Raw genomic sequence first — 70,635 nt, 5'->3', positions numbered from 1 at the left:
CATATATTACTGAACTTCTCCTTCCGGCCACAAAAGGACTCACCAGAACTCACTCGAGAGACGCTTTCTTCCGCAAATCTCATAGGAAGGGATTGCGCTTTTCCGCGGTGACCGAGAGGCAGCTTTCTTCAACGCTTTTCCGCTTTCTTAACTCGCGCTTTTCGAAAACGAAACCTTGTGTGGAATCCAGACGCTCAATAAAACACGTTTTCGGGATACTTTGCGCGCTGCCCAGCCATGTCCGTTGTAAGGAAATCGTCTTCGGAATAATGCTGCCGGCGATGTCTGCCGGCACCGTGATAGAACGCGAAAAAAGGTCTGGCAGTTTTATTGCTTGGAGGGAGGGAAAACTGGGGAGGTCAACTTAGGAGGATACTTTTTTTTTTTTACGCTCCTTGTTACTGGCTTTGCGCTTTAAATCCGAGACAAACGCATTTGCCTGGCTGCAGCTCGCAGATAGCCGCATGAAAAAAACCATTCAAAGCAAAAACCTCGAGAACATATCCTCGGACATCGTTTTCTTTTCTTTTCGTTTTTAACATATCAACAACCGTGAGTGTGCAGGAAATAAGAGCGCCGGATATAGATAGATTTTTTTTTTCAGAGTATTCGGATCTACCGTAAGAATAGGTATACGTCTCCCAGAGGAATTTTGGCAATACTCCGCCTGTGCGTGATGGACGCATATTTCTATAAGGACTTTTCGAGATTACTGTCGTCAAGCCATGGATGTTCACCTGACCTTTGCGCACCTGTATTAGTTGAGAAATGGCGAAAACATCGGGAAAGAAATGTACTTTTTTTCTTGTTTCTTACAACCGGATGTAGCGCCTTGGGTAGCTTCGCAGACGTGTGATGCATCTTAGGAGCACACGTGTGCTTGTCACTTTAGATATTGGAAAGACAAATTACCCGAGGCAGGATATGGGAAACTAGAAGCACACGACGTCTGTCCTGTTTCCATGCGCAGTACTACGAACACGCTTCACCGTCCAATCTGTCTACGCTGCGCCTTTCGTCTTTTTAGATCTCGAAGGAATAGGACGAGACGAGCGAATGGCACTCTCCGGCCTGTTACGTCTCGCCTTCGACGCGCGGTATAGCCGGCGCGGATGCAACGGACGCCGCGGCTTCGTTCATCGCGGCCGCAACGCCTCCCGCCAAGCGCGTCCAGGCAGGTTTCAGTGCCACGTGTCGTCGTGCGTGCGTGTGTGTGTGTGTGCATGTTTTGCCCACGCTTGTCAAAGCGCGGCAGCCGGGGAGAGGAGCTCCCCACTGGGAGGCGAGGAGGTCTGACCGGCGCCGGCCTGGCGGACGCGCCCATCACGTCTGGACATGTTGAAGCGACGCCGTATCGGGCGCCTCTTCCCAAGCCGTTCCCTCTTGCCCTCGACTCCGAGGGTATAAAAAAAAGACAGCTGCGCCGAACACGAGAGAGACTTCGATTCCTTCCTCCGAGTAACGTGGTCGCCCTGACCGGCTGCTCTTTTGAGATGCCAGAATAAACAAGTTGTTCTGTTGCCAGTCGAGTCATCCTTTGCCGGGACCTTCGGATGTTTCCAGCTTTGCCCCAGGCCGCCAGGCCAACGCTACCCTTGGGGCTTGCAACCCAAATGCAACAACTGGTTGCCAGCGGTGAGATCCCGACAACGGAGGCCAGCAGCGAAGATATGCGGTCAACTGTATGCTGAGCAGCACAACGACCATCCGGGAGCAGTGCAACGAGCCCTGTGTGATGACTGGTTGCCTGCAGCGGAACGACTGCGCTGAATTCTTGGCTGCGAGGTTTGGTGAGTGCGGGACTTTCTTCTTCTGAGTTTTGCCAGGCTTTTGTTAGTGTCAGAAACAGAGCTGGTAATTGTGTTGTCGTTGCTGCCGGGTTAGTTTGCGGCAAGACAATAGTAGGCAGTAGAGAAAGCAGCATTCGGAGCAGCCATGGATTTGAAGTCGTTGCGCAAACCGAAATTGCTGGAGCTTGCAAGAGAGTTGGGTCTGGATGTCTCAGACAAACTCAGAAAACCAGAACTGCTAAGAGCTATTCTTGAGTTGGAGGCTGAGGATGACGAGCTGTCGGAATGCCTTGAGACCATTGAGGAGAGGGAGCAAAAAGAGAAAAACGAGCGCGAACGTAAAGAACAAAAAGAGAAAGAGGAGCGCGAACGTAAAGAGCAAAAAGATAAAGAGAAAGAAGAGCGCGACCGTCAACACGCTTTGGAAATGAAGCGTCTCGAGGTAGAGATGGAACGCGCTCGTAATGGAAGTCAGGCACACGGTGCAGGAGAACGGGTATCGTTCAAAATGACTGACCTGATGCGGCCGTTTAAGCTTGGAGAGGACATTGGTTTGTTCCTGGTTAACTTTGAGCGAACGTGCGAGAAGCAGGGGTTCTCTCGGGAAACGTGGCCACAGCGCTTGCTCACTTTGTTACCCGGCGAGGCGGCCGACGTAGTCGCTCGCTTGAAGAGAGAGGAGGCAGAGGATTTCGACCAAGTGAAATCGAGTCTGCTAAAAAAGTACAGGCTGTCAGCGGAGGCGTTCCGTCGGAAGTTTCGGGAAAATGAAAAAGGCAGAAATGAGTCATATACAGAGTTTGCCTACAGGCTTATGTCAAACATGCAGGAGTGGCTCAAAGAAGAGAAAGCGTTTGGTGACCACGAGAAAATTCTGCAGTGTTTCGGGCTGGAACAGTTTTATAGTCGGTTACCTGAGAACGTGCGGTACTGGGTCTTGGATAGGCCAGACGTTAGTACAGTGGCTAAAGCCGCCGAGCTAGCCGAGGAGTTTGTGACGCGTCGGGCTCGCGGAGCTAAGGACGGTCAAAAGGGTGAATTTGGCTCCAAGTCTGAGAGGCCGAAGTTCACACCCATGAGAGCAAGGGGGGACACGCGTAGTGCGGATGCGAGTGAAAGCAGTCCGACCGAACGTAAGGAGACGGCGGCAGCCGAAGCCGAACGCAGAAAGCGGTTCGAGGCGAGGCAAGCGCGCGTGTGTTATACGTGCCAGAAGCCGGGTCACTTTTCGGCGCAGTGTCCAGAAACAAAAAGAGAAGTCGTGTGTTTGTCATTATGTAGCACTGACGAGAACATGAAGCTTCTCGAGCCTTACATGCGAGACTTCCTCGTGAACGGGAAAGAGTACCGAGTGCTTCGTGATTCCGCAGCTACAATGGATGTAGTTCACCCCTCTTACGTAGAACCCGATATGTTCACGGGCGAGTGCGCATGGATCAAGCAAGCCGTGGAAGCTCATAGCGTGTGTCTGCCCGTAGCAAAAGTGCTCATTGAAGGACCTTTCGGAGCAATTGAGACGGAGGCAGCAGTGTCATCTATGCTGCCCCCCCAGTACCCGTACCTATTTTCGAACCGGTCCGATCACCTCCTGCGCGAGAAGGGTCTTTTGTTTGGTGAGGCTAGCGTTCAGGCCTTAACCAGATCGAGATTTCGGGAGCTCGCTGCAAAGGCGGTAGTTGCGGGGCCGACGTTGTCGAACAATGAGAAAGGGTCGGAGGCGCAGCAAGCTGATACTCAGAGCACGTCCGAACTGAATAAAATTGAGCCTGTAGCGCTGAAGGCACCAGGTACTGGAGAGGAAACGCCCGACACGGGAAAGTTAGAAGAGCTATCTGCAGATTTGCTCATCGCGCCTACGTCCGATGGACTTAATAGGTTGCTAAAAGTCAGCCGGTCGGCTTTGATAGCCGAGCAAAAAAAGGATGGCAGCCTAGAAAACATGCGCTGCAATGTCAAGGAAGGTATCGCCAAGAAAAATGTTCGTTTTGTGGAAAGAGGTGGGGTCTTGTACCGGAAGTATCTAGACCGCAGGGGAGTCGAGTTCGATCAGCTGATCGTGCCTCAGTGCTACCGTCAGGATCTGTTGCGCTTGTCGCATGGCGGTTCGTGGTCCGGACACCTAGGAGTTAAGAAGACTAAGGACCGTCTCTTGCAAGAGTACTATTGGCCAGGGTGTTTTCGTGACGTAGAACACTTTGTGAGGACATGTGACACCTGTCAGCGGGTTGGCAAACCAGGGGACAAATCGAGGGCGCCGTTGAAGTTGGTACCCATCATTACGGAGCCTTTTAGACGGCTCGTTATTGATACAGTGGGACCTCTGCCGGTAACAGCCACGGGGTACAGACACATTTTGACTGTGATCTGCCCAGCGACAAAGTTCCCTGAAGCAGTGCCTCTTAAAGAACTCAGCTCAGTTGAGATAGTCAATGCACTACTGTCCATATTTGCGCGAGTTGGTTTTCCTGCGGAAATCCAGTCAGATCAGGGCACAGTGTTTACCAGCGCTTTGACGACAGCCTTTCTCGAAAGGTGTGGGGTAAAGCTGTTACACAGCTCAGTGTACCACCCACAGTCGAATTCCGTTGAGAAGCTCCACTCCGTCATGAAGCGCGTGTTGAGAGCATTGTGTTTTGAGCAACAAAGTGATTGGGAGCTGTGTCTGCCTGGGGTGATGTTTGCATTAAGGACCGCGCCGCATGCGGCTACGGGGTTTTCGCCAGCTGAGCTGGTGTACGGTCGCTCGCTGCGGTCTCCGCTTCGCATGCTTCGAGACTCGTGGGAAGGCAGGGGCGACGACCCAGTCGTGGTCGAGTACGTGCTTAGTCTCCTCGAACGCTTAAGAAGGGCACAGGAGTTGTCAGGTGAAGCAATGGCAAAGGCCCAGCAGAGGGCCAAGGTTTATTATGATCGGACAGCCAGGGCCCGTCGTTTTGAGGTGGGCGATGAGGTGATGATATTGCGCACATCGCTAAAAAACAAACTCGACGTGCAGTGGGAGGGCCCAGCACGGATTGTTCAACAACTGTCGGATGTTAACTACGTGGTGAGTCTGCCAGGAAAGCGGAAAGCACAGCAAGTTTACCACTGTAATCTCCTCAAACCCTATAGACAACGGGAAGCAGTGGTGTGTATGATGGTAAACGTTCCCGAAGAGCTTCCGGTCGAGCTTCCGGGACTAGGCTCAGTGACGAACAGGGAAGACACTGATCAGGTCATTAGTGACTTAATCATTAAAGCACCGCTGTCAGCTGAGCAGAGAACCGAACTACACCAACTCTTACAAGAGTTTCAAGGTCAGTTCTCTGAGAGGCCTGGTAGGACTTCTGTCCTTACGCATGATATAGAACTTACCTCCCCAGAGCCAGTACGATCCAAGGCGTACCGGGTGTCACCCCGCCAGCGCGATATTATGGAGGCTGAGGTAAAGAAAATGCTACAGCTCGGTGTTATTGAGGCGGGTGAGAGTGATTATACCTCCCCTTTGATTTTAGTTGAGGTACCGGGCAAGGAACCTCGTCCTTGCGTCGACTACCGCAGGCTTAATTCTATCACTAAGGATCAAATTTATCCGATCCCTAACATCGAGGAGCGCCTTGAGAAAGTTAGTAGCGCTCAGTTTATTTCCACCCTAGATCTTGTCAGGGGTTATTGGCAGGTTCCACTTACAGAGGAGGCTAGTAGGTATGCGGCGTTCATTTCACCAATGGGAACATTCCGTCCTAAAGTTTTGAGTTTTGGTTTGAAGAACGCGCCATACTGCTTTTCAAGCCTCATGGACAAAGTGTTGCGGGGACAGGAAGAATTTGCTTTACCGTATTTAGACGACGTAGCGATATTCTCCGCATCCTGGTCTGAGCATATGGCACACTTGCGGGCAGTGCTAACCCGCCTGCGCGAAGCGGGCTTGACAGTCAAGGCTCCCAAGTGCCAATTAGCACAGGCCGAGGTTGTCTACCTCGGTCACGTGATTGGACAGGGTCGTCGCCGCCCCTCTGAAATAAAGGTGGCCGCTGTGCGAGACTTCCCGCAACCGCGCACGAAGACCGATATTCGGTCGTTCTTGGGTGTCGCCGGCTACTATCAGAGGTACATCCCCAGGTACTCCGATATCGCGGCTCCCCTGACGGATGCTCTAAGAAAAACAGAGCCCCAAACAGTCGTCTGGAGCGAGACAAAGGAGAGAGCTTTTAGCGCCCTAAAGAGCGTCCTAACAAGCCAGCCTGTGCTACGATCGCCAGACTATACCAAAGGGTTCGTTGTTCAGTGCGATGCTAGTGAGCGAGGCATGGGCGTTGTACTGTGCCAAAGGGACAATGGAGAAGTGGAACACCCCGTCCTGTATGCTAGTCGTAAGCTGACCTGTCGTGAGCAGGCGTACAGCGCCACCGAGAAAGAGTGTGCGTGTCTCGTGTGGGCCGTTCAGAAATTGTCATGCTACCTAGCCGGCTCGAGGTTTATCATTGAGACGGATCACTGCCCTCTCCAATGGCTGCAGACCATATCTCCCAAAAATGGCCGCCTCCTGCGCTGGAGCCTCGCTTTGCAACAATATTCCTTTGAGGTGCGTTACAAAAAGGGGAGTCTCAACGGTAACGCCGATGGCTTAAGTCGAAGCCCCTAACGTAGGAATCCGCCTCAAAGTTGTTGGTTACTGATGTTTTCTTCCTGAGGCAGGATTTTTAACATATTGCTTTTGTTTAGTGTTTCAAAGTGATTATGTGCTTTCTAGTGCAATTTTCCAATTTGTGGACGCGTTCTGAGTGCTGCTTGACTACTGTAAGGAACTAGGCAGTAGTATAAAAGGGGAAAGAGCCTGGCAGAGCTTAGTGAGGGTTGTCTCGTGCTTGCTGACTGAGCGGTTGCGTTTCGGCGTAGTTCTAACGCTTGCTGGGAACGAGCACAAAAATGGCAACTCTCCCGAAGTGACTTTGCAGTGTCCTATGTGATCCTGAACCCGAGAACGAGGCCTTCTCTGTGCGCTGCGCTCAAGCAACGTCGAGGGACGATCGGTTTCGATTACGAGCATCATCGAGCGACATCCCTCTGGACAGCGGATGCAGTCCCCTGACCATCGGGATCTCCTTCTCCCGGCGGGGCGGTCTGTTACGTCTCGCCTTCGACGCGCGGTATAGCCGGCGCGGATGCAACGGACGCCGCGGCTTCGTTCATCGCGGCCGCAACGCCTCCCGCCAAGCGCGTCCAGGCAGGTTTCAGTGCCACGTGTCGTCGTGCGTGCGTGTGTGTGTGTGTGCATGTTTTGCCCACGCTTGTCAAAGCGCGGCAGCCGGGGAGAGGAGCTCCCCACTGGGAGGCGAGGAGGTCTGACCGGCGCCGGCCTGGCGGACGCGCCCATCACGTCTGGACATGTTGAAGCGACGCCGTATCGGGCGCCTCTTCCCAAGCCGTTCCCTCTTGCCCTCGACTCCGAGGGTATAAAAAAAAGACAGCTGCGCCGAACACGAGAGAGACTTCGATTCCTTCCTCCGAGTAACGTGGTCGCCCTGACCGGCTGCTCTTTTGAGATGCCAGAATAAACAAGTTGTTCTGTTGCCAGTCGAGTCATCCTTTGCCGGGACCTTCGGATGTTTCCAGCTTTGCCCCAGGCCGCCAGGCCAACGCTACCCTTGGGGCTTGCAACCCTTTTGCAACAGGCCAGGGCGGGCGTCGACTACCAAACTCTTTATTAAGCCAAGAGAGCACATACTTGTAAGCAAAACCCCATGCGCAAAATAATGCATACCGTTCTACAATGTAGGCTAGGGGAAAGTGCATGCTGTGAAATGTAGTTCGCTGCAATTTTCCTTCCCTGCGTCTACGCTTCCATCTTCGCCGCTTCATGGAGCTGTCGTGAGCACTAATCGATTTCCAGCGATTAGCTAGAATTACCAGAGAGACGCCTACTGCTGCTTCCCCGATATGTGCGAACGTTAATGCATTCGACGGAGACAGACCTGACCACCCAAATGGGCAGCATCCCCTAAAAAGGTACAGTCCTTGTCAAAAATGTACAGCCCAAGGGGCTTGCTTCCAAGCCGTGTAGCGGGGATCTTTAGCCCATTTGACAGTCTTAGGCTTGGGATGGTTGCGGACTTGGGTTTCTACCGCCTTCGTGAGATCAGGGTCCGTGAATACGCGAGAGGAGCCGCGCTGCAGGACTCAGAACCAGACTTCTTGGACTGTATACTTTTGATAAAGACTGTACGCATCCAAATGATACGCTTTGTCTCATGGGCGCAAGGAGGTGCCCTCTGGCCAGTTTCAGTATCAGGTGTTGTGTGGAACATAAATTAATACGACTTAGAATGTTGTCCGAGATGCAGCTCGGAATTTCCACCCGCGTCGAGTGATATAAGGGGCACTTACCCCATTTATTGTGACGTCAGCAAACCCAGTGGTCGTTCACAGGAGCAACCAGTGCTTGCCAGGCGGCGCCGACGTCATCAGTATTGTGGAAGACCAGGTTGACCGGTCGACCGTGACGTCGTGGCGCACTTCAGGATTGGCCTCTACCGAGACCGAAACTGCCGGTACAAAATCGCTTGTATTTAATTACTAACACTGCGTATTGGCGTTTTGAGCTCATATTCATAATTACTAGGCTCGTACGTCTCTTTCAAGTAAAGAAAGGCGAATACCTAAAGACTTTGTGTCTGTACCCCTTAACTATCCACCAACTATGCTTAGCTACGCAGCTTTTTTGGCGATTTTCACTAAATTGACGCCACGCTTAGGCGGCGAGGCGAACTACATTCTTAAGAAGGACCGGCGCGTGCTCACATCTGGATGCTCCCTCTGACATTCGACGCACGACACTAATATCGAAAAACGTCGCTCCTATTGGCCGCCGTTAATGAGAAACATACCATTCCGCCCTCTTCTCTGCGATCAAGGACAAGACCCGGATGAAATCGGCCACATGTTGTCGGAAGGCTGCAGTTCAATCCTTCGGAGGCTTCCCACACTTGGCCGAGTCATCGATTGGTGAGCTTTCCACGGTCGCACAATTGCACTGGCAGTCGATTGAGAGCCCAAGTGATTACCCGACACCGCGTTGCTAGAATTCCGGATGTTTTTCCGCCTGGCAAAAGTATTCAGGCGCATCCGCTCAAGCTACGGGCATTCGTCTCGCAAATAGCCGGCGGCAACTCCGCCGTTGCTCTAATGTCCCCTGGGTCCCCCTCAAGCTGAACCTCAGAATCGGGGCAGCGCTGGCAGTTCAAACTTTAAGGAAGGTCAGCGCTGGCATATCCAGTAGCCTGTGGTAGGTCTTATCGTGAATCGAAAGGAAAAAAAATGTGGTAGGGGTCTAACGTAGTTAAACCAAGTACACGTGCGAAAGCATGGGACACTTAAGCTCCGCCTTAAAACTTCAGTGGGTTAATGCCCATATATGCAGGATTGGCCATTCTCTACTTAACATTCATAGATGGCGGCGAGTGCTCGAACCACTACCAACGCAGTTAAGCGATGCGCCACTGCACTGTCAGGAGACTGTTTGTATCACAAGCACAGGTGGGGCTTGTGAGACCTGCAGGTTGCTCAATTCCCGAACAACCTCTCTCGTCCAAATATCAATTTAACTGCCACCTGCTACGGCGGTCAGTGTGCTCACAATCCGGTGGGCAGGTTGTGATGACATCACAAGGGCAGACGCACAAGGCAAGACAAGATTCTTTCTCGGGGTTGGTACGTCTGGAATAGTGCTTTCGCGCCAAAAGCGTACATGCATGTGTTATACATAGAAAACAAGGGCGTGTCCCACTCACGGTCGTATAGGTTACGAGGAAAGGCGCAGTAGCTGTTGCACTTCCATGAACGGTAGGACTGCGCGAATCAGACGGGACAGGAACGGAAGCGACGCCACACTTACAGTTGTTTACTCACGAGTGTGAGCACACGCTGTATAAGCGCGGGACTGCCTTTGTCGTTCGCACAGGTGCTGATAGCACACAGTGATGGTATTTTTCTTTTCTTGGGTAAACGAAAACACAGAAAAACAAAATCGCATCATTGCGGGAGGCCAGATTAAACAAGCGGGAAATCATACAGCACGTCGCTATAGGAGTTTCATGCCAAATAAAATAATGAGAAAAAAAACAATAGAATTTATCAACACAATTAAAGGCGAGGGGGAAAATATAACGCGTATAAAATAGAACGCAGATGTTGCGTTAGTCAGACTGGCAGACGTTTCAATGAACGGCTACGTGAACATAATCTGGTAGTAAAGAGCAGCTCCGGAGGTTTGGTTTAAAGGGTTTAACGTTTCAAAGCGACTCAGGCTATGAGGGACGCCGTAGTGGGAAGCTCCAGATAATATTGCAACCTGGGGATCTTTAACGTGCACTGACATCGCAAAGCACACGGGTGCCTTTTGCGTTTCGCCTTGATCGAAACGCGGCCGCCGCGGCCCGGTTCGAACCCGACTGCTCCAGCTCATCAGCCGAGCACCAAAAACGCTAATCAACCACAACGGATAAGAAACAAAGTGCCCAACCGCAGAAAGGAAGGAAAGAAGCCCCGTGCAATACCGGCTTCCTTCGTTATTTACAAAGATCGAGTACATTTCATCTGCGCCCATCGCAAGCCGCAAGTTGGCAGCAAGCAGAATTGACATCTGAGCTAGGGCCGCTGCCTTAATGTGCGCTTGCAAGAGCATTTTTTGTCATTGAATAAGTCGCCTTCATCTAATCTCGCTAAGCACTGTTCGAAATGCAGCGGCTGTAAGCCTTTGCTTGATTAAACCAAAATCTTGTTTCGACACCCTTATCAGCTAACCAGAGAGGTTTCAGAAGCCTATCACATCCGTAAGAATCAGCACACGTGTGTTGCCGACCCTATGCTGGTTTTGCATGAAAGAGAGTTTTCTTATCTCGACGCACCTGCATGAGCAATTTTCCTGTTACGCCTGCGCGATGGCTTTTGTTTCGTTTGTGATTGTTCTTCCTTTTGTGTGTTTCTCTAATAAACGCCCAGTTGCGAGTAAGCGCTTGTGTTTGTTTGGTGTCCCTTGTCTGTTGTCCTAAGTGCGCTTTATATAATTTTTGAAAAAGTTGGCAGCAACATGAATCGCCGGCTGGCGGCCTTGCATCCGTGGCATATCCAACTGTCGATGCAGTGTTCGCCTACGCTACTCGGCCTGCAACGAAATGGGCCCTCTCTCGACGCTTCGTGGCCCGTAGACGCCGGCCGCAGAGTAAACACTTGGACCAGGCCGCCTCCCGTCTCTGCTGCAGTGTTTACAGCGCAGGGCTCCCCGAATCGCCACTGAGCACGGAAGAGCGAGCAGCCTCTGGGCAAGCAGGGTCTTCTGCGGCAGTGCACGTGGTGTGATCCGCTCTGCACCAGGCCACCGCGATGCTTTGAGATATGACAGCCGGCTCGTAAGTTCAGCGACCTCCCTGACCCTCCTTGAAGGTTTCAACATTCTAGCATCAGGCGTCGGTTTCTTTAAAAGCGGACTCCGGTGGGGATTTCTCTCCTGTCAAGGATACCGCAAGTACGCCGAAGGGAAACATGGTTGATTACATCAAGTCGGATGCAACCGCGGTAGCGGAAAGCAGGGTACAATAGGAAACTTCAACGCGTTTATGCAACTACACTGTCAGCTTTCTATTGATTACAAAGATATAAAGCTCGGCGCACTTCTAAAATAGTTTTACCAGGCAGGCACGGTGTACCTTACTTTAAGTACACGTTGTAGCTTGCGAGCACTTACTTGTGTAGTTAGAATCAACAGGAATAACCAAAAGGCTTGAAATCAAATTATGGACGCTGCAGACAGCTCTAATAAATTATTTTTCCAAGTAATGATTCATTTTCTGGCTCTTTTGTACGTCAGTAAAAGACGCTATTATCGCCGAGGAAGTTGTGTTTAAAAATCTTCCCGCCACTCGATTCTATCCCGTGACGTCCTCACCGAAGAGGAAGGCCCTTTCGAAGCATGGAGGAAGCAAAGCTTAGGAGAGTCGGTCGCAGTCCAAGCTGCATGCCAGAAATTGTCCCGGAACTCGTGTGTTTCCGCGAAGAATACTGGGAGTGTTTGGCCGATGGCGCAGACAATAGCAACGTTGGGCGCAACGGCGTCGTCTGTTTCACTGTCTCTTGCGCATGCGCAAGCGCGCTGAGACGGCGGCCAACTAGCCAAAGGGCGCCCTGACATCCGGCTCCAATAAATGTGGCATAAAGGTCTTTCCGAGCCTATTTCCTTCCTCCATAGTTCCGAAGTGTATTGGCCTCTGGGATGCGCATTCAAGAATCGCTGTCGACGTTCGCAGCTCACTTCCGATATAGGCTGTTGATGGGGCTCCGTGCATTTCGTTTGTTTTCTTCTCTCTTTGCTGGCTAATAAAACCTTTGTTTGCAGTGAGACTGGCCTCTTTGGGATTTGAACATGGCGTCCTATGGACACAGGCCAACTTCAGTTCGCCCTCAGCGTTAAGAGTCAGAAAGAGAGCAGCGCTCAGTAATCAGAGCAAATTGTGCGTTAATGATATCTTAGCGGAAATAAATCGGAGGAAGTGGACTTGGTGGAACATGCAATGCGCAGTAGTGATAGCGTGTTATCTAAGATGAAAAGTTAGCGCAGGCTAAAAACGTTCACGGGGGAGACACGCGAGACAACGCTCTAAATTGTTGCCCAAAAGAATGAGGCTCCAGCTAGCCCAGCAATATATTTTCTTTGAGTACTCACAACGTCTCTTGTAATAGCAGAGTGGATTCCAAGGTTGCAGAAAAATATCTCGGTACAGCAGGGGTTGGGTGGGCAGATGAGGTTTTTATGTTATAGCGTGGCCGTGGTTGGCGATGAGTAGGACCGATTGGAAATCGGCGGTAGATGCATTTGTCCTGAAGTATACACAATCAGGGTCGGTGATGATGAGGACCTTAGTTTGAGATATCGGCATTAGAACAAAATAGGAATGAAAAGGGTCTTAATGAAGCACCAACTCCTTGGTACAAAGGCAAGACAACTCTGACGTGAATAAGCAGAGCTTCCTGGCATGTCCGGATAAACCCTGGCGGTGGAACGATCCAGCTCACCGACAGCATAGAGCGGCTTCGAGCTGGACTTTGAAACAGAATCTTATTGAGTGCGCTGTGAATGTATGAGCAGGGGGCCCAGCCCTCCCGGCATTATTTCTCTCAAATACAGGTCAATGCTTTAAGCATCACGTTCTCTTGAGCTGCCTCAAAACAGCGATAATTACCTAATTACTGCGGATATTATTATGACTCTTGGTACCGAACAAGCATGCGCTTGAAGACCGCTCGTGACTTAGCTTCATTAACGTGTCTCTAATAAAACACTCTCGATGGAGAACCGCTTCCTCAAGACGACGCTTATGCTCTGCGGTGTTTCCTTCTGCGAAAACACTCTCACAGAACCGCCTGTATGCGGGAGAGCAGTGCAAGGCCTAGGAGAGGTTCGCCAACATGCCCCTAATAAAAGGCGGCCGAACAGGAATAAAGAAGTTCGCTGCGCCGTTAGAAGTGGCTTCTTGCGGTGGAATGTCGGCCTCAGCAACATGCTCGACTGCGACGCTGCGCCGTAACGCCCACAGTTGGCGCGAGGTGGCGGGAGCACATGTCATGATCCGAGTACGAAGCGAAGTGCCATTGAATACACCCAAGCGTAAAAGCAAAATTCTCGGCGAAGCCAGATTTTTTTTGTGTGTGTGATTGGGCGTTTTGCTTTATTCTTTAAAAGCATCATCATCATTTATTTATTTACCCTTAAAGGCCCTTGGCTTAGGGCATTACATAGGGGGGGGGGGGGGGGAAGCAGTCGTTACATAATAGAGTGGTCAGTAACATCAATAAGGAATACAAGGTGCAGGGTTCATGTTCAACATTAACATTATGAACACTAAGAAAGACACAGCGGCTCAAGAACAACTTGGAGAAAGATAAGAAAACACACATGCACACACTCAAAAACACGGCGAAATAACTCAGCCCTTGAAATGTGCTGTTAATAACTGTCTGAGTTTATTATGTTCTTATTATTATTTATTATTCCTGGTCATAGTGCAAGAATACAGTACATTATTCTTACACCGTGTTCCTGGGCCTTGGTGGTTCTTAGCAGGGTCCAGGCTTTGTATAAGCTGAATTACCTATAGTAAAAATCGGAATTTCAGCGTCTTTGCGTTTTTTCCCTCTCCACTCTTCATTCTTTTGCACGTTGGAAGGTCGGCGCTCCTCCGCCGGCCCCACCTCCCGGAGGCAGAGCTTCCCGACACCCCACGAGCCATGGTAGCTGCCTGACGTCTGAAATATTCTGACCAATGGCCATCTCTGAACTGGCATACGCAGGAGCGTGCGGCGGAGGAGGCTGCGAGCATGAAAAGGGCGCCGGAAAGGGCTCGCCAACTTTCGCGCGTGATTGTGGGTTCTCCCCTGCGTGCAGAAGTACATCATTTGGCTCAGGTGTTCATGGCAACACAAAGCAGTAACTGAGCGTGTTGATCTGCTCTCCTCGGAAGGTGCCTAAGAGCTCCTTCAAGACAGGCCCATCTTCCTTTAGACGGCCTGTGCTGTAGCACAAGGGACAACTAAAAAAGAATCTTTCGCGGGACGCTAGTGTGGTATCCTGTGAAAACCCCTTTTTTCTTGTCCTTTCTGTTTTCGCGCTGTAGTTGCCAGACCTATCGGAGCTGCCGTGGGAGCCAGCCATTACTTGGGCACGCTGATAGGAGCCGTTAAATTCCAAGCGCCATTTTGGTTTTTGAGCGAACACATAATTGTTTCAGCACCAGTAGTATGTCTGCTTGTCTCACGTCAACGATGAGCGAATGAATTAATGGATAACGTTGAGGACGGATGGGCAAACGTGACTTCATGAAGGCAATCTACCTGTACACACACATATGACGCTCAAGCACGCTGTTATGGTTGCGCAGGTATGCGAAGGGATAGTCTATTTCAGGCGCTGATAGTGTTCTTACTGCGGAACCAAGTTTGCGCCTTTAAAAAACTCTCGAAGGTGTCCTCGACCTACGCGAGTGTTCGATGTGATTTCGTTTGCGATGCGTTTTCCAAACGACACGTACGACGGAAGCCCGTTCGATTGGGTTCGAAATACTGACACCAGCCAATATTTATAAGCAGCCGAACGTTTTGGAACCAACTCTGGCCCTTCTTGACGGGCTCTCGTAATTTAGTATCTTCATTATCTTGTTTAAATTTCCAAACAGTGCATCACTTTCTGTATTTCGAGCATTAGATAGATCTTTTTCTCTTCTGGTTTTCCGTGAAAGCTCCACGCCCGTATCAGCAGTACTCACAACGCGCAGCATTCCTTGTTCCAATAAGTATTCACTAAATACAAGTTTGTCTCTTTCCTTATTCCCTGAGAAAATGTACAATCCTCGCACTTGGATCCATGAGCTCTTCAGACAAAAGGAATCCAAACAGAAGAAACAGCTCAAGAGCAGGCTCCCTCAAAGAACTGGCATTCACGTGGAAGAATAGGACCCAGCACTTGGATTCATGACCGCACACTCAAGTACCTCACACAACGAGGAAAAGGGTCAAAGAGTAAGGCCACCGAGAGCGCTCGCTATCCGTCATGTCCAAGCGGCCGACATCAAGGGCTGCGTTCCCCAGCGCGGCGGTAATGAGGAACAGAGCCGCGCTCGTCTGACGACGCCACGCGAGCGGAGGAAGCGGAGAAGAAATCAGGGCGAGCGCGCGGAAGGAGCTGCGCCGAGGCGAGCGCAGACACGTCGGGAAATGGCTGCATTCCCGCCGGGAGCGGAGCTGACAGCAGCTGCTGCTGCGGGCTAGGACCAGATTATTCTTCGTTAGCGTCGTCTTGGCACGCAGATGCGTGCACTGAAGGAAAACGTGCAAATATGTTGCATTCTCGCATACATACGGTGACGAAGGCGCCGCTGGTAGAAGTTCTGTATGGAAACATGTGAAATGATCAATCGACTAGATCTGTGCCTCAAATTCCCTATATTAATCGACATCCAAGTGCCGCTGCGCCGACGCAGTCGCTGGCAGAAAAATTGCAAAGGTAATCCCACCAGTAGCTTACAGCAAGTAAAACCAATTGCTGGCCTGGTTGGTACATGTTGAATAAAGGAAAAGTTCCATAGCACTAAAAGTGACGAGCACACGAGCTTGCATAATGACACCTCGGTGTCCCTTTTTAGCGGCGAAAGTCGTCTGCTCAGTTTGATTGGATAGGGGTGATCTTAAGTGTGGGTCAGGTGCTTGTCAGCGGTGTGAAGGTGTGGGGTGGTGCTCACACCACCAATTTTGACGCATGTGCAGAAACTCTCGGTCTTTCCTGTTTCCAAGAAATAAAACTAGTTGGAGTCAGCGCCTCTCCTGTCCTGTCTTCTGTGTGCTCGTCTTTCTTAGCGCTGGGGAACTTTTCCTTTATTCAGCTTAAAGCAACATCAACTCATCTCAGCTCTCGACTGAAGCAGTGATATAGCTTTGACTGATTGAACGATGGAAGGATACGATATCGGGAGAGCATAAAATACCAAGTATTGTGTTGACCGACTGACTGACCGACTGACTGACTGACTGACTGACTGACTGACTGACTGACTGACTGACTGACTGACTGACTGACTGACTGACTGACTGACTGACTGACTGACTGACTGACTGACTGACTGACTGACTGACTGACTGACTGACTGACTGACTGACTGACCGACCGACCGACTGACCGACTGACCGACTGACCGACTGACTGACTGACTGACCGACCGACGGACTGACGGACTGACCGACGGACCGACCGACGGACCGACCGACGGACCGACTGAGCGACCGACTGACTGACTGACTGATACTCCGTTGTGGAGGTCTGGGTGGCAGTGCCGCTGTGGTTGTGGTGCCAGTGGGAATGATGATAAAGCAAGCATTCGTGTGCTTAGCGGACAGTATTAGGGTGCCAAGAAAAGATCCGAAGAAATAACATAACAGAGCTGGATACACCAACGACACTTTGCGCTTTTTTATGAGCAAAGTTTGCCACGTACAAAACAGGACAAGACACGGATGCTCATAACACCAGATTATCCCGAAGCGAAAAAGCAAGTAAATGCTTGAGTGATTTGAATTCGCTAACTGAACGCAAGTGCAAAGCGGATACTGCCGTGCTTTCTCCGTCAGCCTAGATTTTGTGAGTTAAGCAATAATATACAGCAACAGGCGAAAGCTTCAAGGCAGAAAGAGTAGAGGACAAAGCCGCTGGTTCGACCGCGTCAGCGCAAATGTAGTTCGGTTATGCACGATTACACCATTCTCATCATCTAGCTGCATCCGCTGCACTGCAAAGGCCTGTTCCATGTCTCTCCAATTAACCCAGTCATGTGCCAGCCACCTTATCCCTATAACCTGAACCACCCACCGCACTTTCTGCCGCCCCCTACTCCGCTCGCTTTCTGCTGGAATCCATCCCGTTACCCTTAACGACCATCGGTAATCTTTTCTGCCCTCCCTTACTAAATGGGAGCAAAGAAAAATCATTGTCGATTTGAGTAGCTAGATCAAATGCGAATTAGGTGCGCCAGCAGTTCGGTTTTTCCTACTGTTCCGGCGTTTAGATCCAGTGTTCATGGAGGTCAGTTGTTCGGATAGCGATAATGGGTTAATGTCCGTGCATGCGGGATTGGCCATTCTCTACATTCATAGATGCCTGGGAGTCTGCCTTCCACTACTGGTGCAGTGGTGCAGCGGTCAAGCGATGCCCCGCTGCCCTTCTATGGCAGGTGCTGTCATCGGTGGGACTGTTGCTTGGGTTGAGTTGCGACCCAGGTCGCCCTTCCCGAGCAGCCTATCGTGATTAAATGAGCTGCCACCTGACACGGTGGGCAGGTTGGTAGGTATATGCATACCTGGGCACGTTGCCCACCACGCGGTGGGCAGGCGAGCAGCCTGCCACAAAACCGGCCTCAGACAAACAGATAAACACACAACGGCTAAATGCTTGGAATGGTCACTATAAGTGCTAGCGCACTAAAACTTCCAAAACCTCCATAAAGCAGACCCTGCGGGGGAGGCGACTAACCAGCTGCAACCCTCTCCTCTCCTGCTCCGTAGTTCCTGGTTCAGGCAACAAAATAACCGGTGGTCAACTAGCAAATGGCATCTGCAGTGCATCTTTCACTGGGCTCTATTGGTGGAATTGGATAGAGCCGTCAGGATTACAAGAAGGTAAAAATGCCGTAGCCAAGAGAGTTCCTTGTGTCTATAGGCACGTGAGGAGTATGATGTGCCGCTGATGAAAATGTTCACTTGGCAGGCGGTCAGCAAAGCGGCGCTAGCAGTCTTGGAAAACGTAAAGGTTGCGCGCGTGCCATGGAAGGCGAAGACGAAAAAACGTCAGGAAAAGTCATCCGCTTCCGAAGAATCCACTGTAGTTGGAAGCTGCCAAGCTATAAAAGGCCCACTCAGACGAAAAAGATAGCAAAAACTGCGCGCACATAAAAGGCAGGATAAATTTTACACCAGAACATCGTTACCAAGCAGCGCACTTTTATCAGTCGAGAAGTTTTGACGAGCTGTACGATCGAAATTCATGGCTCACCTACGCCACTTACCTGGGTTCGTTCCCCGAGACTTTAATCGGTTCCTCAAGGTATAAAAAGAAGCTTCGTAGGCACTGATTCGCTTCAAAGCGGATGGTTCAGCACTGTCGTAAAAGGTGGTTTAAACATCTGCATGTGCACTGACAGTAAAACGGAGCGTTGGCCAAACTGGTCACTACTGCATGGAAGCGCGCTCTATCAGCTGACGCGCAGCAGAAAGCGACGGGGCGTCGGCCCATCTCGATGACTAATGCTTGCCTTTACCGCCGTATCAAGCGAAGCCACGCTGCTGCCATCACTGCTCGCCAGGGGCGCTTTCAATGCTATAGCATGCAAATGTGTCAGGGCCTGTAGAGATGCAGCGGGGGCTTAGGCAAGGATGTCCACTGTCTCCTTTGTTGTTCATGTTGTACCTGCAAGGGTTGGAGACCAAGCTAGAGGGGAGCGGACTAGGCTTCAACCTTTCTTTCTTCAAGAATTGGGAATGGATTAAACAGCCATTACCGGGACTAATATACGCGGATGATATAGTGCTAATGGCTGACAACAAGGAAGATTTTCAGTTGATAGACCTATGTGGTACAGACGGAGATAGATTAGGTTTAGTAAGGCAAAATCTGCAGTCATGATATTTAATCATGAGGGCGGCGAGCATAGAATACAGGAGTTCACGCTAGAGGTAGTGGATGAGTACAAATATCTTGGGGTGTGGATAAATAACGGTGCTGAGTATCTGACAGAGCATGAAAAATATGTAATGAATAAAGTAGATAGGAATGCAGCTGTCATGAAAAATAGGGCACTGTGGAATTACAATAGGTATGAAGTGGTAAGAGGGATCTGGAAAGGGGTGATGGTTCCTAGCCTGACTTTCGGTAATGCGGTCCTGTGCATGAGACCAGATGTTCAAGCAAGGTAAGAAATTAAACAGCGTGGCGTAGGGAGGCTAGCTTTGGGAGCACATGGCAATACCCCAAATCAGGGGGTACAGGGTGATATGGGATGGGCGTCGTTCGAGAGCAGAGAGACTAGCAGTGAGATAGCATTTGAAGAGCGATTGAGAAAACTGGGGGAAAGCAGTGGGCTAGGAAAGTTTTCAGATACCTGTATATAAAGAATGTTGACACCAAAAGGAGAAAGCGAACTAGAAAATTGACAACCAAATATCTGGACCGCAGTAGGGGGGCAAATAAACAATTCTCGGCTAAGAAAAAGGTTAAAGAAACAGAGACAGCTCTGTGGAAAACAGGGATGCCGACGAAATCGGCACTGGGAACATACAGGATCTTCAAGCAGGAAATTTACAAAGAAAATATCTATGATAATTGTAGGGGAAGCCTTGTTTTTTTGAGGCCAGGACGAGAGTTTTGCGGACTAAGACATATAGGTCAGGTACCACGAGATAAAAACGTTGTGCGTTGCGTGCGGAGAGGAGGAGGAAACGGCTGAACACTTGATACTTTTCTGTAAAGGACTTCACCCTACAGTGGAAAGCAGCGGGTCTAATTTACCCAAGGCATTGGGGTTTAAGGACAGTGAAGGGAAGGTAGATTTTAAGCGGGTAGAAGTAACCAAGCGAAAGTTATCCAATTGGTGGCTAAAATCAAGACGAGTAAAATTTCACAAGTCATGGCTAGGTGGCTTGAGCCACCGCCCTATTTAAAGGGTGCAGCCTTATCCATCCATGCAAGGGTTTATTGTTTGCCCGCATCGTGCAGAAAAGTTGGCCTTCGGCGGCGTGCGCTTTCTGCTTCGTCAGAAGTTCGTGAGCATTTTCAGTCCGCGTGACCACATTGCTAGCATTGAAATCGCCCCTGACGAGCAGTGATGGCAGCAGCGCGGTTTCGCCCATGTCGGCGGTATGGCCAGCATCGGGCCATCGAGATGGGTCAGCCGGATGTGCCGACGCCCCGTCGCTCTCTGCTGCGCATCAGCTGATAGAGCGCGCTATTTTTTCCCAGTCTAGCCAGCGCTCACATGCTGCGTTTTACTTCTGGTGCGCATGTAATACATCAGAAGCCGATAGAAATGCGGGGCATGCCCATTGCTGAGGTATTCCTCAGGTGTGAGGCAAGTCCTGGGGTATTCTTCGAGAGATCCATTTCGATGGCTGTGTTTGCTGTGGTTAGATTAATTACGTCCTGAAACGTTTCCTATCGTCTGTAGAAGGCTTTCCGAGCAGCAGGAGCCGTTCATTGCTGCACTTATTGACTTCAATGCAGTCTAATTGGATGGCTACGAACAGCGGAAGATTTAACATAAATAAGTACAAGAGAAGGTATCGGAAAAACTGTTTTATTCAAGGTAGATAGGAAACAGTGTACAGGGGAATAATTAGTACTAACATTCACCTGTCTCGGAACACTGGAGCAGTTGAAAGGACGACGAAAGAATAGGGACAAAAAGACGGGTACAACGCTGCTCAGCTCCTTGCCACTGCTGAAATATTCTGAGCAGCGCATCGACTAGCTCAGCTCTACACTCAAAACTCATCTGTGCGCAATAATTCAGCTCCAAAGGACTTATTTCTCAAATCCCGGTTTGTGGGCGCGATATCGGTTCATGGTCGTACGCCACCTCTACTGCCATCGTTTCCAAGTTTAGGCAGCGAAAAACGGAAACAAGCGCGACCTCAAGAGGAGGACGACAGAATGTATACAAACACCCCCGCTTTTCCAGGTCCTTGTCTTAAACGTCGCACTGTTTCCGTTTTCGACGCCACGAGTCACCATCTAGGCCGGCGAGTCACGCTTGCTAGTTTAGGCGGATGGTCTCAGCCGACTATATCGCGACCGGTCACAGCATCGATGCCGAACAGTCATGAACCGGACAGTACGTGTCATGACCATGAAGTCATGAACCGAAGAGTACATTGCACATTTTCCGTTAGCCCACTAGAACTGACTAACGCTTTTGTTCAAGCATATGCCGACCCTGATGCAGAGCGACGATTCTGTCCTTGTCGTCGTCTGTCGTGGTTAAAGCTTTCGTTTCCTCCCCTGTTATGACAGGCGAGCACACAACCGCTGACCGTTACGGGGCGCTTTCACGCAGGAGAACGCTAGTGAATAGTGCACGTTGCGAATAACGACCCATTATTCGCGAGAGGTGTCGACCCTCCTTTCAATTCACAGACTTTTTAAACTAAATCGACATAATTTGGCGGAATGGGGTAGACTCGTGTAATTGCGGCCGTCCGTTCATTGACCTGCATAAAGTGTTAACGAAGCAACGAAGGACACAGAAAAATTCCATTCATGAATAAGTGGAAACGGAGCTGGCTTTAAGTCAAAGCGATGCCTGAAACGTCAGCGTTAACAGTGGCAAGTATTGTTTAGCGTTCGACGGTATATATTGCATTTAGATTCACCTCAAGTCTGTAAACTTTGTCGGCGGGGCTTTTCCTTCTTCCTTTTCACTGCGTCAATGCGTCCTTCGGGCCAGCATTATTTCACCGCCTGTCAGCCCACTCCACGCGCGTTGCTCGGCGTCACCAGGCGCACCACCGAGCGACAAGGCGAACCACCACCAACACCGCGAGTGCCAGGACACTGTCAAAACTCGGCTGACCACCGCCGCTGCTCGGTCCAATGCCGTCCATGCGGAAGCATCTTCTGCGTATCCTGTTCAGCTCATTGCCGCATGTTACCCGCGTGACTCGGCCGTCGCATGCGCAGTCCAGGAGCCTGTGGGCCTTCTCCATCTGCAACAGGACGCGTACGCTGTTGCGGCAGCGGTTGGGACAGTTCTCCGCCACACCCTCGAGCACCTCGTGGCAGAAGCGCCGGTAGTAGTCCCACGCCACCGAGCACACCGGGTCCGAGACGCAGTCCTGGGCCAGCTGCGAACACTGCGGTCTTGCGGAGGACGTGGACGACGAGGAAGCGATCAACGTCAGGCCACTGGGGATCTGGAAGCCAGCAGTGGCGTTGCTGGCGCCGGAGACGCACGGTTTCTGCCACCAGCAGGGCGCCAGCCGCAGTCTCAGTGCGCGGCAGAAATCGTCCGGGCCGCACTCGCAGCCGATGTACGCGTAGCCTTCCTCGGTGCTCGCCAGGGAGACGAGGGACTGGCGGCAGTGGACCGAGCAGCGGCCCGGCGTGCGGCCGGCCAGCTCCCGCCTGCAGTCCAGGCGGTGGCCGTGGAAGGCCATGCCGCAGGTGAGCCGGCCGATGCAGTCCTGCTCGGCGTCATCGCAAGTCAGGTGACGTCGCGCGGAGGAGGCCGAGTGTGCGCTGACGACACTTCCGCTGCTGCAGTCGACACCACCACCGCTTCCCAGCGCGGCGATGAAGAGGCTGGCGAGCAGCACGAGCATCCGGCTGCACTGGACAGGGTCTGGCTTGAGGGAGAGACGCGTGCTAACCCTCACCATTCGAAACCGTTACGGGCTGCATCTGACGCCCGGCAAATCTGAGGCTCGCCTACAGAGGACATCCACCTGTGACCCAAGTCTCAAGTCAAGAGAATCTTCACCGCAAGGAACTCAATCAGGCCGAAGGCACGTGGATGTCTGATACGAAGGAAGAGCACCAAGAAGCGTCGTTTCAGTTGTTGACCTTCGTAGACGGAGCCCTGGCGAACAGTAGCAGTCAGAGTTAAGACCAACACAAACTAAAAGTTTCCTTTCTCGTCACGAACTAAAAGGCCACAGTAACAGAAAACATTTCTCGCAGAGACGACAGCTCCGCTATCCCATTCAGTAACACTTGCGCACGGCAGTGCCGGATAAGTTTCTGGACGTCATCACCCGGCGAGTGACAGCCCCGTATTGCAGGACGCAGAAATTCTACTTTCTTGAGAAACGCCCTAGATGATTTTTTTCTTCTCTGTAATGGTTTCCAGTCACAGCTTGCGCTCGTCACTCTTTCGCAGGGGGGACTTCGGCAACGAAAGAGGTTGCGCTATCGTCGCTTTCCGTCTTTTCGAAGCACTTTCCCTTAAAAGCTCTCCAATGCTTTCTACGTCTTATTCCTTTTTTTCTTTAACATTATTACAAAGTCCTATGAACATTGCATTCCTGCTTCCGTGGTTTTTTTCTTTTTCCGATTTTTTTTTTCAACGATGAGTTATTTTGCTCGCTGTAACAGCTTGAAAGGATCCATCGTGCGTAGCCACGAACGGAAGCCGTCAAGACTGCAGCAATCCTAATCGAACGGCTCGATCTCTGTCCACACCACAACTATTGAAAAGAAGAAAAAAGGTGCGTTAAAGAAGCAGTGCTGAGACAGGCGCAAGCTACAGCTGCACAAGAAGTATATCATGAAGTAGGTTTTGCTCTCAATGGGGCCTTTCTTTCAGGCCGAGCTCGATATCACTTCAAGAATCTGCGCCTCGTTGATGAAACTGCTATCTTCTCGTTGGGACCACGGAAGAGCTTCTTTGTCCCCGAACTTTCCCAAAACGGCCTTTGAAAGCACTTGACACCGGTTTTATGTTTCTTCCGGTTCTTTTTCAGTCACAACGCAATCCGCAGCCCCTTTTTGGCACTATATTACGTCTGAGCAAGATTCTAATCTTATTGCGCTATCAACCAATTCTGCGACAAAAAGCACGTGCTTCTGAAGCCATATTTGCACCTGCGCCGGGTCCAGTTTAAAGGTTTCTTCGCAACTTTCTTTATAGTCTCGTTCTCTGAGAGCACAAATGAACCGAATTTCTATGTACTTGCGAGGTGACGGTGGACTGTGTTCACAGCGGCCGAGTAGAGGCGTGCCGGATAATATACGTTCTAGAGCGATCGACACTTAAGTTCAGCGTCGTTCACATGTATAGGTGACGCACACACGATGCACGCGTTCGCTCCGTACTCTGAAACACTGTTTCCGTTTACAACTGCCGTTCAATGCATGAAAAGAGCCATAAGTGCCTTTCGCTATGCTGAACACTTCAGCCTTCAAGGCGATTCCATGTTTCCGCATCAGGCTCCTACTGGAGACGTCTTGTTTTTCCAGAAATGTTGTGCGGCCCAGCTCTACTTAATTGCCCGAGTAAAGCATCAACCACAGTTTGTCGTGCATGCTTCAAAGTGTATGTCATGTATGCTCGATGTCTTGCCTTCTTTCTTGCAAAGAAACCATCTTCCACAGGCTATCACGGCCTCTTCTCCTGTATTCGTTCAGTCCACGCATCAGGTTATCGCGCCTACAGGTGCATTGTCTTCATTGAGAGCTTTTGCAGACACGCGGGCCCGAGTTCCGCAATCCCGATCAGAACAGCCGCGACATTTCTACCCGAATAACTGCAGACATCGCATCACCAATCCCTTTCCGCCACTGTTCTTGGACTGATAGGGCTCATCTCTGCTGCAAGCGCTTACCGACTGATGGGCGGCCGATGCACTCGGTGGGTATGCGAACTCAAAGCAACGTTTGCCCGCGCTCTGACATCGACCAAATGTACACTTCCAACATTCTCTAGCCATGTCAGAGTACAAAGCCGGCTTGAGCTGCAAAGTTGGTGGACAAGCACTCGAGCAATATGGGCAAGTCATAGCTGTGGTCCCTAGATTATTTCTTCTATCGCGTTCTTCTTCTCTCACCCACAGCGCATAATTTCCCGAAATACTGAGAGAGGATGCGAAGGCTAGCTACAAGTCTGGAACACTGCGATGCGGCCCTTGTGGTCAGTGTGGAGCACATCGCCAGCTCTTACTTCATTGTGGCGTTCTTCAACGCGTCCATCTAAATACTGCGGGGTGTTTCCACGACCATCAGGTTGTTCAAACTTCTTGCACCAGAACCAACAACTTGGTGCAAGGCTCTTTGATCTACCTGCTGTTCTTCTCTTTGTCTTTTCTGGCTGCCCGTGTTGACGGAATTCCGCTCAGCGATGGTAGACACCTTGATTTCACACCTGGGTGGCCCAGCGGATACATCCTGTCCCCATGTAGCCACAGAGCAAACACTCGCTACGAGCTGCGGTGACACGAAGAGAAAACGCGGCCAGTTAGTTCTTCAGCCGTCTTGAAGTGCGTTTTCGAATACGGTGAGGTTAACGCGAATTCACCGGCACTGCAGGCTACGGCGTTTGGGTAAACACAGATAGATAGAGGAGAAGGCGCTTACGTTGTCCGAGATGTCTTCGACTCCGAATGCAGCGAGGCTGTCCTTGTTGTTGCGCCAGTATTTGAAGATAATGCGGAGTTTGCTTACGTTGATACTGTAGTTTGAAAAGCTTTCTTTTCGTTTTCTCAAAAAATTGGAGGGCTATTCTTAGACAAGGGAAGACACCTGTCACTTAAAACGCAGCTTCATGCCCTCCCTTCCTTCCTTCTCTTTCTTTTTTTTTCGTGTGCTCGCTTCCTGGTGGCGGAAGCCCACGCTTGGATGTCCTTGGCCTTCTTAAGATTGCATCGTCTCCAGCAAGCTTTCCACTCAAGATATGGGGCTCCCAGGAGAGCTGCACTGCCGTCAACAGGGTGGTTTCCCTCACCAAGGCGATTCAACAGTCCGGAATCGTTAAGCGTCCTACGTATCCACAAAATACTTCTTAAATGAGCTTCACTCGCAGCCTGTTAGTCTCTTAGCCAACCGTCCGAATAAAGTTCGTCAAGCCTACCGACCCGACATAACCCATATTCGCAAGTGGTAGGGCTTCAACTCCTTTAGCAAATTACTCCCTGGCCTCAGTTTCCAGTCAGCCCAAAAATCTTGCAGCAGGAATCTTTTCTTCTGTTTCGCTTGTGGTTTCACTGCACAAACGTGTCCATCACACACGTTTTGAAGTCACACAATTCGCTCAGTGATCCCGAAAAGTAAAATTTCCGGGCTCTTACCAAGTGGAAATGGCAATCCCTTTCTTTTCCTCAGTCTCGTCACTCCCAGAGGCACTGTGGCTGTGTACGTCCCAAGCACAAACTCGCCGAAACGATCCGCACTGCACAGGAAGTTTGAAAACAATGCACAACCACGGTATTTTCGCGCCTCTGATGACAATACATAAACGCCTATTCCGTCTGCTTGATGCCAATAAAACCATGCCTATTGCGTCTGCTTTGTGCGACAGAAGTGCGCAGCGCCGCAGAACGAGTCCACAGAGCAGAGCCGAGCAGGCCTTCTCCAGTCAACGCCGGAATACATTCGCTGGCAGAGCTCGAAGAGCTCCATGCCGGAGCTCCGCTCGCTTCGGGAGCGCGGGATGGAGTGACTGGCCCTGCTCCCGAACTCCCGCGGCTCCCGCATGATCGCGGGAGAGGAGGGGAGTATAAAGGGGAAGAAAGGGAGGCGGCCAGAAAAACTGGGTCAGAGGGAAGGATGCGGAGAGCGTCCGCAGAAGAAGATGGCGAAGAGCGAGGGAAAGGCGGGCTAAGGCAAATGAGGAAAGCAACAGATTCGGTCGTTACTGGGGAAGGATTGGTGGTGTGGAAATGAACAAGAAAAGAATTTGGGAAGCGGTGCCGCCGCTGCCTCCTACATCGCTCCAGCTTAGGAAAAACGAAAGATTGTGGGTTCTGGAGCGTCCGTCTGCCAGGTGCACAAAATAGACGTGAAAAAATGTAACTTTCTTAACACGCGTTCCAGTTTTAATCCAATTTTAATCTATCACAACTTGTCCCTGAAGCAACCCGACCTGTGTCATCGTCGATCTAGTCGTTAGATCTAGTGTTAACCAACTCGCCAGTCCTCGTCACTTCTGCTTCGTACAATCTCGGGTAAAGTGATCATTCGTTGCTTCATTATAAACTAAACATTTCTGTTCTTACTGGCGATAAACAAGTAAAAGGCACCAGGGATTATATCAAAGCTGATTTTGTCACTATTAATCAGGAGTTATGCCTTTCTTTAATTAACTTCTCACTAGGGTTTTGTGAACGCAAGGTCAACGCGAACTGGAATCTCTTTAAGGAAAGGGTTGCTTTAAAGCCTCCCTATCATTCTAACCGAAGGTAGAAAAGTATTTCGGCTATGTTTATTCCACAAGATTTTCCACTAGAACCTACATCTCAGACAAAAACTTCTATTGGTGTCTTCGACTGGTCGCTTTAGATCGCTCTAGAGCGCTCTGAGAGGCGGCCGCACATTCGGCTGGTCGAAACCGGGCGCTCTGACTACATTCGGCTGGTTGTTTCTGAGCGCTCGCCTCCAGCTCAGAGCGCTCTGACGCGCTCCGAGAAAAAAGTCGGAGCGGCTCCGAGATGTGTTCACGTGACAGAGCCACTTCCGCTACGTCGCGGAAGCGGTGCGAGTTAACCGCGGCGTTCCCTACTCGTAGGCAGAAGCAAGTGTCGGCTTTTGGTGTAGTCACGCATTTGTAGCGTCCTTGCTGAGTTGTGTTTTGCGTGGGCCGCGCTGTGTGAAACAAAAAAAATGTCCAAGAGGCGCCGGTTAACTACGCTTGGAATGCCGTCTGTGTTGCTGTCACATCTAGCACATAACAACAGCGATTCCAGCAGCAGCTCAGACGAGGACGACAGTGCTGTCTACAAGGCGATGTTTAAAGAAATCTTCAGCGTGCCACTGTGTGTGCCGAAGGTTGCTGACTATGTCTGCACAGTGGTGAAACACTACTCCGGAGAAGAGGTAAGTGTTTATGCGCGAGTATGGTCCGATGAGTAATGATGTTTTACAGTTCCGCAGGAATTTCCGCCTGAGACGCCAGGCATGCTATGACCTCATTGCGATGTTCGAGGAATCTGAATGTTTCCCGTCGAATAGACACCACGGCGGTTCTCCGGCAAAGACGCCAGAGGAACACATTCTTTCCTTTGTCTGGTGAGCTTCATTTTAAGCACCAAGAAAATGAGAAACGTTTGGTGGGGATGCGAATACTGCGCGTGATAGATGAAAAATTTTTCTGAGCTGTGTGACTGTTTGTGGATGCAAAACAAGATATGCAATCTCACTAATGTTTTCATGTCGTACTCACGTTTGCTATAGTTTCTTCCAGTTGAATATGTGCTTAATTATAGTATAATAATAATAGAGTTTATTTCCATCAAAGAGGTGGTTGGTGAGTAAAAACTGCCCGAAGGAACGGCAGCTTGACTTGAGCTCAAAGCTCCCTCAGCATGTTTCCACTTCTTTTTTTTTTCTTTCTACAGCACGCGTTCTAAAATGGAGCCTTGGTTACTTCTATAAAATTATTGTATTGTATGCACTTGAAAAGAGTGCTGAGGAAAAAGAAATCGATGATACCTCTTATTAGATCCCAGCATGCTTTTATTTGGCACACAAGGACATGCTATGAACAAATTTTTAAAGACGATAAATGTAGCAAGGCTTGCTCAGAATAGCTCTACTAAATTATCATGAATTCTATTCATCATGTAACTGCAAGAGTGTTTGATAGTGACTGCTGGTTTGGTAAATTATAATTACTGTATTTATTTAACAGGTATGCTGCCAACAAGGCATCGATGCGAGAGTGTTCTGTCCTGTTCAACATGGCAGAGTCAACCCAGCTAGTGGTCATAAATAGGGTCCTGGATTTTCTGTGCCACATCGCTTCGAATGTGATTCACTTTTCATCAGATAAGGACAGGTTGGCTGAAGATTTCCGGAAAGTGAGTGTTTAAATCCCTCTTAGCCTACTGTTAAACTTTGAATAACTGATTTCACCAATGCCATGTTCATGATCCTTGGGCTTAATGCAGTGTAAACAATGCATATGTTTAAATGTTGAAGCATTTCATGCATTAAATTTTCTAGCTTTTGACTTAAGCATGCTGAAGAATGCTCCTTTCTTACATGTAAAACTGAGGCAAATAGAAAATGCTCAGAAGCAAAAACTAGTTACCGGTTGGTTTTGCCTAAGCTTGCACACTGCTGTCATGTAACTAAATTCCCCCATTTGCCACAGAGTTATACCACCATGCTTGAGCAGTTTCATTGACCAACCACGGTGAAGGTCCTGGCTTTCCCATTGTAACTGTTGCTGTCTCGTCTTTTCCAGCTTGCAGGCTTTCCAAATGTCATTGGATGTATTGATGGGACCTACATACCAATACGGTGCCCTAGCAACAAGATCAGGTCTACTTACATAAATAGACATGATCAGGTGTCAATAACTATGCAAGGAATATGCGATGCAAGAGGAAAATTCATGGATGTGTTTACCGGGCCACCAAGCAAAGTGCATGATGCACGAGTGTTGAGGCTGTCTCCGGTGCACGAAGACTTGCCTACACTGTGCGAAGTCAACAAATTCCACATTTTAGGTGATGCCGCTTATCCCATTAGAGAGCACTTGTTGACGCCATTCAAGCACTACGGGCCGATGACAGCAGCCAAAACTAATTACAACCAGTGCCATGCAACTACAAGGGTGATCATTGAAAATGCTTTTGGAATGCTGAAGCAAAGGTTTCGGCAGCTTCGCTACGTTGAGTTTACAACTGTAGACAAAATAACAAAGTTCGTCGTAGCATGCTGTGTGCTCCATAACATATGCTTGGATGGAGGTGACTTTGACGTCAATGATTTGCTGACAGATGATGAGAGAAAAGAAAGAAGAATTGATGCTGCCCTTCACAACAGGCTCAGCCTAGCAGAGCTAAGGGCAAGTCGACAGCCTGTGTCCGAAAGCGAAGGCGCTCTTCGCCGATTGGGCGAATTGAAGAGAAATTCCTTGGCCGAGAACCTATAAGCTGCATTCACAGAGATCAAGTTTTTGTTGTAGAAACATTTATTGCACATCAAATGTTTTTCTTCTTGTCAAGTTTGCTTCATCATGAACTCACGACGCATGCAACCTGTACATATTATTGTATAAATAGTTTTTGTATATACTAAGTTTTCTCCTTATCCTCTCTTCCTGTCCCCTCACCTCTTTCATTTAATTTCTCCATTCGGCCTGCTATCCTTTACTTCCGCTGCCCCAGCTCGGGTGCTTCAGTATTGATGGCAGATGCCGGGGCTAGCGAAAATCTTTTCCTTCCTTTTTATTATTATTTTAATAAACCATTTACTACTACTACTTGTCAAATCGTTTTACAAATGACATGCTTCGATTGTATGAAAAATGAGATCAAAGCAGACATTTATTGCATGCTAGAAAAAGTGTGTAAATAAATTAGAATCAGTTTTGACGGGAGATGTACCTCCCGTCAAAAGTATTCGGCCCAAGGGGGTTTGCTTGTGAGGCATCCTGTATGCATCCTCAGTGACCATAACCTCTCAAAAAAAGGTATGGCTTCATGTCCTCAGTCCTCCCAAGCTTTGGACTGCTAGATAATAATAATAATAATAATAGAGTTTTATTCATCACAACGATGAAAAGGGCCGAGGAAAAAAGCCAGCAAGGCTTGACGAGCCCTCGGCCCCTACATATACAAAGGCATCAGCGGAACAAAGAATACATATTGTGCAACAGTATCACAATAACAAAATTAGTACTACAAACTTTTGATGCAAACACTGAATAAAAAGGAAAAATGAAAAGATTATAAAAGCAGACTAATTTTTGAAACACAGGAAATGTTTACAAAGGTCACGGATCGGCGTACTAATTATGTCAATATTTTTATGATGTAACGTGTTTAGGTGTTTAGGCAACTGGAAGGCAATCATTTGTAATCCGTAGTTTGTTCTAGGAGTTTTAGTCTGCCACGGGGAGTGTTGTCTAGTGTTATACAGCTTCTCGCTCGGCGTTAGGGAGGCCAGTCTCCTCAAATAATGCGCTAGGGATCCCAACTGAATAGCTTAAAAGCAAACCCCTTGGGGTATATTCTTTTGACAGGGGCTGTACACCTCAAACCAAGTTCTGGATGCTACTCCTTTTCTGCTAGAGTTTTCAAAAGTGCCATATGTTCGGAATGAGCTTTTAGCAGCTCCTGATGCCTTTGCTCCTTCCTTTGTTCTCTATCTTCCTTTTTTTTCTCTTTCTCCCTGTGCAGTTTGTTCATTTCGTCAAAGAACAACTGCAGGTGTTGCATTCTAGAGTTGCTTGGGCGCAACCTCCGGTCGGCTCTTTTTTTCTTGGTCTCTTCGTCCTGCGAATCTGTACCGGCTTCAAATGAACAGTCTCCCCCTGATGATATCAAAGACAGGGTATCACCACTGAACTCCGAGTTTTCCTGGACGTCTGCGCTGGTTGATGGTCGAGGACTTGCTTTACAAGTCGACGCTTTCTTATACCTCACGGTGTCCACACCGCGCAAGACTTCCGGCTCCAAGCTGTCATCTATAGCCTTTATGGCATCAAACTCTTGCTCATATTCCACGCGGCAGCGGGAATTTCCTGATGTATTATTGTGCTTCTCTTCGTTCCTCTTCCGCTTTGACACTGTCTTGAAGCGTGTTTCGCACTGCACAGCAGTGCGATGAATGCCGAGAATGCCGAACATATCGCAGGCAATTTGCTCGAACATAGCTCGCTTGCTGCGAAATTTCTTGAGTGGGCCCACGTCTCTGGCATAGCGTGCATAGTAGTCCAGAAGCAGCTTTGTTTGGCGTTCATCCCATGAAGCTGCGTTTGAAAAGAAATAGGTGAAACAAGCTTCTCTAGGCATTTTTGAATTCAGTCTCACAATTAAGTTTGAGTGTTGTTTATTTGGTTGAAATATACATTACACCTGGAAATTTATCTTTATTAAGACCTTTTTTATGTATGTTGTATAACTCTAGGTGAAACTTTCAAGCATGACCAAACAGATATATATTATTGCATACATGCTCTCTACATTCATTTTTTTTTCAGGCATATTCACCACACCAGGTAAAATGAAGGCATCCTCTTTGTGGGTACATAAAAATAAGCATGCAGCTTCACCATTAAAGCATAACAGTGGAAGAAAGACGAATTGATTTGATGCATGCAGGGTAGCTAACTCAGGTTTGCCAACTGCATCTGAATTGCTATGGTATTAACATGCATTCAGGAAAGTTAGTATCTGAACTAACCAATTGACACCGCAGTTTCGTTCGGCTTCTTTGAAGAGTCCATAACTTCAGGCATTGTATGGTCTTCCTCCTCTGCATAGAGAAAACATCAAAATAAAAAAAAAATGACTGGCAGTTTAGCATTGTCAAGCCCAAAATATTGCGCGAAAGCACGTTAATTTCTTTAGGCACACTGACACAGATAGCCAGTTATACGGCCTTCCTTTCCTCAAAATGAAAGGGGTCTAAACTTTGCGCTGTTTTTGAGAAAAAGAAAGGCGCATAACTGCCTCAGTTTTGCAGGTAGACGTCACCGTTTACTCGCAGAACGATTCAGGTGTCCGCCAACCCAGTTACGCTTTTTACTCAGAGGCTTCACGCAGACACACACTGCTGAAACCCCGGGGAGTGTGCTGTGTAGCGACACGCGAGGTAAGTGCAGGATGCTAGACATGCAGTTGACACGGGTGTTATGAACACGGACTTCATACGTTGATTACGCATTTCTGCTGGCCACGTGAAGAAAATTATCTGCCGCGCCAGTAGTGTTATTGGTGAAGGCTTATTCCAACGGCCGACCAAAGACCATTATTCATTCCCGGGCAGACAGATTGCACTGAAGTTTGTCTGAAGATGGTAAGGCTAGGAATAGACGTGCACAAGCGTCCTCCGTGAGCTGCTACAAAATGTGCAGTGCGTACGCACGGAGCACGAGGGAAGGAAAAAACGCAAAGTTGGAAACAGTCACACCATAGCAAAAGTTATTGTCCATTTTTTTTTACACTAGAAATCGCACGCCAACGCGCACGATATTAGGAAAGAACCACAATGCTGCTTTCGGCGTCGTACGTCGCTAGAAACTTCCACAGCCCTCAAAACAACGCCGCTGCGAAAAGGCGCGGAAGCGCGTTGTTCGTCCGGAAGAGAAATAAGGCCCGACTTACCGTCGATCATTGTAGTCAACACGACTTCGGCTGGTGAAGTATATCCAGAATGGTCCCATGGGGCGCTCATTTTTGCCGGAGACTGACAGCCGAAGTAGCGACAGGTACACGTGAAGCAGAAGCGGCGACTGCGACGCAGACTGAGTGCGACCACGTGCGGCTACTGTTGAGTGTTGACACCAGCGGTGCCGCGGCGGGGTTCCGGAAGTGACGGCCCCCTTCTGCCTCCTGCGCTTCCGCTCTAAGAATTCGCAGACCATTCGGCTTGACCAGTCTCGCTATGCGCTCGGAGCGAGAGCGGCTCCCACTCTGCCAGATCCAAACCGGATCGCGGGAGCGACCAGTCGAAGACACCATAACCCAACCACCCTACACTTCATCACGCATTGTTCACCGTCACAAGGTACGAATTGCATCACTTCGCACTAAACGTTGCCATGTCTCCTCCTCCATTCCCATCACTTCCAACAATTAGACTCGCCTTCCTCGCGTCATTGCTGGAATTACGAATGTCACTGCTTTTCGCGCAGCTGTCAGCAACCTCTATTCTTCCAATCTTTAACAATGTATTTCCTGCTCTCATTTTTGGGGGATTTTTCTTTTTCGTTTTTTAACACATTTACTGCTTTGTTCGATGGCCGCTGGTTTCGTACGTAGATACCTTGTTGCGTTGTCGTGAATACTTATTGTATAATGACCGTTATTTTTGTTTTTTTTAATGTTGGTTTGTTTCAACCACTCCCCTCTGTAATGCCATTCTGCCCTGAGGGCAACTATATAAATAAAATTAGGCTCGCTGCCACTCATTCTCTTATGCCGGATCTACGTGGCATGCAGGGCATGGCCTGCTTTCCTTCTATCTCTCCTCATCCCCCCCCCCACCAGCGCTTTCCAACATAGTTGTGATTTAAGGTGTCTGCGACGAGCGTGCACAAAGGAGAGGGAATAAATGTGGACATTTAAGAGCAGGATGGCGGGATGCGTTACTTGTTCGTTTGTGTCGTGTTCCCGCACACTATTAGAGTGAAGAGGTTGGTCGCAAAAGGGCACGGCCTTCAGAAGACGAGACCAGGCCCGATGGATGTGCATAAGAATGTAAACATGAAAAAGAAGATAGCGTTGGTACTTCGTACCGAAACCGCCGAGAAATACGCGTTTGGGTGGAGGGATAAGCGAGAAATGAAAAGTATGCGCAGAAGACTGAGAAATGAAAAGCATGCACAGAAGAGTGAACTAATGCACCAAACTAAAACCGCCATTATGTCTCGGGTCTGGTGCGGTCCGCGTCGGCATTCGCGTATTCAGTTAGGAGTTGCAGGGCTTTCTTTGTGTCAGCGACGTCGGGGACGCGAGGCAGCAGCTCTTCCCACTTGATGGGAAAGTGAGGGCTATCCTTTTCGCGTTCCGTTAGGTCATCACTTTAGCTGTTGTTCTTTATTCTTTCGTTGTGCCGCACGCTTCTCTCTGCCTCCTAATTGTTTATCCGGACTGGCCGGAAGAAGTGCGGCGCGAAGTGAGTTTTGTGGTATCCTCCTTCAAACGACATTTCCCTTTTTCTTTCCCCTTCGCGCCACCCGCACTGCTTTCACATAAGTCGCTGCACTCGTGACCTCGTTCCCCGCTGAACGGCGTCCGCTGCCGCTGCTGCTGCGTATTCTCATTTGCCTGCTTTTCTCAATACAGGCCTTAGCTTTTGCATTTAACGAAAGCCGAGTTCAGATGCCCCAAGTTCTTGATTTATTTCTTGCTTCAGCCACTTCATAGAGTCCAAAACGCTCAGTGCACAAAAAGAGCTTTCAATTTTTGCAACGTTCTGACGGTCAGCATTTTTTTTTTTCCGAAAGGCTTTGTTATTTTTGTATCCTGTGTTTAGCAGTGCCTCTTTCTGCTGAGCTGCGTCTTTCTTTTTTTCTCTTGCCATCCTTGCGATCTCATTTCCTGTAGTGTATTTTCTCTCCTCGCTCTTCGTGTCGCTGTGCTTGAAGTCCCTGATCGGTCGATTCCCTTATTTTCTGCGCCCTCCGTGTGGCCTTTGCTGCAGCAGTTAATGCACAAGCGCGCATGCATTCATCGCGCGTCTACATTCGAAACACAGAGTTCCACCCCTTTGCTGCCAGGTTTTTTTTTCCTTTGATCTGGGGCCGCGATAGCTGCAAATGCTTGGCAGTTTCTTCACGCTTTTCTATTCCTAGCTCTGATTTTTTATTGCTTTTTACATGGTTTTTGCATATTACGATATGGTTGCGTGCCTTTGGCATATTTTGTTGTATTTACGCCGGGGCTGATTTGGACACGCAATAAAAGTATAGACAATGCAGCTCTTCTACCTACCTTCTCGATTAAAGTCGCTTAACCCTACCCCACGCCATCGCTGTTTGTTTTCTTTTCGTTGTTTTCTTATTTCTTTCTTTCTTGTTCTGCTCTGCCCACGGAAGATGCACCGAGGTGCTTTCGCGAAAGAAGGAACGCTGTCGATGAGATTCTTAGACCAGGCCGTTGTGAGGCTGCCAGGGTTTCGCGGGTTCTAGGGTGAATTATTAAAGCCGATGCCTCGCCCACCGGGGCTCTGCTTCAAAATGAAATTCATCATTTTCACCGCACGATCTATTCAGGGGTCGCAATGTGGTTCTTGGCGGGGCAGGCACCTTTCTTATTGACTACTATGATCAGGCTTCCGACTAGTAGGCTATCGTACCCGGCCAACTCCTACTCAAGCAGTGCGCATGCGCACTCGTAATTGCGCACGCAGTTCAACCACTATCGTAAAACAACTCGACAGGCCGCAAGAACCCACACGACATACACTGCAACCTTGGTCTTCTCGACCTCGTGGTTTAGTCGCTACCGCGGTATTTTTTCTTTTAATTTGTTAAAAATACGTAGGCAACGTTCTCCTAAGTCGGCTACCCCGTTTTTTGTTATGAAATAAAACCAGTGCGAAAAAATGGAAGAAAAGGAAGAATGTAATTTAAGCGAGTGAGTGGACAAAGGTTTATTAATGACGAAACCTTCGCCAGGTGGAGCCCCTATAAGTGAAAGGTATGCTGACGCCGGCGGCCGCTCTCTTCGAGAGGTCGACCAGCCACAGCAGGTCTGTGGGGGCGAAGCCAATCCGCACAAGGCATGGCTGGGGTGAGGGGGAGAGAAGGGATTGCCTGGCACTGTCGGAACGAGGGAGAGACGGTCCCCGCTTAAATGGCAGGCAGGGAATGTGGGAGTAGAACGGCAGGGCAGGAACGGTATCGGTCAGCAACTGCCTAAAGGCGGTTGCTTAATAATAATAATAATAATAATAATAATAATAATAATAATAATTGGTTTTCGGGGAAAGGAAACGGCGCACTGGGACGAAGTAAATTATGTTCCCTGTCCAATATGACCAATATGTCCCCTGTGATTCAGAATAATTTACTCCGTCCCATTGTCATGCGGGAAGATGTACATCGGTCAAACGGGAAGGTGCATCAATATCCGTCTCCAAGAACATCAAAACAACGTAAAAAGTATAGCCATTTCTGGGCACCTGGCAAAGCAGTGCAAGAAGTGCAAAATCACAGAAAACGACTCTGAAAGAATCTGCACTCCTGACTTCAATCGCTGCACCACTATCGGCCGAGGACGAGATAGGTTGACGAGGGAAATTGTCGAAGCCCTCCAAATTCATCATGCTGGTGAAGAATGCGTGAGCACTGCATCCCTCTCCTCGTCAGAAAAAGAACTGCATTTTCTGGGTGGCTTGATGAGCACTTAAGGTTTCTTTTGCGCCACTTCCAGCTAAATGATTCACTGATCCCTTGTTGGTAGCGCCTTTATCTTGTTTTATCCTCCGCAGCGTCTTATAAGTTTTTAACGCTTTAACACCCCCTTTTTTAGGCACGTTCTTAAAGCTTTTACGTCTTTCATTTTTTATTTATTTTTCCATCTGTGTCCCTCATGGTTTTCACGCATTCTCCCCCACCCCACTTTCTGGGTAATTTTTCATTGCTCTTGTTTTTGCTACTGTCACCTGACCACCTTTTTGCGGCTCTTTACACCGTCCTTTTATCGCTTACTTCATTCGTTTCTGTTTTTGCATCCCTCTCCTCGTCAGAAAAAGAACTGCATTTTCTGGGTGGCTTGATGAGCACTTAAGGTTTCTTTTGCGCCACTTCCAGCTAAATGATTCACTGATCCCTTGTTGGTAGCGCCTTTATCTTGTTTTATCCTCCGCAGCGTCTTATAAGTTTTTAACGCTTTAACACCCCCTTTTTTAGGCACGTTCTTAAAGCTTTTACGTCTTTCATTTTTTATTTATTTTTCCATCTGTGTCCCTCATGGTTTTCACGCATTCTCCCCCACCCCACTTTCTGGGTAATTTTTCATTGCTCTTGTTTTTGCTACTGTCACCTGACCACCTTTTTGCGGCTCTTTACACCGTCCTTTTATCGCTTACTTCATTCGTTTCTGTTTTTGAAATTTTGTGACGCGACCACACTGATTGCCGGTTATCGCTGCAGCAGCCCTGTTAACCACCCTCCCAAATGTCTTCTATCTAAGCATCTTTCCTCCAAAATAAAAATTCAGTTGTGAGTCAGCGCTCGTATGTGTCGTTTCTTCGTGGTGTCCGCGTTTCTTCGCGCTGTTTCTAAGTACGTACAGAACGCTATGGGTACGCTTAAGTAAATTTCAGACTGGAATTCTTCCATCTGTGTCCCTCATGGTTTTCACGCATTCTCCCCCACCCCACTTTCTGGGTAATTTTTCATTGCTCTTGTTTTTGCTACTGTCACCTGACCACCTTTTTGCGGCTCTTTACACCGTCCTTTTATCGCTTACTTCATTCGTTTCTGTTTTTGAAATTTTGTGACGCGACCACACTGATTGCCGGTTATCGCTGCAGCAGCCCTGTTAACCACCCTCTCAAATGTCTTCTATCTAAGCATCTTTCCTCCAAAATAAAAATTCAGTTGTGAGTCAGCGCTCGTATGTGTCGTTTCTTCGTGGTGTCCGCGTTTCATCGCGCTGTTTCTAAGTACATACAGAACGCTATGGGTACGCTTAAGTAAATTTCAGACTGGAATTCTATTGCGTCAGATTTCACTTTAGTCATAGCTTCTTTGCCACTTCTGCCTGTGTCTGCGCCAATTTCTTTGCAGTTCTCGATCCATCAATCGCCATATTCGGAGTGCTAACTGCAGTATCCGCTGTGCTGTCACGGTGCCGGCATTTGCATATATTACAATTTTTTCTGATTTTTTTTATTTCAATTCTCTATCAAGGTGTCTAGAAGGTAGGTTGCTCACAACCCGGAGTTCAGGTTGTCACGACATCACAGGGTCACGTGTGTTCTCTTGACTTGACAGGAAAAATAAAATAAGAAACTACGATGACCTCAACTCGAGAAACATATTTTTAACTAAATTTAAACTACGTTTTTTTTTTAATGTGTAGCTTTCTTGAATCGTCCGGCTGCATGATCTGGCCCGACGCCTGTAAAGCCGGACAACTTCCCTGTGCTCTCACTAGCTTCTCCCTCAAGGGTGTAAAGGTTCATTCACACGTGAGAGTCGCAGAGGTCGTGCGACTGTTTTGGTCGAAAAGCGACAATCGCAAACGGTCGCGTTGGTCGAAAAGCGACAGTCGTGGGCCAGTCGCTCGCTGCTCGATTTTGCAGCCCCGCGACTGCAAGTCGCAAACCGCTGAAGCAATCAGCGAGCGAGCCGAGCTTTTGGCAACGACGCCGCTCGCGGGTGCGCCGAGCGACGAACTGCGCTATCTGCTCCTTGGCTGCCGTAGTCGTCGCTAAGCCTAGCCGGTTTCACATCGATGCCGCAGCTGAGGGCGTTGCGGAACTGACCAGCGTTGTAACCAAGATGCTACTTTCGTCACGGCTTTATTGTGAACCCCGTCTCATGATAATATAAAAATATGCTCGATTTCCGTGACGGCTTCAGCAGCGGAGAAAGCAGACGTCAGGCGATCGAGCCACTTTGGGCAACAGCAGCAGAGCGGCTATGAGAAGAAATTTGCTTGTATCCAGATGCTCGGTATTGGCCAACGACTCTCAAAATTGATTCATTTTTGAATTTCGAGTTCCCAGAGCATGGTATGAACGCGAACAAACAACATACTAACGCATTTTTTCTGACGCTAGCGGCCGGCATCCAGGCTGGCTGGCAGGGCGCTTGTACGGTCGCGGTGCACATTTCCGCTATATCTTGCTCTTCGCTCAGGTCGTCGCAGCACATTGCTAATATCGAGGGACCAGAGCACTTTCGAGGGTCAAGCGCAAGCGCAGGTGACGCGGCCAAAGCAGACTAAACTCTCGAAAGCGCGCGAACGGCGTCATTCCCAAGAGTTCTCATTTCAAACGAGAATCGAACGAGAAGGCGACCTGCAGGTCGCCCATGGAAGTGTGAACATCGGTGTTGTCGAACTGCGGCGTAGTCGCAGGCGACTGCTGGTCGCGCGACCTCGGCGACTCTCAAGTGTGAATGAGCCCCAAAGCGTCGGCAGCTTAGGACACAGGGGACACGGTGGCCACAAGGACGACTAGAGTATGCCCCTGGTAAAATGCCCTAACCCAGCCCATAAAGGTGTGCTAACGTGAACGTCCGGCTCTAGTTCGCTACGTTGTCGAAGATTATAGAAGACTGTCAGAGCGCCCTGATCTTACTTTTCTCGCAGTCTTCGCTGCCAGCTAGAAAGCCTGAGGTCAAATTCCCAGCTTTCTTTTTTTTCATTTTTTAAAGCCTCGATATTTAGTCCAATGTCACTGTGTGTGGTGGTCGTTTGCGTGATGTGTTTTGACAGCTATAAATTAGCCTTGTCTGACATTCTGAGGTAGAGCTGGAAGTCTACGGATGAACGTCTTAGACATGTTTTTTCCTTCATCCACAATCCTCTTCTCTTTTTTTTGCACAATCTGAAGTTAGTGTTGTGGAAGACGTCAGATACAACTTTAATCCGGATTACGCCAACTTCTCAAGTGTCATGAACACGGATACACAATACGAAGCAGGATACTGACGTTTCCTCAAACATCCCTACTCTTTGCGTTATGGTTTGTTTTTATACTTGCTTACATGGTTGCTGGCTCACTTGAACAATGTAAGTTGCACGACTCGTCGGATCACCATCATTTCACGGGATGGAAAAGTGCCCCTCCACTCTGGTGCGCTTTTGTTCGCCTTTCATAGAGCTCAATTTATTCCCTTTGCTTGCTTGTTCTTGATTCAGAAGAGTAGACATTTGGGCAAGTCGGTAAGGTGTCCTACTGAATCGACCAGCGCCAACGACAAAGACTCGGAAGACGGAGACAAGTGCTGTACTTGCTTATCGAAGCGAGCAGATTATACCGGGTGTTCCAGCGAACACTTTCAAAACTTGTTCCAAAAATAGGCTTTTTGTGTTAAGAATATGGTTTTCGCAGCATAGTATTACCAATGTTGGCGGACTTCGGAAAGCTCGTGAATTTTCTCAAAGAGTAAGCTGGTTAACTAATTTCTGATAAACAACTTTTTAACTGTCACAGATAGGCAAATGGTTTAAGAGAGATTTGTAGCCGGTCGTTAGTAATAGGCATATCAGTTTTTAGAATTTCGGGAACGCGATTACCTTCGCCGCTGTAGTTCGACAAAATGTGGCTACATCGTGCGAAAATACATGCGCGTTCGAAAGCATGCATGCAAAGCAACCCCTCCACTGCACGTAACTAGTCGAAAATGCGAAATTTTGTCGAGCCACAGCGCCAAGGGCAATCACGATTTCAAAATTCTAAAAACTGGTATGGCTATTACTAACTACCGGCTACAAATATCTAATTGCAACTAAGCGTCTGCCCCGCCGCGGTGGCTCAGTGGTTAGGGCGCTCGACTACTGATCCGGAGTTCCCGGGTTCGAACCCGACCGCGGCGGCTGCGTTTTTATGGAGGAAAAACGCTAAGGCGCCCGTGTGCTGTGCGATGTCGGTGCACGTTAAAGATCCCCAGGTGGTCGAAATTATTCCGGAGCCCTCCACTACGGCACCTATTCCTTTCTTCTTTCACTCCCTCCTTTATCCCTTCCCTTACGGCGCGGTTCAGGTGTCCAAAGATATATGAGACAGATACTGCGCCATTTCCTTTCCCCAAAAACCAATTATATAATTATATATTATATATAACTAAGCGTCTAACTCTGCTAGTTAAAAAGTTATTTATTAAAATTAAGCTAACAAGCTTAATACTTAAGACGATTCGCAGGTTTTCTGTTGTCCGCCAACACTGGTGATATTGTGCCACGAAAGCCATATTTTTATCCCAAAAAGCCTGTTTTTGAAACTTTTGTGTGTTCGCTGAAATACCCGGTGTAGCTAAGCAATCAACCCCGCGGAGCATACAAACAACAAAAACATCACAGAAAATCATATGTCATAAAAGCCACTATAAAAAGACCCTCAAGAAAAGCTATCTCGTTGCCAGTCAACAATATCTAACAATTCTTGCTGAAGCATTCTTGAACAGGGAAGAGTTTAAGAACGTAATTTTTTCATATATTGTAAGATTTCATTATGACAATCAATATATCCGCAGATTTTCCATCCACACTCTTGCATTTTTTTACTATTGAAGTTCTTGTTATCGTCAAAAGCGTTCCACGTTGGTTTCTGTGACAATCTTTACTGCTCGATGAGAGAGGTGAAAAAAAAATTTTAAAGAAAGACTTTTCTACACACTGGAAAATAAACCATTACCTTCAGTATCTCCATAATTGTTCCTTGCAATTATCCAATATTCGAAACTTTTGCCCAAAATTTTCGGACATAACAGTCACGTGGTCGCAAGATATGTCTAGCCTCAGTGATTTTTCCGGTTAACCTGCAATGCGTGAACAGCCAAAGCACCATTTTCCCCCGTTCCCTTTTCAGTCCCCTCCTCCCGAGTGCGTGGAGAAGGAGCTTCTCCGAGGACGAGTAGCCAGACGGGCCGCCCGGGAGTGCTGGCCAGTCCCGCAGAAGCGGACGCTGATTGGCCGAAGCTGACGAAATCGGCGGTGACCGGGGAGAGAGATGGCACCGCGCCGCGAGAGCGAGAGGACGCCAAGGAAAACACCTTCTTTTCCTGTAGCCCTGTCAGCCGCCAGACCAAGCGAAACGGCACGGGTAGCAAATCATCTTAGCAGCCAGCACTCTTTTGGGAAAGGCCCATAAATGTTTGGTGCCGCGAAAAGCGTCCTGCTCGGTGTTGTAAAGATGGCCGCAGTAAAGATGTTCGCAAGTGGTGTGCGGTGCCCGGAGCTCGGAGGTCGCGACTTGGGCCTCGAAGGAGGTTAACGGCCTGGTAAGAACCCCCCGATTATAAAAATGAATCTCTTTGGATTCCACAGCTGTTTCTAAAAGCAAGCTCGTCATAGTGCTCTGCCATACGCATTCGCGGACTTGTCATTAAGTCTTCGTCCAGGTTACTACAGGGACAGCTTACTTGATAACCTACCCTTGGGTTACCTACCCTAACCTGACAAAGTTTAATCGAGCCTAATCTACCCTCAAAAGCTCATTTCCCGTGTGAGATCTGCTGTGTTCTGACGAGGCCAGCTTAATAGTTAAGTAATGCTGTACAGTTTGTGTAGCCATTAAAAAACTGCTATATAATTAATATAATAAGCCTCCTTAACATATTTTTCGTAGCAAAAATGTTCGGTCCTGTAAGTCTGCAAAGAGACAAGATGTCCGGTTAAGGCTCGCAACAGAGTGCAGGGGCCGGAAATACGGTGTAGGAATCAGGTGGCTTTTACGAGCACTTCGTAAACTTTTTCGGGCGGCGTTTTACGACTGTGCGCGCGTACCCGCCGGGAGCGCGAATGCTATTTTCCGCCCTCGGCTTTAGACTCATGCTATTCCTATTGCGAATTACATGTTTTTTCTATTCGTGTCCAAGCGCAAGAACTTTTTCCAGAACCTCTATTGGCGCGAAACGTTAACCGAGGAAGCGGCTAGCAGGCGAGAGTACTTCCCCTGAACCCCGTATCCTGCCGTAGCGCATCGCGCCCTTTTATTACTTGAGTTTACTTTTAGACACGCAACTCAGCAAACAAGGCTTGTTGCACTGCTTTTCTGCGGCTCGGCTCGGCAGTTCAGCACACTCGGCGGAAAGACCTGGTGAGTGAGTGAGTGAGTGAGTGAGTGAGTGAGTGAGTGAGTGAGTGAGTGAGTGAGTGAGTGAGTGTGAGTGAGGAGTGAGTGAGTGAGTGAGTGAGTGAGGAGTGAGTGAGTGAGTGAGTGAGCGAGTGAGTTGAGTGAGCGAGTGAGTTGAGTGAGTGAGTGTAAGTGAGTGAGTGTAAGTGAGTGAGGAGTGAGTGTGAGCGAGTGAGCGAGTGAGGAGTGAGTGAGAGAGTGAGTGAGCGAGTGAGCGAGTGAGTGAGAGAGTGAGTGAGCGAGTGAGCGAGTGAGTGAGTGAGGAGTGAGTGTAAGTGAGTGAGTGAGTGAGTGAGGAGTGAGTGTGAGTGAGCGAGTGAGGAGTGAGTGAGTGAGCGAGTGAGTTGAGTGAGTGAGGAGTGAGTGAGTGTGAGTGAGTGTTAGTGTGAGTGAGTGAGTGAGCGAGTGAGGAGTGAGTGAGTGAGCGAGCGAGTGAGTGAGTGAGGAGTGAGTGTGAGTGAGCGAGTGAGGAGTGAGTGAGTGAGCGAGCGAGTTGAGTGAGTGAAGAGTGAGTGAGTGTAAGTGAGTGAGTGAGGAGTGAGTGGGAGTGAGTGAGCGAGCGAGTGTGTGAGTGAGGAGTGAGTGAGTGTGAGTGAGCGAGTGAGGAGTGAGTGAGTGAGCGAGCGAGTGAGTGTGAGTGAGTGAGCCGCGAGCCTGACACTGACGCACATTTACCATGCGGCTAGGAACGGCTGGGAGAACGGAAACTTGCAAGACAGTAAGAAGTGGAGAACACAAAAGCCTCACGCAGCGCCTTCTGACCCGAACCAGAGACGGTAGCAAGCGGCTGCTTCATTTAGAAGCTGAGCTCCCAAAGACAAGTTCTCAGATCTTCTGCGCACAATGACGTCCTTGTTCATCCCTTTGAAGCTCACCGAAAGTCCGCGATACGGTAGCGCGTTTGAATTACCCGAACTAGGGGGTCTGCCCGAACAGCGAGAGTTTGCACTTCGCTGGGGGACACCAGATGCGGAACGCCAGCTCTTTCATCGGAAATCACGGAAGCATTCAGCCGCTCGCAGTACCGAGGTCGTTGCAGAGAAGGCGCGCAGTGCGTTCATTTGGTTGGCAACCGAAGAAGAGGACCACAGGAATCGTTTTCGTGCATTGGAGCGAAACTGTTCTCACTACGGACTGTACACAGCTCCTCGTTAACGTCAACAAGGCTGGCTATTCCGAATAAGCTGTCGAAGTGAGACATCATCGTGATACTTAGGCGCACTGATTTATTCATTATTATTTTTATAAAAAGCTAAGAACACTGATATTTCTTTCTGTTCAGCTACCGAGGCATGGATCGGTGCTATAAGCGCGCACTTTGTGCAGTGAGTGCTGCTCAGGCTACTCGGAATTTTTTTTCTCCTTTGTTTGCCGGTTTTAGTTAACTTAATTACTGGTTCTTACTAATTTTTGTAGTTGCAGCCATTTCTTCATTTCATCTATTCTGTAAAAGGCGGGGGGATATATTTGTGATGCTTACCAAACAAAGGTGTCCATAGACGACATGGCAGGAGTTATACAGGTGCGAAGCTAGCCCTTTACTGCTCAAGGTAAATTATGGATCACATTTCACCTTGTGCCACGGTTGTGGCAGCGATGGCGTAGAGGTAGAGCATCTCCTCGCGTGCAAGAGGACCGGGGCTCGAATCCCGGTGCCTCGCAATTCTCCACCAGATTACGAAAAGACGTGCGTGTCGATGTAATTGCATAACCACGCCTGGGGCACGCCTGCTCTCGGTACCCGGAACCGACAACGCATTCCCTCATCAGAAATAAATAAACAGGATTTGCCCACCTTAGTGTTATACTTGGCCACAACCTTCTATGAATACACCAATTAACCCTCGGCCCTCAGTCCCCAGCTGCTGTGAAGCAACTGACCAAGGCACCGGTCAGACCTATGACGCAGTGGAGGGTGCTAAGAATCTCTGGCTCTGGACAGGCCGCCATTGGAAACTGAACCTGGCAACGTTTAACGCTAGAACCTTATACAGGGAGGCTAGCCTAGCAGTGCTGTTTGAGGAACTAGCGGGTATTAAATGGGATGTCATAGGGCTTAGTGAGTGTAGGAGGGCAGGTGAGGCATATACAGTGGTAATGGGCAGGCACGTACTATGCTATCGTGGATTAGCCAACAGACAATAACTGGGTGTGGGATTAATCATCAATAAGGATATAGCTGGCAACATAGGAGGAATTCGATTGCATTATAGAGGGGGTGGCAGCTACCGTAATTAGGCTTAATAAGAGGTACAAGCTGAAGGTGGTGCAGGCCTACGCGCCTATACATCCAGCCATGATGACCAGATCGTTGAAAGTGTCAAAGAAGACGTGGAATTTGCAATGAACAAAGTAAAATCACAGTATACTGTAATAATGAGCAAACAGCTGCAATGCCAAGGTAGGAAAGAAGCAGGCTGGAGACCAGGCAGTTGCCGGCTATGGCATAGGCTCTAGGAATAGCAGGCGGTAGTTACTGCAGAGTTCGCAGTGAGAAACTTTTCACATATCATCAATACCTTCTTCCGCAAACGGGAGAATTGTTATGGAATGCCTCGACCAGTTCACGGGCTATCTGGTCCTTATGCCTGCCTAAAATATTATTTCCTTCAGTCTCGCTTCACACATGTTTTTGTCTTTTTCACCGCAGGCTTTACAGTGATGTCGTAAATGAGGACCTCTGCCATTCCTTAAATCGCGTTCATGTCCTGCTAGGCGAGCATTAATACAGCGGCCAGTTTGGCCGATGCACACTTTCCCGTGTGTGTGCTGTCTCTTTTGGCGCTAAGTTCCGAAAATATGCACCAACTAGCACCCCAGTAAGTGTTACGCTATTTAAACAATTTATTCGGTTTAGCGCTGCAACTCTCAGACCTCTGCCTGCCGTACAACTGGTGAATCGCAATTCTATAATGCGCGTTTAACCTCTAGACCATGCCCTTAGTTACTCCCCTAACATTAGGGTGTGTTTTGGTGTCTTCTTTTATCTAGTGTATTTAACGTCCTATCGTCAATGCTCAAGATACTCGGCCTACACACAGACGGTTCGCTTTGGAGCTAAAGCCAACTTAGTTAAGGTAATAACCACAAGAGGAAACAAACCACCATCTGCCGCCGCTTCTTCCAAGTGTGCACGAAGGGCTGCGTATACAGTAAGGAAAGTAAAATCTTAGCCGGGAGCCTTGAACAAGATCGTCCGCCTGATTACAATGACCAGCCATGAGTAAGACCTTGGCACTGTTCTTGTCGTGTGCCTCAATCAAATCTGCCGGACTAGTTGGGCCCTAAGCCGTGACCACGCCCAGAACAGGGTCTGCATCTGGGCGTTATCCGGGGACATCCACATTGGGCGAGTCACAGTAAGATAAGGCCGCCTGAGTAAAGCTGAAATGAAAGAAACAGAGGAATGCGGCAGAACATATTCCAAGTCTCCATGCCCCCGCCTCTCCCTCAAGATTAGATAGTCGTAATCACGCCAAGGACGTGCGCGTAAAAGGATCGCTTCTGCGTCTGTCAATCTTGTCTCGACTTTTTCTTTCTGTCGTCATCTGTTATCCTTTATTTTTCTCTTCGGTGTAAAGTGCGTGCTTGCTTCCTTGAGACAGCTACTTGACATTTCTGCGCACCGTTACTCGTCGTTCGGCAGTTCAGCAAAAAAGGCACCGGTAGCAACTGGTGGGCTGCATCCGTTAAAGGTAACGATGGCGCGAGCCTATGGTCAAGGCTCACAGAACACAACAGCACCACCACTGCCCGAAAGGTCCCCAAACTGCATTGCCTGCTGTGTCTGCCATCAGCCTGGTAAGGCTTGTCATCCAATCTGCGCAAGTTTATAAGCTACCCCGTAGACCAGAACGCCAAGCCTTCGGCGTCACTGTAGGCATCTTCAACGTACGCTGGCGGTCAAGGCTTCGCAGGCGCCGCACAATAGGGCGTGTGTTGATCGACTTGGCTCGTCTCATCGCCTCTTTCTGATTGAATGTGAGGAGGTTTCTTTCGGGTCCTTATCAAATTGTCCCCTCTCCACTATGCCCTCCTTCTCTTCTTACTTTTTCTTCTTCTGTTTCATCAGATAGATAAGCCGGGCGCTGTACTGGTTGGGTGGGATCGGTCTTGGCTTTTTTTGCTTGTTTCCTACTGGATTTATCCCAGAGATACTAACGCGTCGTCGAGGAGCGCGCAGCCTTGGCGCACAGCTCTGGGTCGCTGCAGCAGCAGCTCGCTTTCGGAAACCGCAAAGTTCGGCCATGGAGTCGACATCGCGACAACGTTCTTGACCTAGAGGTGCCCGGGCGTCGTCACTCTACTGGTAAGTGCTGCCTCGACTTCTCTAGCTGACGTCACATTTCTGGTGATATTAATGTTCGAAACATTCGGATCCTCAAACCATCTGTAAATGACCGTCAGGTTCACTTTTGTCAAGTGGTCCAACGCAAAATGTTCAAGTTGAATTGTTCTGCGGCATCGCCTTGCCCGTTTAAAAAGCGACTGACATTATCTCTTTGGGTTTTTTCGTGCCGAAATAACGTTAGACACTATACAAGGCACGCACGCCATAGCAGAGGGCTCCGAATCTGTTGCGCGTGACAGACCTTGCAAGTGAAGGCATTTAGCTACTGTAGTCTCTTTCTGGATGTGACGGTAATAGCCATCAGGGAATCAACACCCGCTGCGTATCTACTTCCGGCAGAAGACCGGAGGCCAAGCCCGTCCACATCCTAATCCGGCTTTCTCACAGGGAGCTTTCGTTGGAACGTGTGAAAGAAAAAAAAACCGTGCTGCCCTCCGCCACCCGGTCATCCGGATGACATCTGTTGGGCTTGCAGCTAAACTTCTCGGAAAAATCTGCAATACAAGCAAGCAGCACTAGCACAACAAAGCACGATTCAATACGCTATGAAGCATCCGCTGTTCCAAACCTTGGCGTTGATGCACACATGCGCCACGCTGAGTGCCCGCAAGTCAAATTATTGCTGACTACGCATTGCAAATTTGTGAATTGTGAGCTTTAATTTGCCGAAGCGACATATGGGCTACGAGGGACGCCGTAGCGGACAGCAGCGGATTAATTTAGACCACCTGAGGTTCCTTACCGTAAAGATGAATGACGCAACAGAACGAACACAGGAAGACAGACAGAAAGAGCGCCTTTCTGTCCCTGTGTCTTCATGTTTTCGTTCCCTTGTGCCATTCATCTTCATGGCGAACCAACTAGCCCAAAAGCAAGTAGTTCTTTACCGTGCGCTGACATCGCACAGTACACAGGCGTTTTTGTATTTTGCTTCCATCGAAATATGTCCGTCGCGACAGGGATCGAATCCGGCACCGTGGGATAAGCAGCTGAACGCCGAATACAGTGAGCCACTGCATATTCTAAAGAGCACTGGCAATAGATGCGAAAGTGCGGGACCTTATTGGTAATATCACCAGATTGCCTATTTCTCTCCGTGTATTCTGCGGTCGTGCACGATTGTCTATCCTGAACGGTGGCTCAGTGTCCACATGACGTCCGTCTCCTGAGCACGGCTTCCCTGGTTTTGCAATCCGCGAAAACAACGTATACATATACTGAGATTTTCAGCGCAAGTCAAAGAAGGCCAGGTGCTCTGAACTTTCCCACAATTGCCGCCTAAAAGAGTTGGCCTCCTCGTTTGCCTGTCTGTTCAAACCTGCGCCTCCTTCGCAGTTCGCCGCCCTCCCGGCCACGTCGATGACATGCGCGACGCGCGCCTTCCGAGAGTCCTCGGCGCGGCGTCGTGCTGAGCGGCCCAGCTTCAGCGGCCAGCCGGCCACCAGACGCCGCGCTTCCGAGCGGAACAACGCCTCGACGCTGCAGAGCGCCGCGCGTCGCTGGGGGCAGATGGTGCGTCGAAGGGCGCTGCTCAACGGAGCCGCCATTGCCCGGATGGTGCACAACGGTCGGTGGCAGATCAGGCACTCTGGTCATCATGCAGGCTCGTGTAAAACGAACAAAACAGTGCAAATACTATATGGGACGCGCAGAACAGCATGAACAGTGCTCAGACAACTGAATTGCTTTATTTCCAGAACACGCGCATAGAAGCACGCCGAATCGTTCTTATCGTCGTCGTACCCTCGTCCATCGTGATCCGGGCCTTCTGGCCGTTTATTTCGTTTTGTGAGCAACGTGCATCCATCGAACCAGCGTGCGCTAGGCTCGCATGCTATCTGTATACCTTTGTCGCATGCGTGCACTCTGCATCAGCAAATCCATCGCCAAATCGAGAGAGATGATGCTTAAAAGTGAAGTTCCCCGCGGTTTTACGGTGCCTCGCGACTTTAGGGTACTCGAAGGGTTAGTCCTTTCTTTGCGGTGTTGGGGTCTTTTCTCCTCGGCGTTAAGGTGCTTTCTTCACGACGCTAGGCCCCTTCAACACGTAGGGTCATTCAAGGAGGTAGGATCCTTAACGATGCCAACGCGACAGTGCCAGAGCGGACGTTCGGAGGAAAATCCGTGCGCGTTGTCGCACTAATTCAGGATTGGTCTAGAGAGTTGCGACATTACAGGCTGAGCTGTGGAATGAAAATTATCAGCACTCGAGTGCGAATAAAAGTCATTTCTCTCTGTCTCGAGTAAGTTGTGAATATGAAGTCCAAGCACGACTGAAGTGCCGTTATGACATATAAGAATATGACAAAAATTAAGCACGCTGAAAAGAAAATCGGGGTACGAAATTTCCAACCCATGGCCCTTCAGTTGCGAGCCAGGAGCGCTATCCCGAGGTCATTGAGGCACGTTCATTCGACATGGTTAAAGGGAGACCTTGTGTGTCTTGTGGTGTATGACATGGTCTAGTATGCCTACTGATGTATTCTAATGAGTGGGCGTAACTAGAAACATGTGCTAATTAAATAAGTAGAAGATAGCATTAACACTGCCACGGCATAGCCTTCAGGCGAAGCTTAAGTGCCCCCCCGCACCCCCATTTTAGGCTTTCCCCAGAGTACTAGGGTCCTTTATTCGAAGTGTTAGGGTCTTTCTCAACAATTCATGCTCAAGAAGCATAGTAGAGCACCGTCTATGCACAAAATATGCACAGCAGGGCACAGAGCTGTACGATTTTCATTCCGCTGCACTGCGCTGGACCCAAGAATGCAAGCAATTAGGTTCTTGTTTGGAATCCTTGTCCTTTTCAGTCGGCATACCTTGAGACTTCTATGATGTATCGAACCACAACTAATTCCTGAACCTTGCGTCATGGGCTTCCAGCAGGCAGGCTCCACGCTCTGCTGTCGAGTGCCCATCAGTTATTACGCAACTATTTTCGTGTATTGTAACAAGAGCCTGCTCGCGACGGGCTTCATCTTAGCGATCCGCCGCCTAAGGAGGCCATCGCACAGTTGCGTCCGATGATAACGTCAGCAGTAACCAAAAACATTGATCCGATTTCAGGCGAGGCGCCCTGCAGCAGCACATCTCTAAGTCTCAGCGCTTTTGCCGTGTCGCGTCCGTGCCTAATAGATGTAACGTTCAAGCAGCTGACTACGTATCGTGCTCCGTCTATTTTTTTATGGTTTATGGGTGTTTAACGTCCCAAAGCGACTAAATCCACTTTGTGCACAAGCATTATATACAGCCGACACCGAGAATGTGCATCGAACGCGCCGCGGCTTCGACTGCCGAGAGACTTTGATGAAACAGGAGAGGTTCTGCCAATAGCATACTCTTCCACACCCACTGGCGAAGATAACGCCCCCGCGTGGCAATTCATCTTGCCGCTGTCGTTACGCGCTTTAATGTCACAGCGTAGAGTCGTTCATGTGTTTTTGCGTGCTCTTAAATGAGGCCCACTTTCCGCACCCGAATATACGGACAGCGACAATTAAGCCAGTACCATCGTCACGCCGTTGTCAGCGACGTGCCGTTATCGCGTCTCGTTTCCGCGAGAACTTCGCCAGAGAGCGCTTTTAGTTGGCTGTAGCTCGGCCACAGAATGAGCTGTTGTCAACGGAAGCGGCGCTAAACATGGCAGCGGAATCGCTGCAGCCGTGCGGTTGCATACTGGCAGCACTGGTGCAGGGAAGGTGGGGATATCTCTGTGCGCGCATTGCAGGCGGGGCTCGCATTAGCTGTCGTTAAAACGCGGTTTTCAACGAAATCGGAAGCTGACTGCAGTACGACGGGAACCGACACCGAAGTAAAAACGAAAGGAAAATTGCCTTTGCCTTTAGGCCAACATGCTATAACAGACGGTCAACTGAAGCTTATTCTAAGTATATGTTGGTTTTTACGCGTGTGTGCTTCCGGAAACGACGACCAGTTGATTAGTACTCGCTGCAAATAGGCCGGATGCGGACCGGTGGCTTGCACCTTATGTCGCGTTACTTCGAATGCCTTAATAAAACGGAACCTCGCCTCTAGGCTACTAAAAGAAGGTATCTATAGATGCCTGAGTTTCGGTTGTGTGCAAAATTATTGGCCGCTGTTCGGATAACATATTTCAATTCTTTTGTTAGCTTGCGTCACTGATTATTTTAAGAAACAGCAATTTTCTTTTCCTTATCGCTGCTGTGAGGCCAGTGGACTGTGTATTTTCTCGCGTTACTTAGCGTACCGGAATGAGAGCGAGTTGGAAAGGCTGTCGGTGATCCGACAATGTTGCGCAGCCTTCTTATTCTCCTTCGACACGCCACCAATCATCAGTGCTTGAAAACCAATTTTCTGTCTAAAAGTTGGCGAATAAAGTGCACACGGACGTCTTCGATCCGCGCATAGTAGCAATGGCAGTAATAAACTACTACTACTATGCGTTCAAGACGTTGATCCTCGCTCGCATAGTAACAACCCACCCGCTTTCCTGTGCGCAGCTTTCCTGTCTCCCACGGCGTGACGGCGCTCAGCGAGTCGGTGAGGATCGCCTTTGTCGCAAGCCATCTTAATCTCATCAAATCAACAGCGTTTTTCGTCGGACTAGCTGTCATCATCACAGACTGTTCTGGGATCTGCATGGGACCTCTTCAGCAAGTGACCCGAGTAACTTCAATGCACGGTGCGTGTCGAAACCTTTCGCTTCATTTGTTTGGGAAGCATAATTAATATCAAGCGTCAGAATAAAACGTTGCGGAGTCATATTTTCGCATAAATGATGGCTTGTAATGTAGCGCGACACAAAGACTACCACGGGCAGCAGCAATGTAACAAGGGGGCCGACTGTAGTTGCATTTGTGCGAATGACACACTGCCGGTCACACAAGTGAGCATGCGCGATACAACTCGGTGGCACCGAAGTTCTTAGTCGTTGATAATCAAGAACTTGTTTTTAACGACGTTCTTGGTAAACAGAAAGTTCTATCGCGCACGCCTGCCTTCGTGAACAGGAAGGAGTATTGTGCATTTTAAGGAGACGTATAGCAGTTGCAGTCAAACGCCCGTCCCATCTTTTTGGCTTTGTTTGGTAATTTCGACCACCCGGGGTTCTTTAACGTGCACTGACATCGCACTGTAGACGGGCCTCTATAATTTCGCCTCCATTGAAATTCGACCGCCGCGGCCGGGATCGAGCCCGCGTCTTTCGGGTCAGCAGCCGAGCGCCACAACCACTGAGCCACCGCGGCGGCTTCCACCTTCCGTGGGTTCATTTCCTTTTCACTCAAGTCCTACGCCGAACTTCGTTTCACACAAAGCTCCGGAGACTCCTTTGCGTTCATCCTGTTAGGCTTGAGAAAGGGAAAGTATAACATTACGCTGAGGCGTGGGTCTGCAACTATCAGTACGAATGTTATCGCCTTAGGCATATTTTAAATCGAAAAAGTAGGGGTGTTGCCATAAGGAAAATTTCTCTAGACTGCAATGCTTTGCAATAGGAGTTTGGATGACGGGGGGGGGGGGGGGGGGGGGGAAGCTTTATAACGTGCGTCGAATCGACACCCGTTAGGGTCGATGTTAAGCCCGGCCGTATGGATAAACACGGCTCAAACGCGTGACGTCACTTGGTGACGCAATGACGAAATAATGCAAACGCTTTGATTCGTAGAAAGGACAGGTGAGGTCTTGCTCGTGAGCTTGCACACTTTGTCGTCGGGGTTACGCCTTTTAATTGTGCCAGATGTACACCCGGAGGTTACGCATGCTCGGAAAAGCATCACACGCGTCTGTCCGGGCGCGTGACGTCAGACGCGTTGCGTAAACGCTGTAAAAAAAAATAATCAGCACAAAGGATAGGAAGTGGCGTAATTGATATCTGTCATCAAAATAAACACGGTGAGCAGAAAACTATTCGTAGGCGTGCATTATCCCATTACCTTTTCCTGTGAGCAGTAGTTCCGTAACCTCGGGTTTCGTAAAACGACTGCAAGCGACAGCACGATTCAGCTTCGCGCAAATGCGCCGTAGTCGCCAGCGCAGCGATTCCAAGGGGAGACCGGGCAGAATACGTCTCGTTCGACCGGCTCCAGACTCGCTGGGTTGCTGGCTGTCCCGACACGTTTAGACCTAAAACGCCGTCACAAACGCGACAGCGAATTTCGGCACTACTGAAAGCGCTCCTCTGCCTAGCCCTGCGCTGCGGTACACACTGCATCGACGTCAGTATTTTGTCATTTTCCGTGTCCAAAAAGAGTATCGAATTCTCGAACTATTGCGCACGCCAAGTTTCGCAACTTATTTCTCGGAGAGAAAAGTCAGAAAGACAGAGAAAGTTTGTTGCGTGATACTTGGCTGCGAAAGCGAGCCTTCCAATAAAAAAAGAAATAGCATTCTTGAAGGTGTTCGGCTGCATCAGCAAATTATGGAAAGATTATAAATTTTGCTATTGCTTTAATATGCGCATGTGTCAGAACAAGATGAAGTTTCCTTTCAAAGCGTCTGGAAATCAGCTAATCCAATCTTTGTTATTGGGATAAAATTAATCTCGGTAAACCTTGTTGTCTTTTCTTTTCCCGTACATCTGCAGTGCAGTAACCTTAAACTACGGAAGTAACCTTAAACTACGGAATGCAGGAGGCACAGAATTTTAATGTCTTATTTTTACTGCATATGCGTTACAGGTGACGGGCTGCTTCAGCAACACGAGTGCAGATCTTCAAAAAGTGTGATTTACCTAATCGCTGGAAGGTGTTATATATATGGACGGTAACTTACGCGCAATAGGTTAATAGACGCAGTGTTATTCGTCTTTCTTTTTCAAAAGCTTCACCATTGCCTCCTTTATGGTCAAACGTTTGGCGCAACCTTGTTAGGTTAGGCAAATTAGTAGAAGCGAAGTATGCAAGTCACTAAGCCAAATAAACGCATGGGCTTCGTTTCTGAACTTCATCTTGATTCCTTGACTATGATGAAACGGGAGGGTCGATCGGCAGTATAGACAATGCTTCCGACCAGCATTGGGTTCGTATACGTGAATTCCTTCATTTCTCTCGCATAAGTAGCAGCACTTTTGTAGCGATAGCTACATTACGGTAGCATTTCGAGCCTTCAGCGTGGCGGCGCTGCCACGCTACTACGCTGTCACGTGGTGTGGAGCACCTGGCGGCGCCGTGGCTGGTCACGTGACCAGCCACGTGGTGCGGAGCAGTTGCTGCTGCCGGCGGCGCGGCGCGCCGGCGAAACCGAGCTGCCACAGCTGTGCGCATGTGCCGTGTCAAGTGGGACGAAGATGAAGAAGGAACGCCCAGCAAAACGGCCGCGAGCGGTGAAAGACTGACTTAACAATCCAACTGAGCAAATTCCACTGGGGCCAGCTGCAGCTATCGCGTCACTCCAGGTTTAACCAGAAACCGCCGCCATTACGGCCTTGCCACAATGAACTCGAAGTGACAGAGCAGAGCAAACGAAATCGGGCCTGGCGACCAATTGTTGAGGGGGGAAACGAGTTTATAGTGGGCATGATCCTATGTAACATGAATTGTGCAATAACTATGGTTAGTTTCTGTCAGTACCCTTCTGCATCGGGGACTTAGCTGCAGGGGCAACTTCGGGCGCTTTGTACAGTGCCCGTTATACTTAGTGGGACACAGAAAATGGTTAAACCTGCTCTTAAATCGAGAAAAGCATGTTTCGTCACAAAGCGAAAAGCGATCTGCAGAGAGCTCCTGCAGGGGAGGAGGCTGAAGCCGCTCCCCTGCTTCGGGCTGGTTTTATCTGCGTTAAGAGCCGGTTCAGTTTCCTACGCAAAAAAGACGAACTGCGCAACAAGAACACGGACGAAAGGGAGGCAGACACACACTAACACTGCCTCCCTTTCGTCCGTGTTCTTGTTGCGCAGTTCATCTTTTTTGCATTATGATCAACCAACTAGCCCGACAAGTCCTGTTCAGTTTCCTACGTTTCCTCTGTGTATGACATCGCAAATTCGCGTTTTTTTGTTTTTTTCCGGAAGTGGCCTTGGCTCAATGGCTTTAGCATTCGGCTTCTGAACCGAAGGGGTAGCGGGATCAAATCCCAGTCGCGGCAGCGCTTCTATGGAGACAAAATGCAAACGCCCATGTGCTGTGCGAAGTCTGTGCAGAATGCAACCGCCCCCCCCCCCCCCCCCCCCCCCCCCCCCCCCGTGCAGATTAGAGGCGTTAAACCTTTTTTACCACGCCTTTTTTCGGGCACGAACGCAGCAAATATTTTTTTCCCGAACAGGGATCGTGGTGTCACGTCCTACACGCACGCACACGCCACACACGTTTAGACAGATTTTATAAGCCGCAATACTAATTTTCTAGCGCCATGTGCCCCTTCGAAAAAAAAAAGATCCTTTCATTCCTAGATTATTTCATTAAAGGTTCCTGGTGGTTCGCTGATGCAATTTCCAACTATCGTAATACTTCGCACCGAATTTTGAACAAGACAGCAAAAAAAAAAGATTTTCTGGAGAGGAGTGGCAAGGGGCGCCTGAAAGGGTCGAGTAAGATAATCTGGCTCCTCTACCAATGGATCACATGCCAGCCTTCTTTGTTAGCTCAGATGGTAGAGTATCTGGTCTGGTGAGGCGGTGGTCCCGGGTTCGAACCCCGGACAAGGACTAATTTTTCTTCGGCTGTATACGAGGCGCCTGTGGACGCTGTATAGCATTCCTCTGTAGCCGTATGACTGCGCCTGGGTGGATGTTAATGAGTAATTACTCCCTTCTTACAAATCTACTCCGCCTTGGGGGACTCCCCTAAACATTCCACTTTTCTGCGCATGCGCACTGGATGAAGACGTCGGGAGGCTCTGCCCGTTGCGATTGACATTGAACGTCCTCGCCGATCCTTTATCCGCACTGTACCGATCGTTGTGCCTGGATCCAGTGACCGATAAGCAGTACACGTGTTCATTGTTTACTGTTCTTCTCCCAACACATATCGAGCGTCTCAAGTCTTATCCGAAACAAATGCCGCGTACATCGTCTCAGCACGGTAATTATCTCCGTTCGAGCAATTGTCCATACTACCTTGTCTTACCGCCGGCTGATTTACTGACTGACGCTCGTACGGTAGCTTGCTAACGTCATTCTGTCTCCTCTGTGGTCATTGACTGACTTGCGACACCCGGCAACTCATGACTTCAGATGACCTCTCCTGTTCGCGGAAATGGTGTGGCGCTCTTGATGTTATCTTCACGTATGACAGAAGGCACTCTCCTTCGCTTCCTTATCAAAAGTGCTCGATGGGACTGCGGATCGCTGGCGATGTGTCAAGTGACATTACGCAGAGGTGCTGCGGCTTCAATTCAAGCGTCCTTTATCTCCTGAGGCCGATAACAGGTATAGCATTCAAACTCCCGGCTCGAGATCGGCCACTCCCGTCAGAGTAGTGTGTCTTTTATCCAATCGATAGTGAGGAAAGTATGCGCCCATTCCATAACCGCACTTGAGCGATACGAGTCATCGTTTTCCTTTCTTTTCTCAAGGCCTCAGAACACAGTTTTATGACAGCAAAATGATTCCTTTTCTGACTGCACGAAAAAATGCAACGATTCGTTTGACTGCTCGGAAAATAGGCATCACATGCTTGGTTCGTTAACTCCCAGGATACATACATTACGCCCCAATCCGCCCAATATTAGCCAGCAATATTTTCCCGCGGCATTTGGCTCCACGGTACCAGCGAACGTATATATATATGCTTTTAATCCACTTTCCGGACATTATCTCCAAGGCACTGTTCCACCTGTGGTACTTGGGTGCTGCTTGCGCAGTAACGGTTTACTATCCTTTTACCTTACAATATGGTCAAATAATGATACAGGACGCAAGCAGCGCGTAATTAACGTCTGATCGTGACTTTTATTTTCTCTTGTTTGCAGGTTCTCAAGCTTGCCTCGCTCAGCTGTACAAGTCAAAACAGTGAGCATTACGCGTTCAGTCGTACCCATGGTTAATCAAGTCATTTTCCAGTCTTCGCAACTAGGCAGTGGGACCTGGTGCTCTGTGGTGGGTCCTGCTGCACGCTGTTCAACTAAGCCACCGTTCAGTCCCAGTTCGCCCCTCCCATCAACGCTCGATCGATGTTCTGAAGGGTTGAGTAAACAAGTGCCACCGTATTCTGAAAATCTTTGGGACGTACCCGTCATTTGTCCTGCTCTGTCGAACGAGCCGGGGCTGTTTTTCCAGACACTGTTATCCACGTCAATTTTGATGGCGATAACACTCGCCACAATGTTTGCATTTTCGCTGCTGCTACCTGTTATTGTGTTCAAGGGGGAATAATGGGCGTGCGTCGACCTCCGGTAGGATACCGATGGCATCTCATGTGCGGGCTTGAAGATCGATGGACCGCGTCTCCTCCCTAGAGAGAATGGGTTAAAGGCCTCCTCCGCAAGTCTGCAAATTTTTGCGTTCATTACAGCATTTTTTCTTGAGCTTCCATGTTTTAGTTGCGATAAGTAGCTTTTCAAATAACGCCCAAAATAATTATGAAAATCAGATGCCAGGAAACGGGAGCTTGGGCCAAAGGATAATAAAAATGCTAAAAAGACAAAGCCAGCCCAGCCGCCTGCGGCAAGAATACAACCCAGGACTCGACGCACCGGGTAGGAGCTGCCAAAAGTCGACGTGGCTCGGCTGTTAGGCCTACTGGGGCCGCTCTGAGCCCTCGCGCCCGCCAGGGGCGTAGCGAAAAGGGTGGGGGTGGCTTATGGGCTTGCCCACCCCCCCCCCCCCCACCCCGAAATTTTTTAGAACTGTCACGCACCACTGACCAAAGCAACCACCGGCGCCGGAAGTCATTCTGGATTTTCTCACCTACAGTATCTCTTTCAGACTAGAACAGACATTTTGGCGTAAACATTGCTAACTCGTGTTGGATGTCGTGGCAACGCCCATCCAGCTTGAGTCATGTAACGCAAGAGGCCCCATCCTAGCACAAGCTTTCAAGGGCCTATCAATGGCTCGCTGTTGCGACTAAAATTTCGATGCAACTACTCGCAATGCATGACCAGTGACAGTTGCTGCTGCGCAGTAAACTGAAACGAAGGACAGCGTCATTGAGATTTCCCTGACCCGTTGCATAAGTACAAAAATTGTAAAGGTTCTTGAACGACAAACATTCATTTGATTATTTGTCCTCTACTTGCTCATTCCATGGCCTTTACGTTTTTCATGTCAGCGGCATGCATTGCTTTGCTGGTTCCAGACCGATATAGTTCTAGACTTCGTGTGATATTTTCTTTACTTATAAATACGCAAAAACATGGAAGCATTGGTATCAGTTATGGCAAGCATCATCGAGTTGCTCGGAGCCGTCCAGTAGAAACAGATGTGTCGATGTGTCGGCTGCCAACAGGCGAGACCTGCTGTCGCCGTTGCTATAGCAACTAGACTTGCTGTCGCCGCTCTTAACAAAGTCCAGTGATCCCGACATCCCTTGTTCCCGGTGTCCGAAGAGAAAACGAAAGCTACAGTAGCACGAGATTGGCGACGGAATCAGAGTCCGCTCTTGACACGTCCCCCAACCTGCAGTGCGGAAGCAATGTCCCGTACCCCACAATGGCTGCTGTGACGTCATGTGGAAGCCATGTGCAGAAAAGCAAAATGTCAGTCGATTCGGGCAGTTAGGCCAAATGCGAATATGTGCGCTAGCATGATGTCAGTTGTCGGTTGGAACTACGCCCTACTAGGTCGTACAAGTCCCCCCCCCCCCCCCCCCCAATTACCACCCCAACTTCCGTTTAGCAAGTGTGCAAGCATCATTCGAAAAACGTTCTCCTCCTAACCGCCGCTGCTCATTACGCTTAGCACGGGTGCGCCTAGGGGCGGTGCCGCCTAATTAGCGCCCCTGGTTCTCGCCTGGTTATCACCGGCTATGTACTTGCAAGTAAGCCACCCGCTGTGCAGGTGAGCGGTGGAGCAGTGGCACAAGGCAGGTGCTATGGCAGGTGTTCCCATCACTGGGGCTCGTGTTGCTTGCGTTGGGTTGCGACCCAGGTTGCTCTTACCGAGCAGCCTCTCACGATTAAATACGCTGCCGCCTGACACGATGGGTAGGCTTCCCCTCACTCGATTTGCAGGTGAGCAATCTGCCACAAAACCACACATGGACGGACGGACGGACAGAGACAACTGCGGCGAATGGCCACTGTAAGCTCTAGCACACTAAAATAAACTTTTCGACGCACCTGTCAATGAAGCGGCGTGGTTTACTCGGCTTCAAGTAATTTTAGATGGCAGCTGCTAACACGTGCGTTCACGTCCCTCATCCCTTTCACTTGTATACATTATTTTTAACATCGGTGTTCCTAACACACTGCGCAGAGTGCCGACGTGTATATAAGTGCTAGCGCTGGTAATAAACATGCAGAAAGGAGCAAGTTTTCGACAAAAATTGTTGTACGAGCCTCACTTGTGCCTTTTACGCGAAGCCACAGATGTACACGGTTTTTCAAGGCAACAAATAATTTCAATATGTAACAACAATCTAATTATCGAACCACAATGCCTGATTTCGCTTCAACACAAGACCTGCAAGGTTGCTTCAAAATTGCATTGAATGCATTGTGTGCCGGCCACCCACGGAGAACTGAGGACAATTCGAAAGCCGAAGCGCATTATCATCACGATCACTGTATTCACGCATATAACATTTGGAGGGTGTGAGCTGACTGGAAAAAAAGAAAGGGGGGGGGGGGGGGGGGGGGGGGGAGAGAAGTCTCGCCGGGCGCACTATGCATCGAGGCCTATAGCATCCACAAGCTGCGTCGCAGTGCTTTGGCGAAACTGTCTCTGCACAATACGGCTTTCTGCCGTCGGCTATGCTATATGGGTTGCAGCGACCGTGAACGACAAGAAAAACAGCAGGAGCGCGGTGCCGTTGCAGGCGGCGTGCGGGATACGCAGGTGCGGCGCCATGCTCTCTGGTGGGGCTCGGGAGGATGAAAAAGCCCGCAGGTGGCTATGTGGCGAGCGTATAGCATAAACCTGTAGATGCGGCTCTGACGATTAGTCATTAACCGTCTGCGCCCGCATCCAACAGCACCCAAAGCCTGCTGGCGGACCACTCTTGCGGAACGCATGTGACATCCCAGCAGAGAAGGCCAAGCTGCCGCGCTGTATGCCCCATGGACGATTGGTCTCCCCGTCTCTTGCCACAACGATGCTTCTATTTACTAGCAGCAGCGACTGACTCGGGGCTGAGAACTGCGGTAAGGTGAGCAGCTCGGTCTTCTTGCATCGTCTGTTGCGTGGGGGCTTGAGTTTCTTGGCGCCGTCTTTTGGTGACTACAATCGGAGGCTCACTGTGGATAACGGGATATTTTTGCATATACAAAGGAGTCTTGACTGTTGTTGTTCTTGCTCGGCCAACAAGCTGTGCCACAAAGGAAACGCGACCACGTGAGCGGAAGTCTGACGAAGTACATGAACACGTGGTAGCAGTCCGAGCCTCTTGCCTCGCTCAGACTTTGGTTCAACGCCTGTGTTAGGACGTTACGTCTTTCTGCTGCGATCGGCTGAAGGAACAGTAGTTTCATTGGTCATGACCTACACCTTATCACTTCGGATGTCAGCGAGTTTTTCAACTGAGCTGTAAGAAACGTAGCGCCGACATTCGTCTACAGTTCTCGGTTTTCCTCTCAGCTCTGCAGCGAAGGCACTCCGGTGCAGGCCGTAAGCAATCATGCTGCACGTTCTGGGTAGTCTCAAGAAGCTTCTAAGCATACGCAAGGTCAGCATCGATTGCTTCGTCTTTCGCCTCCATCACCAGCTCACGGTGCTCATACTGGTCGCCTTCGCTGTTCTGGTCACCACGAAGCAGTATGTCGGCGATCCCATCGACTGCGACCGGTCATCTGGAGTTCCCGCTGGAGTCATAAACGTTTATTGTTGGATCCACGCCACTTACAGCGTCAAGAGCCTGTTCGCCAACGCCGACGGAAAGCGCATTGTTTACCCGGGAGTGGGTAATGGGGCTGACTTCACCAATGAATCCGACGTCAAATACCACAAGTACTACCAGTGGGTCTGCCTGGTGCTCTTCCTGCAGGCACTTTTCTTCTACATTCCTCGCTGGCTCTGGAAGGCGTGGGAGAGTGGGAGACTCAAAATGATGGTTCAGAGCCTCGAGTTTCACGCCGTCCTTGAACCGGAAGCTAAATCTCAAAGAACGGAGCTCCTGGTCAAGTACCTGCTGTCGAACCTCGGATCTCAGGACTGGTACGCCTGGAAGTACTTCGCGTGCGAAACCCTGGCCTTCTTCAACGTGGTGTGCCAGCTCTTCTTCATCGACACGTTCCTGGACGGCGAGTTCCTCACCTATGGCCTCGAGGTCGTGAGCTTCGTGACCCGCGACGAAGACTACGAAGACAGACTCGACCCGATGGTGCGCGTTTTCCCGCGTGTTGCGAAGTGCCACTTCCACAAGTTCGGTTCGTCTGGCAACGTAGAGACTCACGACGCGGTCTGCGTGCTGCCGCTGAATATCGTCAACGAGAAGATCTACGTTTTCCTCTGGTTCTGGTTTGTCATTCTAGCGGCGCTCACTGCGGCCGTGGTCGTCCAGAGGATGCTGCTAGCCTTCAGCCGCGCCTTGAGATCACGGGCACTGCACTACCGGTGAGTACTCACAAGGAGGCCAGCACCTCACCCACTCCTATTGCAGCATCGCATTGTGAATTTGTTGATGCAGTGCGAAACCACAGCCATTGCTCGGAACTTCACAGATTTCACTGCGTTAACAGTACTGTGCTCCTTTTTCGGCGAAAATGCCGTGTCAGCTGATTGTTTGTGCGAAGCTCCGCCCACCACCACCTAACCACCTATACCCTCCAGAAGGCTTCGACCACAAGAAGCCCGCACAGCAACGGAACTATTGAAATCAAAGACAGAATGGGAGAGCGACCAAAGTAGCAGCGAAATGTACAACGCCCAATACTACTAACGCACATTTGTCGCATCACATCTTATGATCGCCTGTGCATTTTTTTTTTGTTCTGACTCCATTACAGCGAGTACCTCTTACATACCTATTCCGCCGAATGGACGTCAGTAGTCCTCGGAGCTTTCAGGTGACTACGCCGGTCCCCCCTCCACTGCTCCCCCAGGCACCTGCGTGCAACCTACTCGAAAGCAGGCATGACAACCCAGCCTTTCTTTCCCGCAGTCGGCGCCACGAGATTCTGTACGCTCATTCATGAACTTCACTATAACGAAATAGCTTATGATGTAGAAATGGAAATAACGAAGGAATAGCCATTCCCCTTGGAAGTTCCCACAGAAGCCTGTGTATTTGATATCCCGTTTTCACAAAGTTTCCCTACATATGGATAAAACTAATATAATTCTGATGAACCCGACCGGCTATTTCACGCTGAATATGTAAATTTTTAACGGTGTCCAACACATCCGCACCGATTCGATTTGGCGTTTGCAGGTCCCCCTTCACCCCCGCCGCGGTGGCTCAGTGGTTAGGGCGCTCGACTACTGATCCGGAGTTCCCGGGTTCGAACCCGACCGCGGCGGCTGCGTTTTTATGGAGGAAAAACGCTAAGGCGCCCGTGTGCTGTGCGATGTCAGTGCACGTTAAAGATCCCCAGGTGGTCGAAATTATTCCGGAGCCCTCCACTACGGTACCTCTTATTCCTTTCTTCTTTCACTCCCTCCCTTGTCCCTTCCCTTACGGCGCGGTTCAGGTGTCCAACGATATATGAGACAGATACTGCGCCATTTCCTTTCCCCCCAAAACCAATTATTATTATTAGTTCCCCCTTCTCCAATCTTCTCGCTGCACACGGCCCAATGCCAACGCGCTCTGCTTCTCCGGTTCGATATGCAGAAAATGAAAATGAAAAATTGTTTTTTTGGGGAAAGGACATGGCGCAGTGACTGTCTCACGTAACTCGGTGGACACCCGAACCGCGCCGTAAGGAAAGGGATAAATACGAGACTGAGAGAAGAAAGGAAGAAAGAGGTGCCGTAGTGGAGGGCTCCGGAATAATTTCGACCACCTGGGGATCTTTAACGTGCTCTGACATCGCACAGCACATGGGCGCCTTTAGCGTTTTGCCTCCATAAAAACACAGCCGCCGCGGTCGGGTTCGAACCCGGGAACTCGGATCAGTAGCAGAGCGCACTAACCACTGAGCCACCGCGGCGGGTTCACACACACTGCTGGGAAGCGTTCCAAACCAGCAGGGCTATCAGAGAGAAGCTTCCGCTTTAATTGGAACGCCTCATCAATTATAAATGTCCCTCTGCTCGCGAGCCACAGTATGAAAGAAGTAATTTGAGTAGCTTAAATAGAAAAAAAGAAGGTAACAAGAGGTAAGGAACGTTTGCTTTAAAAAAAATTAGGCAGTGGCTTACCTCTGGTTAAGCCTGGATATACAAGCGAAAAGCTTCAGTTATGCTTGGTTTGACGTCATGGTTATGCTTCGTAGCTTATCTGGTATTGTATACATTGTTTATCTATAGGCGTAGACTTGGTTACTCAATGGCATATGTTTACCAGTTAGACACAGAAGCGACAGTATTAATCTTCCTTATTTATTATTGTTGGACACACTGTCTTGTAGTTTCTCTACAGCCATAAAGACAGCCCGGTGATCCGAGCAGTAGAAGCGGCTGTCTCTATGGTTTCGGTGTTGTGCAGCCAACTACCAAGCGAGTACTTCTGGATCGGATGAATTTAGTTTCTCAGCTTTTCTGCGTGGTCTAGCAGCAGCCGCACTCTCCTTCCCTTCCATGTCGAGTGCGCACGCCTGGCAAGCGCATTATATAGCCTCCTTGCGCATGCACATGACCACGGTATAAGAATAACATACTTGCACCGTGCAGATGAAGCACATGTGCAGTAGCGCGCGGCTGCGCCCATAGAGTTTCTTACTATTAACTAGAGGGAAAGCTGGCGCCCCGCCTATGGGAGTTTGCATGGAGCTTCCTCGAGACCACCTGTACCACCATGGGCGCTCTAAGCACCATGGGGCTAGGGTGCTTCAATGCCAGCATTGAGGCACCCTACATGGGGCGGAGAGCTACCGTCTGCAGAACTACAATTTTGGCCAAAAAATAATAAAAAAACAAACGTTGTTCGGTAATCAAGAATGTCCTATCATTCAATATCCTGTCTATAAATTCTAACAAACAAGCAGAAAAGCATGTAAATGCAAAGTTTGCTCAAAATAAGCGATGGGCTGCTCTCCTATTTGCCAAGCATTGCAGACCACAAAAGCCAATATTTTGTGCTTAACAGGCGCACTTTTAAAAAGAAATGTTTCTGAAAAAAATTTTTTGTCGCTTTAACAGCTTAAAAGGTTTTTCTACAGTTTTTCAGAAAACAAAAACCTTTTATTTGCGTCGTGTGCTGTTGCGTTTTTGCTACTATGACCTTTGCTCACTACGTTCACGCCGAAGTCGTCTGCGCGCGGAGCGCGCCGTGGAAACAGAACGGGACATCTCAGTAACCCCACTCTCTGTTTCTGAAAAAAACCTACTGTTCCGCACCAAGAAGCTCATCGCCCCATGATGCTTTGCGCGCCCATGGGGGGCAGCCAGCTTTCCCTCTAGTTAATAGTAAGAAACTCTATGGCTGCGCCGAAAGGTCAGGCGACTGAAGGCGGAACCGCATGGCGCGTTTTCCGCGAGCGAAAAACGCGACGCGCGGTGGACGCCCGCGTTGCCGTCCGTCAACGCGCGAGCACCCGCACGTAAAAAGGGGAGCGGCGCCTTCGCGGCGTGTTTTCCGGGTTGCCAGACAACGTAACTCCCAACGACATGAATTGTCCCTGCTACCGCATATGTAATATGCCCTTAAACTTACACAACACTGCAATAGAAATAATCTAAGTGTAATTACACAACGACATTTTTTTTCCGAAGTATATTTATCAAGCTTAATTTCAAGCAGGAAGAGTGTGTGCGAAACTGCGACTATGTACTTTCTGCATGCCAAGAGGCCGCTGCTTGTTTACAACTCGACATAGAAAATGGAGTGTCGGGCGCTTACTACAGAGCAGAAGAGGCGGTCGCGTATATCCCACAGGACGCGACGCCTCTCCACTTCCGTGATAAGGGCCTCGTTGAAGACTGCTTTCTCCATTTTCGATGAACACGATGCGCGCACGAAACAGTAGCACGTGTTTTTCACGTGCGCGCCGGTTCTGCAGAGCGAAAAAAAAAAATGCGCCGAAGAGGTTCCGTCGAGATGCGCAGAGAGTAGGGCCATCTAGTGGCAAAACCAAAAACCAAAAATGCCACGTGACCAAATACCACGTGACTTACTTGAAATCTGATTGGCGGACGCGCCCCGGACGCGCCGCACGAGGCGTTTTTTTTTCTCCTCCGAGTAGGAGCACGCGGCGGCACGATTTCGTGACGGATCATACTGGGCACGCGTCAAAATGACGCGCGCGTCCCACCATCCGCGCGTCAATCGCGCCTGAAATCGCGCCATGCGGTTCCGCCTGAGTCGGCGGCGGCGAAGGCTGCGGCAGCGGCGAGGAGCGACCACCTGCACGGCGCGTGACGTCACTCGTTTTCGCGCATGCGCATAACTCACCAGCCGCCGCCTGCGCCGTTCGTGACGTCACTCGTGCTCCGACATACCCCGGCTCGCGCGAAGCGCGGTGTTGACTAGCGTAGTGAAGCTTTTCGCTTGAAAACGTTCTAGTTCTGCCTTCACAAGCTCCGTCGCCCCGTTTAGAAATATCTGATCCCTGTTTCGTTACTGTTCTTTAGAACAACGAGGAACCATTTGGCGGTAGCGGATTGCGCTATGCTAAATCTCTCTTAATATCTAATCCCTATTCCTCTACCGTCTCCTAAAATATGATTTTGAAGTGTTGAGCATGCCATAAGTACTGTTTTTTCGTGTCTCGATGTTGAATTTAGCGATACTGGCAGCCCGCGGGTAAGGGTTTTTCTCTGCTCCATTCTGTTCTCCAGGTTTCCCGTTATTCCTGAGAGGGACCTACGTGAAGTCCTGGACCATGGCTCCCTTGGTGACTGGTTTCTTCTGTACATGATGGGCCAGAACGTGGAGCCTCAGACCTTCAGCCAGGTCGTCACCGAAGTGGCCGACCACCTCCGTGAGGAACCCAGCCACCGAAAGAATGGTCCTGAAGACTCGGAAAAGAACCCAGAAAAGACTAGATACGGACTGGTGCCCGCGCAAGACGTCTGATCAGTCTTCCTTTTGGTGTGACCATTGGCTCCAGCTGAGAAGCATGCGTGTCGAATCATGTAGACTTTGTTGCCTTGTTTCCCACAAGACTGTAGCTGTGCTTGTTCTGCCATTGGCAGAAATTCGGACAAGCTCTTCTAGTTCCCTTGGCTGCCACCACGTGGCTTTGAACATTCAAAAGTAGCGCCTTGTCATAATCCGTGACGTAAGAAAGAGAGCGACCAAGTGGCTGCAGGAGCTGTCCCCGATTCCTGGTAATGCACATACTGTCAGCATAGGCACGCAGCATCAGCGAGGCAGAGCAGCGCCATTGCTTCATACGAAGATTCCATGTCATTCGATGTTGTGCAGCATTTTCTTTCACGAGCCAGCAAACGAGTCGGGCTTAGTCTCGCTTGTGGGCTGCCAGCTCGATCTTAGTTTCTTTTTTTGCGTGTGTGAATAAATGAACAGTATTTAGTTTATTATGGCCACCACCGAGTCACCCCACTGAAGCCTATTTTTCTGCCATTTTAAACCTCATTAACATATTTTCTTTATTCACTAACAGCACTACAGGAGCCACTAAGCCGCAGTGCCTTAGTTGCTATGGAGCTCGGCCGCTGAGCCCCCAAGGACGCGAAATCGAATCGTGACCGCGGCGGCTGCGTTTCAATGGAGGCGGAACGCAAAAACGCTCGTGGTCTATGCTATGTCAGAGCACATTACATAATCGTAACCTAAATTAATCCAGAGCCCTCCACTACGGCGCCTCTTTCCTATCTTCCGTTTAAAAGCAAAAGCCTTTACTACTCCCCTCCGTAGCTTCTTCGCCGTGTGCGCGAGTTTGACCTTGAACTGCTTGAACCCGCCGCGGTGGCTCAGTGGTTAGGGCGCTCGGCTACTGATCCGGAGTACCCGGGTTCGAACCCGACCGCGGCAGCCTCGTTTCGATGGAGGCGAAGCGCAATGGCGCCTGTGTGCTGTGCTATATATGTCAGTGCATGTTAAAGATTCCTAGGTGGTCGAAATTATTCCGTAGCCTCCACTACGGCGCCTCTTGTTTCCTTTCTTCTCTCATTCACTCCTTTATCCCTACCCTTACGGCACGATTCAGGTGTCTGCAGATATGTGAGGCAGACGCTGCGCCATTTCCTTACCCCAAAAACCAATTTTAGATTTCCTTACCCCTAAAACCAATTTTAGATTTCCTCGCACCCGCCGCGGTGGCTCAGTGGTTAGGGCACTCGACTACTGAGCCGGAGTTCCCGGATTCGAACCCGACCGCGGCGGCTGCGTTTTTATGGAGGAAAAACGCTAAGGCGCCTGTGTGCTGTGCGATGTCAGTGCACGTTAAAGATCTCCAGGTGGTCGAAATTATCCGGAGCCCTCCACTACGGCACCTCTTCCTTTCTTTCTGTTTTCACTCGCTCCTTTATCCTTTCCCTTACGGCGCGGTTCAGGTGTCGAACGATATATGAGACAGATACTGCGCCATTTCCTTTTCGCAAAAAACAATTATTATTATTATTATTTTCTCGCATCCCTCGAGTGCCCTTTCTAAGCTTGCAAGCGAACTGTCTTTTGGGTCTAGCTGCTCAACAAATGCGTGAACGCATACAACCTTCGCACGGTAATCAAAAGCCGACATTTTGAAGCGATGGTTGTTGCGCACTTTGCGCATGCATGCGCACTACGTACCCTTCAGTCATCGTCTGCTCGCATGACCCAAAATGAGGGGAACCACGTACCCACATGTCCAGGATGTATGTCCAGCTGGCTTACGACGGCCTGCTCGCACTAAAGTTCCAAGTAAACTTTTAACGCCCCCTTTCTCATTGGTGATCCATCTGAAAAGTTGGCTTATTAATTACAACTCACTCGTTTTACCCTGAACACGTACGGGCTCGCCGGCAGCGTTCACTGAAACAAATTTACACTTTCCAATGTCGCGCGCAGCCAACAAGAACAAAAAGAGTAGAAGATGAAGTAATTAAGCATCATGTTAGGCAAGCACGTCCGTTCGCATATAGCTCGAAGATTCCCCCGCCTTGTTTTGGGTGTGGCCGCTCGGTTTTTAGCGGGTCGCTGCAATTAATTCGAGGTGCTCCATCGCTCGGTGGTCATCCGCTCAGTGTACAGGCAGCGCGTCACGCCTCACTAAGCCGAACTTTTGTGAGGTGCAAGCGCGTGCAGTGAATACGCAACCAGCTGCGTAATCACCGCTTTCGCGATCAGCGATGATTTGTTACGCGCGCTTGACCTCCAGATTTCGTCGCTTCACCACCGCCTTTTCGTAAATGTCGCTCGTGTAGGTTGTTCGAATACAGAGCTGGGCTCCTTCGGTACGGAACGTTCTGTGCAGCTTTGTCCCAGCTTGGAGTCTGCCGGCGAGCGATTCTTGGCTCCCTGCAAGCTCTATAGTCTGGAAATTAATTCGGTAATAAAGAGCGCACTTTTGGTATGTTTTGTTCACATCACGACTGAAAAAGCCATTTGGACAGTGGATGGCAATTCGCGCGCAAAACGTGAATCCAGGTCCCCTATACTGGAGCGCTTCAATTCTGGGTATGTTCCCGCCTTTTGTAGGCAACACTGTACGGAATTGTTCGCACAGTTAAGGGCGGGAGCGATATTCCAAGTAACGACTCGCAAGAGTTACGAAGGTTTCATGAATTGGTGTTGGTTTCTATATAAGCATGGCTATATAGAAACCAACGTGAGTTCATGAAATCGATACTGTATGTGGAACGGCCTGCAGCTCGGCCGTTCCGCATAAGGCGTGACTAGAAACTGCTTCTAATCACGTGTTTTCAATTATAAAAACGTTGTGCACTGGAAGGCGGTTAATGAATTATGGAAGATCGAGGCACCCGTGAAGTCCCAATAGAGAACAAAGAAAGATTTTCGCTCATATAGGCGTCGCATATGCCATACCGCAACGCAGGTACCCATACCAGCAGCGGCGTACGAAGCAGTTCATTCCTGTTCGTGAAGGCGACAGGTCCTATGCGCGTCATGCTGCGGCACATGAAAGGGAGACCAAGGCGAGTTTCATCTTTCTCACTTGAGCGCTATAATGTTCTGGCTGGCATTATGGATGGTTGTGTTAAAAAGAATGTTATTGTAAATATTTTGTTTATACTTGAAGATTTGCAGTTTAGCTAGTCTTGAAGTGTATAGTGAAATTAATTCTACATTATCAGTTTTCCAAACATCAGCCTGGAAGTCGGTGTGAGTAGATTCGCCATCAGAATGTGTACAAGACGCATGTATTCGGTATATTCGGAAACAAATTTACTGCTGCCCTGCAAGGCGGCTCAATGGCTCAGTCCTCTGCCTTCATTGTCTGAATTGATGCCAGCGGATAAAAGCTGGCACTGGCACGCCTTTCAGGCGATCAGTTCGTGTGACGGCAGTGATATAATTTTACCCCCGCGTATTCACGTCTCGTTAACTCTTGTGGCCGATACTAGACGCGGTGTTTTGCTTATTTTACGACATCTCAGTCGCAATAGCGGTTCGTACATAAACCGCGGACCCGCCGCGGTGGCTCCGTGGTTTGGGCGCTCGGCTACTGATCCGGACTTCCCAGGTTCGAACCCGACCGCGGCGGCTGCGTTTTTATGGAGGCAAAACGTTAAGGCGCCCGTGTGCTGTGCGATGTCAGTGCACGTTAAAGATCCCCAGGTGGTCGAAATTATTCCGGATGATGATGATGATGATTATGATGGCCTATGGCTGAATGGCACGTACTCACGTTGGGGGATTGGCCAGGGTACACTGTTGATACAAACGTACACATGGGTAAGGAGTGGAGTAATTGGATAATTTTGTGAAGAA

General features: G+C 49.4%; 3 protein-coding genes and 1 long non-coding RNA gene across 5 annotated transcripts; 2 read left to right on the top strand and 2 right to left on the bottom strand.

Annotated features, from left to right (window-relative positions):
* Window positions 1–20,660: 20,660 nt before the first annotated feature.
* Window positions 20,661–26,495, bottom strand: LOC144135542 (uncharacterized). Its single transcript, XM_077668183.1, has one exon. It carries the CDS (start codon window positions 22,728–22,730, stop codon window positions 21,846–21,848), a length of 885 nt encoding a protein of 294 aa, XP_077524309.1. The 5' UTR covers window positions 22,731–26,495; the 3' UTR covers window positions 20,661–21,845.
* Window positions 26,496–31,064: 4,569 nt separating this feature from the next.
* LOC144134548 (uncharacterized) lies at window positions 31,065–33,478 on the bottom strand. The gene is made up of 3 exons (XM_077667452.1): window positions 33,120–33,478; window positions 32,197–32,268; window positions 31,065–31,762 (listed from the first exon to the last, which is right to left on the bottom strand). Exons 1-3 carry the CDS (start codon window positions 33,187–33,189, stop codon window positions 31,065–31,067), a joined length of 840 nt encoding a protein of 279 aa, XP_077523578.1. The 5' UTR covers window positions 33,190–33,478.
* A 12,929-nt stretch (window positions 33,479–46,407) lies between these two features.
* LOC144133551 (uncharacterized) lies at window positions 46,408–57,754 on the top strand. 2 transcript variants are annotated; one of them, XR_013315067.1, is made up of 5 exons: window positions 46,408–47,581; window positions 48,959–49,190; window positions 52,102–52,141; window positions 52,209–52,283; window positions 57,509–57,754. It is a non-coding gene; the product is annotated as an uncharacterized LOC144133551 (long non-coding RNA). The 2 variants fall into 2 exon arrangements; XR_013315066.1 differs by having other exon boundaries at window positions 46,428–47,581; window positions 52,102–52,283.
* Window positions 57,755–60,426: 2,672 nt separating this feature from the next.
* On the top strand, window positions 60,427–67,284 carry LOC144133549 (innexin inx2-like). Its single transcript, XM_077666722.1, has 2 exons — window positions 60,427–62,249; window positions 66,576–67,284. Exons 1-2 carry the CDS (start codon window positions 61,315–61,317, stop codon window positions 66,811–66,813), a joined length of 1,173 nt encoding a protein of 390 aa, XP_077522848.1. The 5' UTR covers window positions 60,427–61,314; the 3' UTR covers window positions 66,814–67,284.
* Window positions 67,285–70,635: the final 3,351 nt, after the last annotated feature.

Source organism: Amblyomma americanum, chromosome 5 (assembly GCF_052857255.1).
Source record: "Amblyomma americanum isolate KBUSLIRL-KWMA chromosome 5, ASM5285725v1, whole genome shotgun sequence".
NCBI lineage: Eukaryota > Metazoa > Arthropoda > Arachnida > Ixodida > Ixodidae > Amblyomma > Amblyomma americanum.
This window is presented reverse-complemented; position numbering and strand designations above follow the sequence as displayed.

Coding starts and splice junctions, on each gene's coding strand:
- LOC144134548 (XM_077667452.1), bottom strand. CDS start 33,189: ATGAGCGCCCCATGGGACCATTCTGGATATACTTCACCAGCCGAAGTC. Junction 32,269..33,119: donor GTTGACTACAATGATCGACG/GTAAGTCGGGCC, acceptor TTCTCTATGCAG/AGGAGGAAGACCATACAATG. Junction 31,763..32,196: donor CGAAACTGCGGTGTCAATTG/GTTAGTTCAGAT, acceptor TTTCAAACGCAG/CTTCATGGGATGAACGCCAA.
- LOC144133549 (XM_077666722.1), top strand. CDS start 61,315: ATGCTGCACGTTCTGGGTAGTCTCAAGAAGCTTCTAAGCATACGCAAG. Junction 62,250..66,575: donor TCACGGGCACTGCACTACCG/GTGAGTACTCAC, acceptor TCTGTTCTCCAG/GTTTCCCGTTATTCCTGAGA.
- LOC144135542 (XM_077668183.1), bottom strand. CDS start 22,730: ATGGTGAGGGTTAGCACGCGTCTCTCCCTCAAGCCAGACCCTGTCCAG.